The sequence below is a fragment of the Borostomias antarcticus genome, assembly GCF_949987555.1.
Source record: "Borostomias antarcticus genome assembly, chromosome: 16".
In the NCBI taxonomy this organism is placed as follows: Eukaryota; Metazoa; Chordata; class Actinopteri; order Stomiiformes; family Stomiidae; genus Borostomias; species Borostomias antarcticus.
In genome coordinates this window covers 8,173,244-8,245,332 of record NC_140249.1, presented here as the reverse complement: position 1 = coordinate 8,245,332, position 72,089 = coordinate 8,173,244, and the positions used below count along the sequence as shown (strand labels likewise).

At 44.6% G+C, this 72,089-nt stretch overlaps 3 protein-coding genes across 3 annotated transcripts; all 3 read left to right on the top strand.

Annotated features, from left to right (window-relative positions):
- The first annotated feature begins 15,183 nt into the window (after positions 1-15,183).
- On the top strand, positions 15,184-21,900 carry odc1 (ornithine decarboxylase 1). The gene is made up of 11 exons (XM_084450798.1): positions 15,184-15,284; positions 17,036-17,182; positions 17,407-17,542; positions 18,397-18,570; positions 19,082-19,254; positions 19,350-19,566; positions 19,786-19,869; positions 20,074-20,236; positions 20,409-20,518; positions 20,704-20,918; positions 21,034-21,900. The coding sequence occupies exons 3-11, from the start codon at positions 17,441-17,443 to the stop codon at positions 21,170-21,172; spliced, it is 1,377 nt and encodes a 458-aa protein (XP_084306924.1). The 5' UTR covers positions 15,184-15,284; positions 17,036-17,182; positions 17,407-17,440; the 3' UTR covers positions 21,173-21,900.
- Positions 21,901-24,979: 3,079 nt separating this feature from the next.
- On the top strand, positions 24,980-37,585 carry matn3b (matrilin 3b; the record flags this gene model as incomplete). The annotated part of the gene is made up of 4 exons (XM_084451084.1): positions 24,980-24,983; positions 25,396-25,971; positions 33,580-33,702; positions 37,434-37,585. 4 exons carry the CDS (start codon positions 24,980-24,982, stop codon positions 37,583-37,585), a joined length of 855 nt encoding a protein of 284 aa, XP_084307210.1.
- Positions 37,586-41,814: 4,229 nt separating this feature from the next.
- Positions 41,815-68,921, top strand: wdr35 (WD repeat domain 35). The gene is made up of 28 exons (XM_084451452.1): positions 41,815-41,913; positions 42,315-42,432; positions 43,561-43,632; positions 45,911-46,003; positions 46,172-46,300; positions 46,502-46,635; positions 47,840-48,005; positions 48,351-48,496; positions 48,742-48,867; positions 52,866-53,051; positions 53,270-53,302; positions 53,405-53,465; positions 54,507-54,651; positions 55,171-55,240; positions 56,446-56,499; positions 56,751-56,860; positions 57,100-57,319; positions 58,539-58,619; positions 59,751-59,887; positions 62,568-62,771; positions 62,953-63,099; positions 64,398-64,530; positions 64,640-64,750; positions 64,994-65,158; positions 65,694-65,834; positions 66,284-66,440; positions 67,199-67,439; positions 68,121-68,921. The coding sequence occupies exons 1-28, from the start codon at positions 41,890-41,892 to the stop codon at positions 68,269-68,271; spliced, it is 3,555 nt and encodes a 1,184-aa protein (XP_084307578.1). The 5' UTR covers positions 41,815-41,889; the 3' UTR covers positions 68,272-68,921.
- Positions 68,922-72,089: the final 3,168 nt, after the last annotated feature.

Sequence of the window (72,089 nt, the reverse complement as noted above, 5' to 3'; positions counted from 1 at the left end):
ACTGTACAAGTTATAAAGCTTTATTAAGATATTGATATTTAATCAATATAATTTACTACTAAAACTATGTCTAAAGAGAAATATTAAGTGTAACCGCCACCACACACACACCTCATGAGCAAAGTCTTTGGAAGTGTACACATTTGTAAGAAAAACAGATGAACTGATAATGTACTAACCCACAGAGTATCAGGACTGTTTATTTGACATTTGCACAAAACCGGTTCCACTTTGTTGTGAATAAACTGGTCCGACTTCTTAACAAGGACCCACTACCTTTGTTTAGATTTAGTTTTTTAAATCAGTAGTATTTGGTGACTTATCTTCGGCCGGCTGTAGCTCAGGAGGTAGAGCGGGTCGTCCAATGATCATAGGGGCGGCGGTTCGAACCCCAAATCGCTCCCAATGAGCAGGCAGCTGGCGCCATTAGTGTGTGAATGTGTGTGAATGAGAGGCCTTCATTGTAAAGCAGTTTGGATAAAGTGCTATATAAGTCCAGTCCATTTACCATTTCCCATCTCGTAATGGGCCAATCAACAGACATGGCTGGGAATGGTTCACCAAGAGCAGGCGAACAGTGAATGTTCCTCAACTGTACAAATGCACAGACTTTACAGGACAGGAGGACCAAACTGTGCTGTGACTTTGCCAAGTCCGTCCTCACCTCCCAGTTCTGGTCCTGGCTTCCTCCCACTAGGGCAGAGGTGAGAGGAAGACACTCTCGGAATGGGGACAAACTGGTCGTCCCACGGGCTCTGACCGGTATAAGAGACCTCCCATCCCCTTCCTCACGACCCTCATCAACCAAGGACTGTAATTGACTGCACATAGTTGACTCTGTTTCAAAGTTGTGACTGTCTCTCCCAACTGCCTGTTGCACTTGCTATTCTCAATGTGTTGATTTTATTATGTGATATTTATGTAATTTTAGTGCCTTGAATTGTGATGCCCATGTATTTCAGCATCATACTGCCATGTGGGAAAATAAACTAAGACTTCAAAAGCTTTAAAAGTGGCCCTTGCGTTCTTGATGACATGACAACATGTCCTGCGTATCAAGTTGCCCTCATTCTCTTCCAGACAGAAAGAGAAGAGAGAAGAAAAGCACTGAGGGGGAGAATCTGGTTCCTGGAACTTGAAGAGGCTAGGGTTCTTGGAAGTCCCTCTGTGTGTGCTTCCCCTCCCCCGCTTCACACATGGCTGAGCCCCTTATCCACCAGGACATCCCCAGCCCCCTGATTCAACACTGCTTTGCCTGTGGCCTCATGAGTCTAGCTATTGCGGCCTTTGCCTCCCCCCCAGCCCTGTCTGATGGGTGGGCATCCTGTCACTCTTGTCCTGGGTTGGATTTGGGGAATAGCTAGCTATAGTGGCGGCGGTATAGCTCAGTTGGTAGAGCGGGTCGTTCAGTGATCGTAGGGTCGGTGGTTCGAATCCCGGCTCCTCCTGACTATCTGTCCAAGTGTCCTTGGGCAAGACACTGAACCCCAAATTGCTCCCAATGAGCAGGCAAGCGCCTTGCATGGCAGCTGCCGCCATTGGTGTGTGAATGGCGCTCCGGGCCAGTGTAACAACTGGATGGGGAGCGTGTTACAAATGCAGTACCTATACCTAGTACCTATAGTAGCAATCCCAGTTGCTCTGTTTTTACTATGACCTAAAATTCTCTCCAATCAGCTTGTCTTTTTTCCTAAGGATTCTTCTAACTAAAGTGAATGATCCGCGTGAGGCTGGATTGTCTTAATGATGAACAATGGAGTTTTTGTCTGTGTTTTGTGTGAAAGGAGGAAGTAGCTAGCTACCGGAGCTGCTAGGCCACTGAGTCAGTAGCCCCAAGCCTATTTGTTCTTTGTGCTTTCGTAAACAAAGTTCAAACTACCATCATTATGTAAGAGAGTCTCCATTGCGGGATTTCTTTCCATTTCCAGTCTGGCTCAGGGTTTGGGATCATCTTGCAGTCTGACAGCAAACTAGCAGCTGAGACCCATAGTTTCTTTGTCACTTGCCTTGTTGATCAAGGGTCGTTGTTTTTGGCAGTGTCCCCATTCATATAACATCATCACCATGGAGACACCAGATCTGGGCCACAGGAAGTGGGTCATCTAGAGTTGGCCCTTCCTGCCGCATAATATTTCAAAGTATCCAAAGCAAACCACTGAATTGTTGATAGAAGTAGGTCTACAAGAGTCCAGTTAGCATCCTGGAAATGAGACTAAACCCAAACAGCTCCAGCCAAATAATCTGTAACTAACCGGAGTGTGATCAAGACCACATAGCTTCTCATCTCATATTTCAGCATTTCAATGTATGATAACTCGGGATATAAAATACATATTTTAAACACCATGGAAGTTGCCCCATAGCTAAACCCTCATAAGAAAAGACAATCTGTGCGCGTTTGTGTGTGTGTGTGCGTGTGTGTGTGTATTTAATAATAAACTGCCTGGCAGCCTGTGACAAACCATCCCATCCAGACTTCCCCTGTCTTGAAGCGAGTCCCAGGTCAGGAAGACTAGCAGTAACCCAGACAGACGGGTCATTTTTGGGGGAAGACTAGCAGTAACCCAGACAGACGGGTCATTTTGGGGGGAAGACTAGCAGTAACCCAGACAGACGGGTCATTTTGGGGGGAAGACTAGCAGTAACCCAGACAGACGGGTCATTTTGGGGGGAAGACTAGCAGTAACCCAGACAGACGGGTCATTTTGGGGGGAAGACTAGCAGTAACCCAGACAGACGGGTCATTTTGGGGGGAAGAGCGGGGCTCTGCTGCTTCAGGATCCACAGCCATAATCCACCTGCAATGGATCACAGAGCGGGCCAGACAAAAGCTGCTGCGGTTGCTTTCACAGGGGTAATCCCCGCTGGTGCGCACTGAATGGGCGGCCCTGAGAAAGGGCCACGCTCGCGTCAGCGCCCGCTCTCTGACGTGGGTCTGGGCTGGACGTTGCCCTGGGATGAGGGAAGGAGGATGTTTAATGGGGATTTTTCCTTAGAAGCAGATAACTTATCCACTCTAGATGATACACTGTTGCGCAAGGCAGGATTTTTCAGCACCAGCATTTAAGTCAAACCAATGGTTCTCAGTCAAACAGATATACTCTTAAGTATTAAGAACATTTAAGTGTTGGAATTATAAGTATATTATATATTTGTTGGTGAAGACAAGAGGATCAATAGTAGCCTATTAGCTTATCACTTACAATAAATAAAACACTGCAATGTGATATGGATTCAAATGTTCTTAAGAGAAACTGTTTCACGGATGCATAATCAAATTGTATTTTCATGTAATGATGTCAAGGAATTCTATACTATATTCTATAGTAGGTAGGTGACCCATCCTAGTTAACTAGTTAACTCTGTAGTAGGTGACCCATCCTAGTTAACTGTGTAGTAGGTGACCCATCCTAGTTAACTAGTTAACTCTGTAGTAGGTGACCCATCCTAGTTAACTCTGTAGTAGGTGACCCATCCTAGTTAACTAGTTAACTCTGTAGTAGGTGACCCATCCTAGTTAACTCTGTAGTAGGTGACCCAGCCCAGACCCAGAAGGAACTCTTCTCCACTCATGTGAATCTGTCCTCCTCCCTGCGGTCTCTGCTGCTGCTCCTCTAGATGGAGAGCAGTAATGTGCTGAGGTGGGTGCATTTTCCCCCAGCCTTCCCACGTGGCGTGCGGATGGAGAGAGCGACCTCATTGGCCGCCTTGGTGTCTCCCCGTCTCCAGCGCTGTCTGGGTGCTCAGTCCACTCTGAGTCAACCCTACGCACTGTTAACAAGTCATAAAATATAGCCCGTCCAATCAGATTTAAAAACCACTTTTTTAGCATGGCTTTCCTCTCTACCCAGTGTAGTCAGGGGTCAGGCAGGGCAGCGCTGGAAGTCCAGAAGCCCCCAGGCAAGACAGACCAGACGCCAGAGGAGAAATGATGTGTCAGCATAGAAGCTTAGACAAGCCTTCCTTATGCAATCCCTAACCAGGCAGGGTTTCCACTAGGAAATGAAGGTGAACAGCTGCATAGAGGAGCGAATGCTGTCCGGCCGTGTTTTGCTCTATCGAGTGTCTCAGAAGACAGATCCACTTGTCATGGACTGTTGAACGCAGGAATGGAAGGCAAGGGGTACAGTATGCTCATCGAGGTACACTACGAGTGTGTGTATTCTGCTGTATTCTGAGTCGTAGTAGTGCAAATTGCAACACACAAGGGATTACTAACGTGTGTGTGTGTGTGTGTGTGTGTGTGTGTGTACTGTTATAGCTGCCTAAGCAATCACAATCAGGAGCGGTGGAAAGTTCCCTCTTTCAAAGCGTCTTCAGGCTTTTTGTGGGAAACGTGGTTGAGTGACATCAGCGGAATCCAACCCTCAACCCACCCTCCATCATCACACACCACACCACTGGAAATGACCTACATCCACCCATCCAAAGTGTGCAGGCTGTGTGTGTGTGTGTTAAAGTCACAGAGAGATAAAGTGAAAGAGGGAAAGCTCTCACTATCTAGATATAAAACTTACACTGGCATCTAAAACGGAGTGAGAGAACAGCTGAGTTTGCTGGGGAGTAACATGGCGGCTCATTGAACAACGCAATACCCATGAGTCATTACAACTAAATGTATAGCCCTCTTTCCATAGTAATTGCCCCACTTCAGGGCTTGAATGTGGGTAGCGTAGCTTACCTCATACTTCAGGCCAGCTATTGTATTCAACTGCGGGGGCAGGGAAGCATCTAGTTCATTCTACAATAGCTGGACTAAGAGATTCAAGTTTTCAAGTAGGGGGATTGTGGTATTTAAGCTCCACATGTTGTACTGTGCAGTACTGTGTACAAGTGGACAACTCACAATGCCACACAACTGAACAACTCACAAGCCCACACGACTGGATAGCTGGCAAGTATGACATGTTTACAGTAGCTAGGCACTCATGGACAAATGAATTCAAACATACTGTAGATATCTCACGCTGTCACTTAAGCCTGTATGCAAATGCTATTATTGTTGTGACAAATAATGGGTTTGACTTGCATAGAGAGAGAGAGAGAAGGGGGGGGGGGGGGATAGAGCAAGAGAGGGGGGGGGGGGGGGGAGAGAGAGAGCTTGCCCCAGCCCAGCTGCCTGGGCGGAGTCTGTGACGTCAACACAGTGAGGATCAGAGCTCTAATGTCATTAAGTTATCACAGTGTAAACAAGGGATTGGCCAGTGTGAGCTTAGTTGTGCCAAGGTGATGACAAAGGCCTTAGTCAGGCAGGTATGTCAGAAGATGCCATTCACATGAATGCCATAAGGTTCAAGGGATCTTTGCTCTTATTAAGAACACTAATGACGCTTGAGACCCTTGGTCGAATCCTCATATCATGTTTAGGTCTCTGGCTCAGAGGAAGTGCGGTGACATATTTAAACAGATACAACTTTAACCTTCCAAACAGCTGCTTCACAAATACATTCATTTGACCTTTATCTTTAACAGCCTGGCAGTGTTCGGTCAATGAATGCACTGCGTTAACAATGTTACAGTTTTACTGACTGGCTTTCATAGAAACATTACTGACTGGCTTGGCTTTAATGGTATAACTGTGTGTATAGTACAGCAGTTGGCAAGTTCATAGCCAAGCACTCACAAGTAGTTACACACACACACACACATAAAACGCACACTCATTAAACACTCACACAGCTGTGTATTTTGTTGGCAGCTTGTAACGGGCATCACCTTTGTGCAAGGCTTTACAATATGGGGGTCAGTCCAGTCCCACAGAAGAGATACAAGACTCCATACACACTGGAGGGGGAGTAATAGATGAGAGAGAGAGGGGGAGAGAGAGAGAGACGGAGAGGGAGAGAGAGGGGGAGAGAGAGAAATGGGTGAGGAGGAAGAGGGAGGCATTCCTTCACCCATACCCAGGGTTACTATGGCTACAGAGTGAATATCCCGTGACCCATGACCTTGCCATTTTCAACAAGCAGATAAACGTCTGTGTTGAATGAATCAGCCCCCCCAGCACAGATCTGCTTCCTGCCACAGAAGCACGAGTGCTGAAGTGGTGGGCGCCTGCAGGAACCAGATGAACTCCAAGGGGAGGGGCGGGGCTGGGAGGGGCGGGGCTGGGGCTTCCCGCCAGGGAGCAGGGGAAACAGAGCAGCAGACTGTGTCATCTGGTCAGCCCTCCAGCCAGGCCTGTCTCCCCATCCCTCTCTTCACGCTGCGCTGCCCTGCGCACAAAACAACTGCTTCTTGTTGGAGGCTTAGTGGGAGAAATTACTTCATCAATTCCCCTTACCATAAATGTCTATGGAAACTGGGACGTGCGAGGAAGAGAAGCCAATTTGATTGTGGCTGCTACATAGATCTGGGGAACACATTAACTAAGGCTGCAGATAATGTTGTTTTCATGAAGCTTGACATTTGTTGAGAAGGGATTTGAAAGCCATATGCTCAGCATGTCAATGTTTCCATATGTGCCTCTAATGCTAATGACCAAATTCTTCATTTTCTCCAGGCTGGTAATGTCCAGTCTAAAACCCAGTCTAAAAAAAGCTCCCATTAGAGCAGTTGTAGCATGGGAGTACATTTCCTCAAGCAACATCTGACTAGTGATCACAGATCTACAAGTGTGGGCTTATTTGACAAGGAGTTGCCAAGATGGCTTCTTTCTTTAGAAGGCAGTTTTTCTTCATTTTGAAATGTTTCACTTAACAGCATGTAGAGAGGTTGACATCAGAGGTAGAAAATCACAGACATCGATGGCAGATGAAGGATTCATTGACTGGGGTGATGAGTAGTCTAACAGACTAATCTAATCAGCTCTAGATTAATTTGTTGATGATGTGTCATCTTAAAGTTATGTGCTTTACTTTTTTGAGTAAAAACACTGATATGGAAAGAATCTGATCTTTATTAATGAATGATATAACTCAAGTTTTAGTCACACAGACTGTTACATAGTTCTGACTCAACAGCAGTGCAACATTGGGTCAATGCTTGAGCTTCATGTGACGGCACTGAAAGCAACTTCCGTCTGTTAGGGCCAAAAGGGAGATTTGAGTAATGATAAACTAATCTTCTGCATTTCATTAGACTGGGTTCATTACACAATCATAGCGAAACTTTGATTTGGGCAACAAAACTAGACTACACTTTATGCTACACAATCTAAACAAATTAGAATGCAATTTCAGAAAAAATTCTACCACCAGTCAATAGATTCATTTATTTCATTTTTTTATTTGTTTATTTCGTCGGGACAATGCATTAATGGACAGGTTAACATACACAGAGAGCACTATATATGAACAAACATGTAAATATGCCGGATTTAGCTATTAGCTAATTTGCATCTGCAGTCCCCAAACATAGGCTACAGTAAAATAAAATACAATACATACAATAAAAGACATTTAGTACAAATAAAAAAACAAACAGTTGTAAATACAAGCATTTATAAATATTATACGTGTCGGACATTTAGTGAGGGCATTAGGAAAAGTCTAATTTGCCTGAAATTTTGAAGGTTAAGTCTATTGTGTTGATCACCTCTTTTATGTGTTTTTTGAATGTGAGGTTGGTGTCTAGTATGACACCCAGGTAGCACTCTAAACTAGCCTACCTATAAGAATTACCGCTAGCTACCTAAACTGCCCGGACTAACCTACCTGCTACAATAACGAATCGACCAGCGCTCACTCTTCCTAGTGTGTTTAGACAGATGGTTACCTACGTGATGCAGTGTAGACCCCAGGGTCTCTTCCCCTAGCCCTTCTCCCGAGGGAAGGAATAACAATGGGACCACAACACGATACAGAACTTAACTAGGACGAACCAAAAGTAGCACGACAGAACATAACAGAAGCAAACATAATCACCCCCTTTACCCGCCCCCTACACATGCAACAAGCCACAATAAATAGGAGACAGGAAGACAGGTGATTGGACGAGACAGCTGGAACACAGGTGGACTTGATGGAGACTTAATGGACAACAATTAGCAGAGGGATCATCAGGCTGGATGAGGGACACACGAACACCTGGGGAGAGGGGAACACAACACAAGACCACACAGACACAGACGTAACACTTCTGTCTGAGTTACCATTTCAAGCTCAAGGATTGGTTGTTTAGTATTAATAGGGCCTGGCTCTATTCACTTCATTATCAATAAGGGGATCCCCGAAGCAGCCCTCTCTGGTCAGTGGTCAGGCATCCTGCTCTAAAGCAGCCCTCTCCTGGTCAGTGGTCAGGCATCCTGCTCTAAGCTCTGGCCTGGACAGGAAGAGGGGCTGAGGCTGGCGGGGTTTACCTGCTTTGAGCTGCTTAACTCCGGCCTTTTTTAGTAGGGACCTGCTGTCACCAGACGGTCACAAATCTCAGATGAGGCCATACAGCTCCAGATCTGGGGCTGTCTGCAGCTGTGAGGGCTGGAGTAGACTCCAGTCAGTCTCTACCAGTCAGTCTACACGCAGCACTCAACTGCAGGCAGAGATCTCTACAGTCTGGCATGGCGAGACTGGGGTTAGGGGGGCAGTTCAGAATGGGGGGGCAGTTCAGAATGTTGTAATCAGATCTAATTAGGTGGGCTAGCTTGCAAAAGCTAGCCCAACTTGTGATATTCCCACTATTTCTTTCTTTCTTTCTTTCTTATTATTATGATTCTCCCCGTTTTCTGTCTCCTTTATAACTTCTTCATACTTTGTGCTAGAAACGTCATTCAAACTCTTTAACGGATGTAGTCAGATTTTTGATATTTTTTATAGTTTTTTAGTAATTTAACTTTTGATAGTAATTGTTGTGCCATTGAAACTGCTGGTGGAATGTTCAGTATCATTATGTTTTTAGAGTGGTGGCAGCTGTTGCTTTGAAAATATTTACACATTTTGTAAACTGCTGGCACTCTACAGTTTTGAAAGCTCACACACTTATTATACATCAAAACTTTCACACAACTGCTGATTCGTACAATGTAAGTATCTAAGCTGTGTGACATACTTTTCGCTGTATGATGATTTGTTCGGCAACTGCGCTCCCCATTGAAACGTATGGCGCTGCACTCTAGCTTTTGAGCTGCTAATTTTGCATTTTTACTCTTTTTCTAACTTGTTTCTATGCCTACAGTTTTAACAGCTCATACACATGTTATATATCGAAACGTTCCCATAACTGTGCTGATTCGTACAATGTAAGTATCTAAGCCGTGTGACTTATAGTTTTCGCTGTATGACGATTTGTTCGGCAACTGTGCTCTCCATTGAAACGTATGGGCCCACACTACCTTTTGAGCTGCTAATTTTGCATTTTTACCCTTTTTCTAACTCGTCGCCATGTCTACAGTTTTTAAGCTACACGGACATATCATAGCCTAATGTTCAGCATTTTCTCAGGATTCCTACGGTGTCAATATCTAGGCTGTGACCTTTATACTTTTTGAAAGAGAGCTGTCTGAAGCCAACATGCCTTTCCATTGAAGTGAATGAGAGGATGCTCACAGTGTCAGTTGGGATTTGAATTTGGGGACACGTGCAGGCTCTCTGTACAGGCACCCTTTTATGACTACTGTGGTAGCATTCATATTCATTCCTTCCTTCTCTCCTTCTTTCCATCCTTCCTTCCTTCCTTCCATCCATCGATCCATCGATCCATCCTTCTTTCTTTCTTTCTTTCTTTCTTTCTTTCTTTCTTTCTTTCTTTCTTTCTTTCTTTCTTTCTTTCTTTCCTTATATTCAAAGAAATATTCAGAATGACACTTTTTCAGGCTGCAAACTCATATTAATATATTTTCTCCTCGTTCAGCTATTGAACTCAATAAAACTATGAGTTATGATGAGTGGTCTAATCTATTTTTGAGTGTAGTACTAGCAGTACTTATAACAAACACCTACTGCTTTTCACTGCTACTGCTTCTAACCTCAACTTCCATACAACACCTCTACAGCTACTGCTCCGCCCGGGGTGGGCTATAGACACATGGTCTCCAATGAGGGGTGCATGGGGATGGCCTGGCAATCACTGACCTGCCCCCCACAACCTCTGACCTGAGGGGGCGGAGTCTCGCCACCACGCCACTATCCACGCCACCGTCCCCACATCTCAGACCCTGAGTTGGCTAAAGACGCAGTTTTCACAGTTGGGTGCATGTGGGTGGTCCGGGGAGCAGTACACTGTCCTAGACCGGCTCTGACCCAAGGGGGCGGAGTCTCGTCACTGTGCCCACATCTCAGCCCCTGAGTGAGATACAGACACACGGTCTTCACTGTTGGGTGCATGGAGATTGCCCAGATGTCAGTGCACTGCCCCCGACCTGCTCTGACTGGAGGGGGCGGAGTCTCGCCATCACTCCACTATCCACGCCACGGACCTCACAACACAGCCTCTGAGGTGGCTAGAGACACACAGTTGTCACTGGTGAAGGCAGGTGGGTAGCCCGGCATGGCCTACACTGTCCACGACCGGCTCTGACCCAAGGGGGCGGAGTCTCGCCACCACGCCACTGAACATGCTACGGACACCACAACTCAGCCCTTGAGTGGGCTGGAGACACACGGTCTTCACTGGTGAAGGCAGGTGGATAGCCCGGTGCGGCCTACACTGTTCACGCCTGGCTCTGAACCAAGCACGCGGAGTCTCGCCACCACGCCACAGACCCCACAACTCAGCCCCTGATTGAGCTAGAGACACACAGTCTTCACCAGTGGGTGCAAGGAGACTGCCCGGAGGTCTTTATGGTGGAGTCAGGTAGGTGGCCCGGAGAGGGGTACACTGTCCCCGACTGGCTCTGACCTGAGGGGGTGGAGTCTCACCACCATGCCACTATCCACGCCACGGGCCCCACAACTCAACCCCTGAGTGGGCTAGAGACATAGTCTTCATTGGTGGATGCATGGAAATTGCCCAGAGGTCACTGTACTGTCCCCGACTAGCTGTGACCCAAGGGGGCGGGGCCTAACCAGCACGCCACTATCCACGCCACGGGCCCCACAACTCAGCCCCTGAGTGGGCTAGAGACACACGGTCTTCACCGGTTGAGTCAGGTAGGTGGCCCGGAGAGGGGTACACTGTCCCTGACTGGCTCTGACCTGAGGGGGCGGAGTCTCACCCCCACGCCACTATCCACGCCACGGCCCCACAACTCAGCCCCTGAGTGGGCTAGAGACACATGGTCTTCACCGTTGCGGGCGGGTAGATGGCCCGGAGAGGGGTACACTGTCCTCGACCAGCTCTGACCTGAGGGGGCGGAGTCTCACCACCACACCACTATCTACGCCACGGGCCCCACAACTCAGCCCCTGATTGGGCTAGAGACACATGGTCTTCACCGGTGCGGGCGGGTAGGTGGCCCGGAGAGGGGTACACTGTCCTCGACCAGCTCTGACCTGAGGGGGTGGAGTCTCACCACCATGCCACTGTCCACGCCACAGACCCCACAACTCAGCCCCTGAGTGGGCTAGAGACGCACGGTCTTCGCCGGTGGGTGCATGGAGATTGCCTGGTCCATAGTAGATCTAGCAGTAGCTGTTACATACAGCTGCAGCAGCTAGCCCACCTCACATTTTCTCCAGGAATTGTACTTTCTAGTTCAGTTAGTGGTATTGAACACCTCTGTGATGCAGAATTAGGCTAATTTGTTCAAACTTTCCAGTTTAAAAGAAAAAAGAAAGAGAAAGAAACTGGCATGTGCACCTCACAGATAGGTTAACCATACTGTATGGATTCTCTATATCTAAATTAAAATAATTATCTATATTTAAATTAATAACACAACACAGCCTCTGAGGTGGCTAGAGACACATGGTCTTTACTGGTGAAGGCAGGTGAGTAGCCCGGCACGGCCTACACTGTCCACAACCGGCTCTGACCCAAGGGGGCGGAGTCTCGCCACCATGCCACTGAACATGCCACGGACACCACAACTCAGCCCTTGAGTGGGCTAGAGATTCATGATCCCACCCACATGGGTGGGTGCATGGAGATTGCCAAGAGGTCACTGATGGGTTGTGACCCAAGGAGGCGGAGTCTAACCATCACGCCACTATCCACGCCATGGACCCCACAACTCAGCCCCTGAGCGGGCTAGAGACACGGCGTCTTCACCGGTGGGTGCAAGTCGGTGACCAGGAGAGGTCTCATTGCTTAAAGGATCATTCCTTTGACATTCTATTTCATATACTCTCTTAGGGTCAATAAGCAGCATTTAACCAACTTGCTCATCTTTCAAGCTACAGGCTCAGTTGAAAGCTTTAACTATTTGGGCTGAAAAGTTTAAAATTATTCAAGTTCTTGGATTCTTTAGGTAATGCAGTTCAGCTTCCTATTCTGCCAGTTTCACATTTCAGCTAAGTATCCAGCTTTTTCAGCTTTAAGTTTTTAGCTATACATTCCATCATTTATTCCATATTTCAGCTTTGACAATATTATAGTTTATCTTCTAGCGTTTGTAGTACTGTATTTAAGATATTTGCTTCTTTTGGTAATACACTTAAGCTTCCAATTCTGCCAGTTTCACATTTCATAGTCCGGGAGCCATAGGCTTGAACCTTGTTTTGTAGGGTGGAATTTTTTTCTTTGCTGTTTCTTGTAGCTTGGGGGTACCTCTTCAAAATACAAGAGGGTGCTCGGTGATATCCCTTGAGCATTTTCAGATATGAACCCCTTCATGCCCGAAAATGCCAAAATCACACAAAAATAGAGACTTATGATATTCCATGCTGAATATATAAATTAAATGCATCCAATTTACATTATCTAATGTTTTTCATACAAGGGGTGATGGGAAATGTATTGCATTCCAAATGATTAGTATTAACCCTTTCAAGCCAGGCCTGTAAAACAACTTTTGTAGCACGAGTTATTAGCTGCGACACACAACTCAAGTTTGCATTGTGTTGGTCCATTTATTGATATGGGCAACAAAACATGAGCAACAGGAAAAGGGGTGCAGCTCTTCCCCCCACAAAATGTATCTAACTAGATCAAACAAGTGCATCCCCACCCAGTGAGTATGCACCCACACTTATGTACATGTGCATTACAAAAACAGTATGGAAAAAAAACATAACTAATGTGTGGTGTAATTATAACAGATCATTCTCTACATACTACACATGTTCCCCCAGAATTCACCTCAGTAGAAAGATATTGGGGGTACCTCTTCAAAATACAGGAGGGTGCTCGGTGATATCCCTTGAGCATTTTCAGATATTAACCTCTTCATGCCCGAAAATGCCAAAATCACACAAAAATAGATGATGATATTGCATGATGCATTATAGGATTAAATGGATCATCTACAATGACTATTAATAAAGGAGATCATGTATTCTAAATGAATACTGCAGAGGCATAGCCAGAAATCACCTGGTGGGTGGGTGGAGGCAAAAAAAATGGGTGGGCAACGAAGCACAATTTATGCGTCAAGTTATGGTAATAATATTACGTATTAGGGTCTTGAGCATCCTACCCTGAAACATGTACAGAACATTGTGCATGGCAAACCATGCACTTTACAGCTGCATTTCTTGGAGCTACAAGGAGTTTCACTCTTGCAGCCACACCGGATCATCTTCAGGATGTAGTCTAGAACAAGTTTGACATCTTCTGGTAGGTGGATTGGGATCAGTGCCCTGTTACTGGTGTCCTTTTTCCATCCAAATTCCTCTGGGTTCATTGCAGGTGGCAGATTGTTAGTGGGCCCTCTTTACGTTTTCAGTGAACGCTTCCTTTGTTGGAGGTATAGCAGCTAGATTTGGTGAAGACGTGTCCTTATGTAATTATGTAAATACTATATATACCATGTAAATACTATAGTGTAACTACTGTACACTAAGTCAGCAAGTAAGACTTGTAGTGTAATTACACTATAGTATTTACATGGTATACAAGTATTTACATAGTAATACTAGTAACTACTATGTAATAAATGCATTTACTACTATGTAGTTACATAGTAGTTAGCCTACATAGTAGTTAATGCACACTTAATGTAAAGTGTTACCCAAATTCTTTTTGACACATTTTACAGTGTAGCCAGTGTAGGAATTAGTTTATTGTGGTCCTTGGTATTTATATGAAGGTATTACGTGTGTTGTTACAATTGCCCCCATATGCTGTTACAATCGCCCCTGGACGTGGGGGCAAATGTAACATTTGACTTCTAGTGTTTCAATCAATATTGTGACTCTAGCATTGCTTTTAAAAACATTTGTTGACTGTTAACAGGTAGAACACAGATACAACTTACCTACATACAAATTGTATCCAAATAGTTCAAGAGGTTTTTGAGTAATGAAATCAAAACCAAAAATTGTTACAATTGCCCCCGGTCTCCCCTACATTACATCATGTATTCCATATTTTAGCTTTGACAGTATTAGTTTATCTTCTAGCATTTGTTGTAATGTATTTAAGTTATTTGCTTCTTTTGGTAATGCACTTCAGCTTCCTATTGTAGTCTACCAGTTTCACATTTCAGCTAAGCTTCAAGGTTTTTTCAGCTTCCAAGCTTTTTAACTATAGGCCTACATTCCATGAGTTATTCCATATTTCAGCTTTGACAGTATTACAATTTATCTTCCAGCTTTTGTAGAAATGTATTTAAGTTTTTAGCTTCTTTAGGTAATGCAGATAAGCTTCCAATTCTGCCAGTTTCACATTTCAGCTTCCAGGCTTTTCAGCTTCCAGGATTTTCAGCTGTGATGCATTTGACATTTCACATTCATGCATTTTCAGCAATGCTTTTGCTATTCCGTTCAGCTGCTCAGCATTCATATGCATTTTCTGCAGGAAATGCAATTTTCTAGTATGGAATTGGGATTTTATCATGTGTTTTTTTAAGTAAAGCAAAATGTAGAAGAATCCTTCAGGGAAGACAGCAGTAGCCTAGCTGATGCATGCCTCGTGATTGAGGGCATTCTCGGGTCTCTGCCAACTCACTATAGTCTCATAGCAACACCAGAAATGCTCTTTGTTTAATGAAATAAAGCAAGAGGTCAAAATGCGAATTCCAGTTTATGTCTCTCTGATCTTTAGATCTGTGCTGTCCTTCCCCGCCAGCACATGCCATGTGCCAGAGACGAGACTAAACCGGTTTCTACGTAGACTGGAGGCCGGTTTCAGCTGGTGCGTTGCCCTGGAAACGTCATCGCTATAAATACAGCCGCATTCGATGCCGGCTCCCATTTCTACTTCAGCGAGAGATCAGTGAATAAACCTCTACACAGACTGTTGGAGAATCAAAATCTTTTAATCCAAGGATCCTGATCTAATGGACAAACTCTTTGTAAATGCTTTTTAAGGTAAGTCTTACAATTGTCTACTCTATTATTTATACTTGCTTTGTAACTTGGCTATTGAACTTTGAGCTACGTCTGTACTAGTCTCTGAGGACTGACGTCCACGTTGTCACTACAGTAACTGTTATACTATCTAGCTAGACTAGGGTGAATAAAAGGCTCGCTAGCTAACGTTATTCATGGAGTTTTTTCTTTGTTTTTACAATGTGACATAACTAAATAGAGACGAGCCCTTTTGTTTAACAATTGATAGCCAACCTTCTTTGTCGATTCTTCGTAAACCTAGCCGGCTAGCTAGCTAACCTTACTTGCTTCCACGTGTAGTAGTAACTTAGTAGTAGTAAAGTAGCTTACGTTGTAACTCAAAATATCCTCTAAACATTTCCGGTTTTCAAATCTAACGGCGTTATGTCGGTTTTAAAATGGGTTGCTAATTTTGACGATAGCGCTGCCGTTTATGGTATGTATTAACGCCCAGGAATGTACAGTAACGGGTACAGTCATAGACATGTATGGAATGCTCACACTGACGCAGCATCGCCAAGCAACATGTTCAGGGCGAGACTTGGCTAGCAGTGACACGTTTTAGCCAGTAATGGCTGACTGTAAAACTGAATACATCTAAATGAGCTTCGCCAAGGTAGTATTTCAGCCAGTCAACGCGGAAAGTGCAAGTTAGCTGACGTTATATAATGATTGTGGAGAGCATTGTCTGTTCTCCATTTGTAACAGTAAGTTTTACAGGCGTCACCGGCGAAATAATGTCTCGCTAACTTCGTTCACTATTCGTTGATTGGCTCTTTCTCGTGACACATGTTCTTATCTCGCCTCTGTCCTTTCCTCCCATTGGACACTTGAAATTGCGCACTCGGGGGCGGGTGCTCGTTTACCGGTATACAGTAGTGTAGTGATGTTCTGAGAAATCACTCAGAACAAGCAGTTTGATATTGATTTTAATAGATGATGCCAGTTACTGCGCAATGTTTGACTGTAAGTTACACACAATGACACTCACGATGACAACATTTTTGAAATGTTACAACATTGATCATCGTCACATTCGGCAGAGTGTATTATGACTTGCCAATACGTGTTGGCATTACGTACTGTGTTAGTAGGGGACTAGGCTAGTAGGGGACACATTGACATCAAATTGCTAAACATTGGATCATTCTCTAAAAAGGGAAATCTTAGTTACTCGAAACATATGCTATTAGGCATTTATTATTATTATTCTATTATCAAGCTGGCCCATTTTCTGTCCCAATTCTCTGAGTCATTATAAACCTCACAACGAACCACTTTCTCTGCAAAATGCATGGTGTTCTAAAGCTGACCCTTAAATAAAAAGACCCTTAATAAAAAGAAAAGCCTTTTGTGTTGATGACTTAGAGTAGATGCCTTGGGAAAGGTTGAACTACATGGGGCAGGTAAGGAGGTAAGGACTAAATTGCTGCATTCAGCCTTGTCTAACTGAACAGACTAACTGTATTGTGTCATCATACAGAGTGCCCTGGTTGGGCGGGGTGGAGAACCATGCCTGTGATGAGTTACCCAACTTAATCGAAGGCCTGAAATACAAACTCCAGTGGTCACATTGCACAAAACAGGGTTCAGAACTGGTGGGCCACACATGTCCATTACTTAGGACAGGACAAATAATATTATGTGGGATGTCTTGGGTCTCTAACCTTGAGTTGCTGTGTGTTCCCTGACTGTGTTTTTAACCCAGATGTCATCTCTGTGCTTCCCAGACATATTGCTTTAGGAAAGCACAGACTGGCAGCTCAGCAGGCCCTGGCCTCGAGTGTTATCTGAAAGACTTCAACTTCACTGGTGAACCGCCTTGGCTGCTCTGCACCTGATTAAGCATTCGTCACATCCCATCTCTTTGTGTCAAAGTAAGTCTTTTGGGTTTAAGACAGACTGCCATAAACAAAGCTGTAGCTACTACCTATCATCCCTGTCATTCACACATGTCAGTCACTAGTACCTCTGTCAGTCACGGTGTCATATCAGGGAATTGCCCTCATTAAATGGAAGTTGTTAGCGCCAACATTGATAAACCAGGAAGCCTGTGAAGATAACAGATATCATCTCACCGTATCGTCTCCTCTCTCCACAGTATCTTTTTGTGACCAAAAAGTTCCTCTGCAACGATGAACACTTTCACTCCTGCTGATTTTGACTTCACGTTCCTGGAGGAGGGCTTCTGCGCCCGGGACATTGTTGAGCAGAAGCTCAACGAATCCTCCACTACGGTGAGCCGGAACTCACGCAGTCTTCATGCCCTTTTCAGCTGTTTATTTAGCTGTACTGTACTTTGGCCAAGAGAGGAATTATATGTTGACCTCAAGGTATTCCCTGAACAATTACTTCCTGTATCACCTATGAGCTACACAGCATGGCAGCATAAATAGTTGATTTGCCAATTAGTTTATTCAAATGTAGTACCACCATTTTTAGGGCTGGGTGCAGAGGCCACGCCCCCTGATAGTCTTTGTTATTTTCTGTGTGGTAAGCAGTCTCCGACTTGCTCAGAAAATTGCAGAATGGATTTGGCATTGGCTTTAGAAGTGAGATAATCTGACGGTACGTGTGTTAGTGTAACAGTGTTTTAGAAGTGAGATAATCTGACAGTACGTGTGTTAGTGTAACAGTGTTTTAGAAGTGAGATAATCCGACAGTACGTGTGTTAGTGTTACTGAGTGTTTTAGAAGTGAGATAATCTGACAGTACGTGTGTTAGTGTAACTGAGTGTTTTAGAAGTGAGATAATCTGACAGTACGTGTGTTAGTGTAACTGAGTGTTTTAGAAGTGAGATAATCTGACAGTACGTGTGTTAGTGTAACAGTGTTTTAGAAGTGAGATAATCCGACAGTACGTGTGTTAGTGTAACAGTGTTTTAGAAGTGAGATAATCTGACAGTACGTGTGTTAGTGTAACTGAGTGTTTTAGAAGTGAGATAATCTGACAGTAAGTGTGTTAGTGTAACTGAGTGTTTTAGAAGTGAGATAATCTGACAGTACGTGTGTTAGTGTAACTGAGTGTTTTAGAAGTGAGATAATCTGACAGTACGTGTGTTAGTGGCTGACCCGTGTCTCTTCCGCCGCAGGACGACAAGGATGCGTTCTACGTGTGTGACCTGGGCGACGTGGTGAAGAAGCACCTGCGCTGGGCGCGCGCCTTGCCCCGCGTCACGCCCTTCTACGCCGTCAAATGCAACGACAGCCGGGCAGTTGTCATGACGCTGGCGTGTCTGGGCGCCGGCTTCGACTGCGCGAGCAAGGTTCGCCCAGCTCTCTGAACAGAGGGCTTCAGTGTTGCCCATTGCTTTTGGGAGCAGCATTTTTTTCATCCATTAAATGGAATGAGAGACAGAACAGAGAATAGCAGCAGTCTCAAGCCATGTTTCCATCCACACGTTTTATGCAAATGAAGTTATATCGAATTAAAAATGCCTTATGGAAACAGTAAAATTCGATTAAAAATCATGAAAATCGACAAAAAGTTTGTACTGTCGATCTCATCGGATTTTCTCTTGTTCGATAAAAGTCTTTTGTGATAAATGCTTTATCCGATTTAAAGCTCTAGATGGAAACGCACGTTCACCGGCTTTATTCGCATTCATATTTTTAGCGATCCTCACACAATTCGATGGAAACATGGCTTCAGAAACAGATGAAACTCATCAAACACCTGGCCTGGGGAGCTTTAACTGCTGCTTTAATTCAGCCTACTCAAACGTTTGCACCCGTTTGCTGTTCATTCATATATTCTCTCTGTATTTTTCTCCCCAGATGGAGATCCAGCAGGTCCAGTCTCTAGGCGTGGAGCCCAGCAGGATCATCTACGCCAACCCCTGCAAGCAGTTGTCCCAGATCAAGTACGCCTCCGCCCACGGGGTGCAGATGATGACCTTCGACAGCGAGGTGGAGCTGATGAAGGTGGCGCGGTGCCATGAACATGCCAAGTAAGGGACCCCCCCTGCACTCCCTCTGTCCCACAAACACGTCCCCCCTGTGGGCTCATAACACGCCCTCTGACCCCCGCCTGTGCTGTTCCCAGACTGGTGTTGCGCATCGCCACGGACGACTCCAAGGCCGTGTGCCGGCTGAGCGTGAAGTTCGGCGCCACCCTCAAGGCCTCCCGGGGCCTGCTGGAGCGTGCGCGCCAGCTGGGCCTGGACGTGATCGGGGTCAGCTTCCATGTAGGCAGTGGCTGCACCGACCCTGAGACCTACACCCAGGCCATCTCCGACGCCCGCTGTGTCTTCGACATGGGGGTGAGTTGTCTCTGCTCACCGTAGTCTTCCAGTGGGAGAGGAGGGGCTAATAGAATATGTTAGTAATGGTATGGAATGAGTTGCCCATGACCAGGACAGAGTATACAGATCGTTCTCATGATTAAGATGATGATACTGGGCCTGACTGATGTCCAATTAAGTTCATTAGAAATGAAAAGTGAACTATTTTTCCGTGTGTCCCTTGTTTTGGTCGTGCAGAATGAGGTGGGCTACAACATGCACCTCCTGGACATTGGCGGTGGATTCCCTGGGTCTGAGGATACCAAGCTCAAGTTTGAGGAGGTAGGATTTCTGACACCTTCACATTCATCAATTGTTTTGTAAACATCTGGTGCCATTTTTAAGACTGAATAGCAGCTGTAGTGCTAAGTAATTATGTGCACACATTTGAAGCTATAATGTCCATAGATATTCTCTCAGTTTGAAGCTGTAATGTCCATAGATATTCTCTCAGTTTTGACCCCTATTGTTCGTCCTCTTTCACAGATAACCACGGTCATCAATCTGGCTCTGGACAAGTATTTCCCTGTTGACTCTGGGGTCAGGGTTATTGCTGAGCCAGGCCGGTACTATGTGGCTTCTGCCTACACACTGGCTGTCAACATCATTGCCAAGAAGGTCATCATGAATGAGCAGTCAGCCTCCGACGGTATGCAAAGTTTTATTTTTTTTAAACAAATAAAGTGCTTTTACATATAGTTTTCTCAGCAAATAAAATGCATGGCTATATATCCAAATGTATATTAACAAAACAAAATGGACTATTAGTGGCAACTATTTTCTTGATCATTAACTTTGATGTCACGTCTTTGTCACTTTAGAGGAAGGGACCAATGACCGCACCCTGATGTACTACGTGAACGATGGGGTGTACGGATCGTTCAACTGCCTTCTGTACGACCACGCCCACTGCCTGCCAACGCTTCGCAGGGTAAGAGAAACAAGTTCACAATCACGGCCTGTCAATACTAAGTTAAATGTGAAGGAACGCGGGACTACAGTCTTCTCACAAGTCATCCTGAGAAAGAGGTCAAACTCTCAGCTGTGGGTTTCCAGCCACGTTGTGCTGAAGCGCCAGGTCCTGATGTGCCCCTGTCCTCTGCATCCCCTCCACAGAAGCCCAAGCCAGACGAGCACATGTATCCCTGCAGCATCTGGGGGCCTACCTGCGACGGGCTGGACCGCATCATGGAGCAGTGCTACCTGCCCGACATGCAGCTGGGCGACTGGATGCTGTTTGAGAACATGGGGGCCTACACCGTCGCCGCCTCCTCCACCTTCAACGGCTTCCAGAAGCCCGACATCCACAACATCATGTCCAGGACGGCCTGGTACGCTCAACAGGGCCCTTCACTAACTCACATACTGACATGGCAGTATAGTATATGGACAGAAGATGACATTCCTCCTGGATGTAAACCCTCCCTTTTCTCTGGTCCTGTGTAGGAGTTGCGTGCAGCAGATCCGTGCCCAGGGAATGCCGTGTCCTGCGGAGGAGGTGTCCAGCGGGGGTGTGCCATCGTGCTGTGGGCACGAGAGCGGCCTGGAGCTGCCCGCCAAGCCCTGTCAAACCCGGGTCCTCTGAACGCCACCAGACTGCCACTCTATGGGCCCAGTGTCCTGGGTCACTCAATGCATACCTAATGTTCCTTTTGATTTGATTTTTTAACTCCCCATTGAAAGGCCAGTTACTTGACAGGAGAATGAGAGGGGCATGTTGGTGCACTATTGCTTTTTCTGTGTGAAAGATCCAGATCTACTCCTGAAGCGAGGCTGAATCTCCCTCTGAAAGTCACTATGGGTGCGACTCCTAGGGTTGTAGTCCCATTTTCTCTGATTTCTCTGATTTAATTGAAGCAGTGCCTACTACACCAAGGGTGTACAGTAGCTATTTTTACATCACATTTACAATTGCATCCTTACAAACGGCAAGACCCAGAATGCCACCCTCACAGTTGAATTCCCTACCCATGACTCTTAGAGGCTGTTAGAGGGGTGATGTTCTTCCTCTGGGAATGGCTGCTAAACTATAACATTGAATTTCCCCCAGGATCTGCGCTTTCTTACAGAAGCCTGTTTATTAAACACAGGGACTCAACAAGCAGACTGGCCCTCTCCTCTTCTCCTTTTGATGTATTATTATTTAAACTTGTTTTAGTTTATTAGTAAGTAAGTTAAAGATATTGATAATGATAGTGATGACTAAACCATACATTTGGAAACATGAAAGAAATGGGATTGCACATTTGTATCGCTTTCCTACTTTTTTTAAATTTTGTATTTTTTTTACTAAATTAAAGGTCTAGGTGCAGAGCTGACTGTGTGGTGTCTTTTCTGAAGAGATGTGTTACAAGGTAGAGATGAGTGGGCGATACAAACCTCATTGGACTCCCCAGGAAATAATGATTAAGAAAAGCTATTGTTTTTGTTTTTTTAAATCAGTGGACCTACACTGCAGCTCCGGTCAGATGTTTTTCATGTCCAGTTCACAGTATATTGGAGCAGAGCAGAGAGAAATCAATCAAAGCTTTATTTGTATAGTGCATTTCATACCCAGAGGCAACACTGCGCTTTACAGAGAACAAGGGAGGTGGGCATACGACCCACCCCTACATATTCCAGAGGGAAGCAAGAAAACAGTAATCACCTGGGGGAGAAAAACAGAATTACACATGTTCCTTTGACAAGTGAGGTATCTTTTAATTGGCCGATTATATGTACAGTACAGAGAGAAAGTAAATTATCAAAGGATTTTTGCTCATTTAATAAACTGGCAATCTTTGTATATTATAGGTAGTGGAGATTAATTGGTGATAATATACACTTGTGTAATGCTATTCATATTTCATGTTGATTGTTTTATGACTTAAAATGTTAGTTCGGTTTTATTGAAAGAAAACATCTAATCTCAAATTATATATACAGTTATTATTATATATACATTGAATCTCAAAACTTTGAGAAAAATAATTTCTCATTGTTTCATGAAACTTTGCATAAGACCTTGTATGTGATCACACTAGAAATACAGGCTATATGCTTACCAAAATAGGCATCCAGGGCTATGGACAATTCAATTTTGATCACTTAGCTCCATCTAGCGTTTGAATTTAAAATAGAAATTTGGATGAACATAATCTGTATAATCACCCGAAAACACTCCATAATGTCAATGTGGAAAAGTAATGTGTAATGGTGAGGCTAACAGGGCTACAAAAGTGAATAGACTATCATTCAAAATTCTTTGAACGCTATTTGTTTATACTGATAAATTGTGTGAATTGTTGAAAACACTGGTCCAGAACCACTTTAACTTGACAATTACATAACAATTACCTTGTCATAACAATTTACTTTCCCCACATTGTTATTTGTGTAATTTATACAAAAAAGTGAAGGTTGATTCTAGTTTGTATCACAATAAATTGTGTTCACACCCAAAGGTTGAATACTTTCAAGTGCCACTGGCATTGGACTGTTTTATTAAACTGAATCTGAATGTCAGCGCCAAACTAGTTTGTTTCCAGGTAACATTTCACACTATAGTCTGGTCCTCTATTTAATATATAGAAGATAGGGTGCAAGCAAAAGGAGTATAGCTTGATATCAGACCGAATTGTCAACTCGTTACACTCCGTTGAGAACTTAATCGGCAATTTTAGTGGACGGACTCGAACGTCTGGACAGGCTAGACTCACCAAATATTTTATGTAATTACCACTATGTGCTAGTAGGGGTCACCCTAATAATACTGTATAAAAAGTATGGCTTTTAATCATGCTTGAAAAACTCCCTTGAGTTGGGTGTTTTTGGGCCCACGTGTGCTTGGTTTTGTAGCCTATTTTAGGTTCACTGTATCCAGGCTGCACCAGTACTTTCCCTTCAGAGTTGATTGGTTGATTGGTTAGTTTGTTGATTGCTATTACAGGCCTACAATAAAAAATGAAGTGCTGTTTTAATGTCATTGAATGCATAACACTTTCATAATGATTGAAGCTGATTTCCTTGGTTTTTAGAGGAGTCGAATTTACTGGTGCACGCAGGCGGGCCATATGAAGTCCAAAACAGGTTAGCCTACTACTGTAGAATAATTCATATGATTACACAAATACACTTATAACTTCAAGCCACAATAATGTCGTTGGGATTTTGTTAATTGTAGGCTAAATCAAATAGGTCTAATAAGCTAATTAACATTTAGAAGAACTGTATTTGCCTTTGATTAAAATGAATGTCATTGACTGACATTTGTCAGATGATTGTAGCATTTTGAAAAATAACGCTTTCGGTGTCGCCTATTAGTGCAGAATCACTTTTGGTCAGATAATTCACTACTATGTTACACTTGACCCCGTGTTACACTTGACCCCACTCTCCCCCTAAACCTAATAAGAAAACGTGGGTCGTAATTTCACCATCCTCATTAGCGGTAAACTTTTGTCGACTTTCCAAAAAATGCAAGGCGCTATAGTTTGAGCTTTTGATCCGTACATTGTAACGTCAACATCATGAACCTCCTCGTATGGCAACTCTCACTCTCGCTTTAGTTATTCCGCACCTCTACGCTGGGATTGGCCGACCTTCTCCCACGTACCAGTCGGGGATGGTTAAATGTGCCCCCGGAGCCTGAGGTTTTAGGAACCCAGTTCTTACTGAGACGGACCAAAATCAACGATGGGCTATAGTACAGCATCGTTAATCGGATGGCTTGTCTGTTGCGTGTCCATTCTTGCCCTAGAAGTGCAAGAAACACACCGGCGTTATGGATATCAACCTCAATACTTCGCAGACAGTCCTGGCCCGACAAAACCGATTCACCGGGAGGTCCGTCAACTACGAGATCAGCTATCACGGAATACATTGGATATCAGAGGTTGGTTCACTTTCCTTATGCTGCGCAGCCAGCGTGCTGCGTTACGCACGACTTTTACGCACGACGATGCTTTATATCTCTCATTTCTGATAGGTAGCCCAATATCAAAGTTGTATTAATTAATAAATATTTGATCTTCTACTTATCGATACGATCATATGTTATAGTCTAATTATTAGACTAATGTCTATGACCTACCATAACATTTGATTTGTCATCTAATCGTAAAGGGCTACAGATTGTGCAGACGTATAAGCTAACCTAAAAACATGTCTTCAGTTTATTTACATATTAGGCTACTTTAAACACATATAAGTGCTCTGCGGTCCCACCCCTTCTCTTCACATCCTGAAAAGTAAATGAAATATCAGCCTAATTAATGGCTTTAGGAACTATGATTACCATCAGCCACCACGGAAATGGAAGTTAAACTCTAGCTTACTACAATCCCTCTAACAGAACAGCTGGTCAGATAGGCTACCACACCCGAAGTGTTGGTACAGGACAGGTTGTGTAGCAATGGGTGAGCGAATGCTGTAATAATAGCGTTGGGGATAGAATAAATGTTAGTTCTCCTTCTCTCTGCTCCTTATTGAAGCACATAGCTCCAGTATCTGGGATATGTGGGGCCTGTTGGGCTGTTTAAATCAGCTGTGTGCTCACTCATTATGAACTTGTAGATGAACTAGATTAACTAGAATCTGATTAACAGTGATGTAGAACTTGTTTTCTTAGTTTACTATGACAGAACAGTTTGATAACTCATGCAAGCATTACTTTTGATGTATAGATTTTTGTATTGATACCTTTGAATTAATTCCAGATATCTCAGAAATGTGACCTGTTCACAGTTGTATTTCCTCTCACCGTATTTGATTGACTTAACTTGCTACTGTTTAAGTAAATAATACTATGCCATATATTTTTACCTCTAGGACCAGGAACGAATTGCAGAAGTCGACCCCTGGACCTGGTGTTCATCATAGACAGCTCCCGTAGCGTGCGTCCTGCTGAGTTTGAGAAGGTCAGGATCTTTCTGGCCGACATGGTGAACACACTGGACATTGGTTCAGACGTCACCAGAGTGTCTGTGGTGAACTACGCCAGCACGGTGAAGATCGAGTTCCTGCTCCGAACGTTCTTTGACAAGTCCAGCCTGAGGGAGGCCATGAGTCGCATCGACCCCCTGGCCACCGGCACCATGACCGGCCTGGCCATCAAGACGGCCATGGAGCAGGCCTTCACAGAGGAGGCGGGGGCCCGGCCACGCTCACTCAACATTGCCAAGGTGGCCATCATTGTGACGGACGGACGGCCCCAGGACCAGGTGGAGGAGGTGGCAGCGAAGGCCCGAGCCTCAGGGATTGAGATCTACGCCGTGGGCGTGGGCCGGGCAGACATGGCGTCCCTGCGCCTCATGGCCAGCCTCCCGCTGGACGAACATGCCTTCTATGTGGAGACCTACGGGGTCATTGAGAAACTCACGTCTAAATTCAAGGAGACTCTGTGTGGTAATGATGGAGACAACGGTGAGTGTTCCTCCCCGCTCACAGCTCAGGTCCTCCAGGGCAGCGCCTCCTGGTGGCCTGTTATATGCTGGCTTTAGTTTTGCCCTCACATTTATTTTATTATCCAATAGAACCGATTACCAGTGGTGTCTTAACACACATCATATGTCTTGAAGCCTCATTCACAGATTCAGAAACGGGGAACAGCAATCTATACAGCCCTAATGGAGCACTACTCTGAGACAACTCTATATGTGTAATATTAGCAGATATTGTATCATTGTTGGCATTTAAAGGAGTAGTAAAGGGAAAAATCATGTTTAGCCCTGTTTTAAGGTTACATATGATCATATACAATGGTTCAGATCAAAAAGTTGACAAAACTAGCACCTTTGAGAAAGTTGATAAGTGCTCTACCACCGTTTAGGTCATACAATGGATGTGGGTGGGCACCTTGAAAAATCTTTCAAAAACATGTTAAACTCTCGATTTCAAAGACAAGAAGCTCACCGAGGGGGTAATTGGTGTCCGTTGGTGTTCTGACATCAAATTCGTCGCAAAGTATGAATCCTGTAGGGTTTTATTGATCATTTTATGAAATCCATTGACTTGCATTGACGCGACCGTTGTAGATGTGTAGATCAATCTGCAGAGGGGATTGAGGAAGCGGAACTACTTACGGTAGCTATTGTTAATGTTTATGTTGCTAGGCTACCAGGTTTGCGGACGTTTACACACGTTTGTGCTGCGACTAAATATTCTATCCTAAATATTTAGAAAAGCCTTTCCAGATGAACTAGAATCTTACTTTATGGCGAATTATATGTCAGAACGCCAACTAACACCTCGGTGAGTTTCCATTTTTTGAAATTGAGAGTTGAAAATGTTTTTTGAATGATTTTTCATATTTTTCAGACTTTCTCAAAAGTGCTAGTTTTGTCAACCTTTTGATCTGAACCATTGTATATGATCATAAGTAACCTTAAAACAGGGCTAAACATGATTTTCCCCTTTACTACTCCTTTAATGAAGTAGTTTTACTTATACTCACTATATTTTAATACTCAGCTAATCAGAGTTAATCAAATCATGTTTATTCAAACGTCAGTGTAAAGTGACTGATCATGTGACATGACCAGGCTAAGCCAGTAACGTGTGACTGTTTGCAGGTGTTGGTGGAGACTGTTCCCGGGGACATGACTGCCAGCACATGTGTGTTGATGGTTACCCCTCATACTACTGCAAGTGTAGACAGGGATATGTGTTGAACACGGACATGAAAACATGCTCACGTAAGAAACATGAAGCCTTTTATATGTCTTAAAGATGTGTTGTTTGGAGGAAGTGAATGTTTGCTGTACTCATGGGCCCTGTGACTGGACGACAGAGAGGAGTTCTGATTGGACAGGATTTAGAGGCTTAGAACACAGCCCAGGGGAAAGGTTTCTCTTGGCCAGCTAGTTTGCAGAAAGTAAGACCAGTGTGGAATGATTGGTGTTGTTTTAGTTTACAATTTAATGACAATCCCCTTCTTTCTGTCACCCCATGGCTAATGCATGGCAAGCTTGGATACAAAGGTCTGGACATAGCTCTCACATCTATTGGAGTTGAAGAGAGTCCCCTACTAGACATGGACATAGACAGAGGACACGTCATCGGTGGCTCCAAAGTGTTCCCCAGGATGTCTTTGAGCTGGGTTAAAGGACATGGCCAAGATTTTGGGAAATACGCTTGTTTTCTTCCCTGGGGTTAGACAAGCAGTATAAAGCATTTTCAACTGATTAGCCTAGCTTAGCGGCATTCACTGGTACCAGGTTAGGCCGATTAGCCTACTTTCCAAATGTCACGAAAAAAACAACAATTCAACTCCAAAACTATTCTGTTTAGAGCTTTTAATGTGTGTATTTACAATGCTAAGTGATCACAATCCACTTAACTCGTTGGAACGAAGAGATAAGGAGCAGTGAGGGAGGAGGAGGAGGAAGAGATAAGGAGCAGTGAGGGAGGAGGAGGAGGAAGAGATAAGGAGCAGTGAGGGAGGAGGAAGAGGAAGAGATAAGGAGCAGTGAGGGAGGAGGAGGAGAAGGAAGAGATAAGGAGCAGTGAGGGAGGAGGAAGAGGAAGAGATAAGGAGCAGTGAGGGAGGAGGAAGAGATAAGGAGCAGTGAGGGAGGAGGAGGAGATAAGGAGCAGTGAGGGAGGAGGAAGAGGAAGAGATAAGGAGCAGTGAGGGAGGAGGAGGAGGAAGAGGAAGAGATAAGGAGCAGTGAGGGAGGAGGAAGAGGAAGAGATAAAGAGCAGTGAGGGAGGAGGTAGAGGAAGAGATGAGGAGCAGTGAGGGAGGAGGAGGAGATAAGGAGCATGAGGAGCTGGATAGAATGAGCAGTGGAGGAAAGAGTTGGACCCAAAAGAGTATCACTGAGAAACTGCCAGTTGTCTTCCTTGTGTATGACGCCTCAGGAGTCACAAACAGCATGGTGTCTGTCACCTTTAAAACAACAAAAACAACAAAAAAAACAATGTTAACAGCAGTTTGATCTTATCTTTGGGGGACTTCTCATTAGATTAGCCTACTTTCCAAATGTCACGAAAAAAACACAATACAACTCCAAAACTATTCTCTTTAGAGCTTTTAATGTGTGTATTTACCATGCTAAGTGATCACAATCCACTTAACTCGTTGGAACGAAGAGATAAGGAGCAGTGAGGGAGGAGGAGGAGGAAGAGATAAGGAGCAGTGAGGGAGGAGGAAGAGGAAGAGATAAGGAGCAGTGAGGGAGGAGGAGGAGTGGGGGAGCAGTGAGGGAGGAGGAAGAGGAAGAGATAAGGAGCAGTGAGGGAGGAGGAGGAGATAAGGAGCAGTGAGGGAGGAGGAAGAGGAAGAGATAAGGAGCAGTGAGTTTCTCAATGACCCCGTTGGACGAACATGCCTTCTATGTGGAGACCTACGGGGTCATTGAGAAACTCACGTCTAAATTCAGGGAGACTCTGTGTGGTAATGATGGAGACAACGGTGAGTGTTCCTCCCCGCTCACAGCTCAGGTCCTCCAGGGCAGCGCCTCCTGGTGGCCTGTTATATGCTGGCTTTAGTTTTGCCCTCACATTTATTTTATTATCCAATAGAACCGATTACCAGTGGTGTCTTAACACACATCATATGTCTTGAAGCCTCATTCACAGATTCAGACACGGGGAACAGCAATCTATACAGCCCTAAAGGAGCACTACTCTGAGACAACTCTATATGTGTAATATTAGCAGATATTGTATCATTGTTGGCATTTAAAGGAGTAGTAAAGGGAAAAATCATGTTTAGCCCTGTTTTAAGGTTACATATGATCATATACAATGGTTCAGATCAAAAAGTTGACAAAACTAGCACCTTTGAGAAAGTTGATAAGTGCTCTACCACCGTTTAGGTCATACAATGGATGTGGGTGGGCACCTTGAAAAATCTTTCAAAAACATGTTAAACTCTCGATTTCAAAGACAAGAAGCTCACCGAGGGGGTAATTGGTGTCCGTTGGTGTTCTGACATCAAATTCGTCGCAAAGTATGAATCCTGTAGGGTTTTATTGATCATTTTATGAAATCCATTGACTTGCATTGACGCGACCGTTGTAGATGTGTAGATCAATCTGCAGAGGGGATTGAGGAAGCGGAACTACTTACGGTAGCTATTGTTAATGTTTATGTTGCTAGGCTACCAGGTTTGCGGAAGTTTACACACGTTTGTGCTGCGACTAAATAGTTCTATCCTAAATATTTAGAAAAGCCTTTCCAGATGAACTAGAATCTTACTTTATGGCGAATTATATGTCAGAACGCCAACTAACACCTCGGTGAGTTTCCTGTTTTTGAAATTGAGAGTTGAACATGTTTTTTTAATGATTTTTCATATTTTTAAGACTTTCTCAAAAGTGCTAGTTTTGTCAACCTTTTGATCTGAACCATTGTATATGATCATAAGTAACCTTAAAACAGGGCTAAACATGATTTTCCCCTTTACTACTCCTTTAATGAAGTAGTTTTACTTATACTCACTATATTTTAATACTCAGCTAATCAGAGTTAATCAAATCATGTTTATTCAAACGTCAGTGTAAAGTGACTGATCATGTGACATGACCAGGCTAAGCCAGTAACGTGTGACTGTTTGCAGGTGTTGGTGGAGACTGTTCCCAGGGACATGACTGCCAGCACATGTGTGTTGATGGTTACCCCTCATACTACTGCAAGTGTAGACAGGGATATGTGTTGAACACGGACATGAAAACATGCTCAGGTAAGAAATACCAATGATTAAAGGAATAGTTTGGAATCTTGGCCTCATATGGCCTCATTTACGACCTTGTTTACTTGTTGATTGATTGAGATAATTTTCAGCTGCTTCCATGCTGCCCCTCATTTGAGCGTTCACGTCTTGCTAATGCTAGTGCAAAGCATTGGTATAAGCTAGCATCCACGACCAAAATCACTTAAACATTCCACAGTGCACCCAAAGCAAATCAAATATGAGGACTGTGTCTGCATTGCGCTAGCATTAATCTACAGGATATGACTTCCTGTTCCTGAGGGTTTCAGAGGAGTTATTAAAGTTCTGGGCCCTTATCACAGGGATTCGAATGAACAGGAAGAGCACAGTCTATACCTGCATTGTGATGCTAGCCTTGTTCAGCTGTAGGAGCTGAGCCTGATGTGAGGCCTCATGTCCCCTGTATCCCCCCAGTGGTCCGTAGCGGTCCGAGGAACCTGCGCGTGTCCGACGCCACGCCCACCACCCTGAGGGTGGGCTGGGACCACGCCGGGGGGCCAGTGAAACAGTACAGCGTCAGCTACTCTCTCACCACCGGTGGCACCGCAAGGGGCGAGGCAAGCACCCACCACAACACCGCTCAACACACCACCACTCAACACACCACCACAACACCACTCAACACACCACCACTCAACACACCACCACAACACCGCTCAACACACCACCACTCAACACACCACCACAACACCACTCAACACACCACCACCCACTCAACACACCACCACAACACCACTCAACACACCACCACTCAACACACCACCACAACACCGCTCAACACACCACCACTCAACACACCACCACAATACCGCTCAACACACCACCACTCAACACACCACCACAACACCGCTCAACACACCACCACTCAACACACCACCACAACACCGCTCAACACACCACCACTCAACACACCACCACAACACCACTCAACACACCACCACTCAACACACCACCACAACACCACTCAACACACCACCACTCAACACACCACCACAACACCGCTCAACACACCACCACAACACTGAACACACCGCTCAACACACCACCACAACACTGAACACACCACCACAACACCGCTCAACACACCACCACAACACTGCTCATGCTGTAGTTAATATATGAATTTGACTGCATTCTTGATGCTTGTTTTGTTGGGTCACATGATGTTATTATTTTGATTGGTGGGATCCTCATTAAGATACATCTTCTTTTGCTGTTTCAATCAATCCAATAAGCTATTTCCAGTAAGCTATTTCCACATACTTATTAAATGGTAAATGGACTGCACTTATATAGCGCTTTTCCACCTTAGTGGCACTCAAAGCGCTTCACAATGACCTCTCATTCACCCATTCATACACCAATGACGGTAGCTGCCATGCAAGGTGCTAACATGCTCATTGGGAGCAATTTGGGGTTAGGTGTCTTGCTCAAGGACACTTCAACATGTGGACGGTCGGAGCTGGGATTCGAACCGCTGACCCTTCGATCATTGAACGACCCGCTCTACCAACTGAGCTACAGCCGCCCCGTAGTATAATAATAATACTTATTATTATGGTGTGTGTGCGTGTGTGTGCGTGTGTGTGCGTGTGTGCATGTGTGTGTGTGTGCGTGTGTGTACTGCAGGTGAGCGTCCCTGGCAGCAGGAACAGTGTGGTGCTGCTGAGCCTGATTCCAGACACCCTGTACAGGGTCAGAGTCACGGCTCTCTACCCTGACGGACCTGGGGGAGACCTGACCGGACACGGACGCACCGGACCACCAGCACCCTTACCTACACACACAGGTACACACACACCTACACACACCTATACACACAGGTACACACACCTATACACACAGGTACACACACACCTACACACACCTATACACACAGGTACACACACCTATACACACAGGTACACACACACCTACACACACCTATACACACAGGTACACACACCTATACACACAGGTACACACACCTATACACACAGGTACACACACACCTACACACACCTATACACACAGGTACACACACCTATACACACAGGTACACACACCTACACACACAGGTACACACACGTACACACAGGTACACACAGGTACACACACCTACACACAGGTACACACCTACACACACAGGTACACACACCTACACACAGGTACACACACCTATACACACAGGTACACACTCACCTATACACACAGGTACACACACCTACACACAGGTACACACACACACACCTATACACACAGGTACACACACCTACACACAGGTACACACACCTACACACACAGGTACACACACCTACACACACCTACACACACAGGTACACACACCTACACACAGGTACACACACACCTACACACACAGGTACACAACACACCTATACACACAGGTGCACACACACACACACACACACACACACACACACACACACACATACCTATACACTCATACGCACAAGTAGACACACACACATACCTATACACTCATACACACAGGTACACACACACCTATACACACAGGTACACATACATACATACACACACACACATCTATACACACAGGTAGACACACACACACACATACCATACACTCATACACACAGGTACACACACACACACACACACACGCAAGCATGCAGGTACACACACACACACATTCCCACATGTATGAACTCAGATTATGATCCTGGATCCTAACAAAAGGAACGTCATACCTGAGCCTCAAATGATCAGACCAGACGGCCTACTGTCTCTACATTACTACTGTCTTTACATTACTACTGTCTCTACATTACTACTGTCTCTACATTACTACTGTATCTACATTACTACTGTCTCTACATGACTACTGTATCTACATTACTACTGTCTTTACATTACTACTGTCTCTACATTACTACTGTCTTTACATTACTACTGTATCTACATTACTACATTATCTACATTACTACTGTCTTTACATTACTGTCTCTACATTACTACTGTCTCTACATTACTACTGTATCTACATTACTACTGTCTTTACATTACTACTGTCTCTACATTACTACTGTCTTTACATTACTACTGTATCTACATTACTACATTATCTACATTACTACTGTCTTTACATTACTGTCTCTACATTACTACTGTCTCTACATTACTACTGTCTTTACATTACTGTCTCTACATTACTACTGTCTTTACATTACTACTGTATCTACATTACTACATTATCTACATTACTACTGTCTTTACATTACTGTCTCTACATTACTACTGTCTCTACATTACTACTGTCTTTACATTACTGTCTCTAGGTGTTGGTGGAGACTGTTCCCGGGGACATGACTGCCAGCACATGTGTGTTGATGGTAACCCCTCATACTACTGCAAGTGTAGACAGGGATATGTGTTGAACACGGACATGAAAACATGCTCACGTAAGAAACATGAAGCCTTTTATATGTCTTAAAGATGTGTTGTTTGGAGGAAGTGAATGTTTGCTGTACTCATGGGCCCTGTGACTGGACGACAGAGAGGAGTTCTGATTGGACAGGATTTAGAGGCTTAGAACACAGGTACACAACACACCTATACACACAGGTGCACACACACACACACACATACCTATACACTCATACGCACAAGTAGACACACACACATACCTATACACTCATACACACAGGTACACACACACCTATACACACAGGTACACATACATACATACACACACACACATCTATACACACAGGTAGACACACACACACACATACCATACACTCATACACACAGGTACACACACACACACACACACGCAAGCATGCAGGTACACACACACACACATTCCCACATGTATGAACTCAGATTATGATCCTGGATCCTAACAAAAGGAACGTCATACCTGAGCCTCAAATGATCAGACCAGACGGCCTACTGTCTCTACATTACTACTGTCTTTACATTACTACTGTCTCTACATTACTACTGTCTCTACATTACTACTGTATCTACATTACTACTGTCTCTACATGACTACTGTATCTACATTACTACTGTCTTTACATTACTACTGTCTCTACATTACTACTGTCTTTACATTACTACTGTATCTACATTACTACATTATCTACATTACTACTGTCTTTACATTACTGTCTCTACATTACTACTGTCTCTACATTACTACTGTCTCTACATGACTACTGTATCTACATTACTACTGTCTTTACATTACTACTGTCTCTACATTACTACTGTCTTTACATTACTACTGTATCTACATTACTACATTATCTACATTACTACTGTCTTTACATTACTGTCTCTACATTACTACTGTCTTTACATTACTACTGTATCTACATTACTACATTATCTACATTACTACTGTCTTTACATTACTGTCTCTACATTACTACTGTCTCTACATTACTACTGTCTTTACATTACTGTCTCTAGGTGTTGGTGGAGACTGTTCCCGGGGACATGACTGCCAGCACATGTGTGTTGATGGTTACCCCTCATACTACTGCAAGTGTAGACAGGGATATGTGTTGAACACGGACATGAAAACATGCTCACGTAAGAAACATGAAGCCTTTTATATGTCTTAAAGATGTGTTGTTTGGAGGAAGTGAATGTTTGCTGTACTCATGGGCCCTGTGACTGGACGACAGAGAGGAGTTCTGATTGGACAGGATTTAGAGGCTTAGAACACAGCCCAGGGGAAAGGTTTCTCTTGGCCAGCTAGTTTGCAGAAAGTAAGACCAGTGTGGAATGATTGGTGTTGTTTTAGTTTACAATTTAATGACAATCCCCTTCTTTCTGTCACCCCATGGCTAATGCATGGCAAGCTTGGATACAAAGGTCTGGACATAGCTCTCACATCTATTGGAGTTGAAGAGAGTCCCCTACTAGACATGGACATAGACAGAGGACACGTCATCGGTGGCTCCAAAGTGTTCCCCAGGATGTCTTTGAGCTGGGTTAAAGGACATGGCCAAGATTTTGGGAAATACGCTTGTTTTCTTCCCTGGGGTTAGACAAGCAGTATAAAGCATTTTCAACTGATTAGCCTAGCTTAGCGGCATTCACTGGTACCAGGTTAGGCCGATTAGCCTACTTTCCAAATGTCACGAAAAAAAAAACAATTCAACTCCAAAACTATTCTGTTTAGAGCTTTTAATGTGTGTATTTACCATGCTAAGTGATCACAATCCACTTAACTCGTTGGAACAAAGAGATAAGGAGCAGTGAGGGAGGAGGAGGAGGAAGAGATAAGGAGCAGTGAGGGAGGAGGAGGAGGAAGAGATAAGGAGCAGTGAGGGAGGAGGAAGAGGAAGAGATAAGGAGCAGTGAGGGAGGAGGAGGAGAAGGAAGAGATAAGGAGCAGTGAGGGAGGAGGAAGAGGAAGAGATAAGGAGCAGTGAGGGAGGAGGAAGAGATAAGGAGCAGTGAGGGAGGAGGAGGAGATAAGGAGCAGTGAGGGAGGAGGAAGAGGAAGAGATAAGGAGCAGTGAGGGAGGAGGAAAAGGAAGAGATAAGGAGCAGTGAGGGAGGAGGAAGAGATAAGGAGCAGTGAGGGAGGAGGAAGAGGAAGAGATAAAGAGCAGTGAGGGAGGAGGTAGAGGAAGAGATGAGGAGCAGTGAGGGAGGAGGAGGAGATAAGGAGCATGAGGAGCTGGATAGAATGAGCAGTGGAGGAAAGAGTTGGACCCAAAAGAGTATCACTGAGAAACTGCCAGTTGTCTTCCTTGTGTATGACGCCTCAGGAGTCACAAACAGCATGGTGTCTGTCACCTTTAAAACAACAAAAACAACAAAAACAACAATGTTAACAGCAGTTTGATCTTATCTTTGGGGGACTTCTCATTAGATTAGCCTACTTTCCAAATGTCACGAAAAAAACACAATTCAACTCCAAAACTATTCTGTTTAGAGCTTTTAATGTGTGTATTTACCATGCTAAGTGATCACAATCCACTTAACTCGTTGGAACGAAGAGATAAGGAGCAGTGAGGGAGGAGGAGGAGGAAGAGATAAGGAGCAGTGAGGGAGGAGGAGGAGGAGGAAGAGATAAGGAGCAGTGAGGGAGGAGGAAGAGGAAGAGATAAGGAGCAGTGAGGGAGGAGGAGGAGTGGGGGAGCAGTGAGGGAGGAGGAAGAGGAAGAGATAAGGAGCAGTGAGGGAGGAGGAGGAGATAAGGAGCAGTGAGGGAGGAGGAAGAGGAAGAGATAAGGAGCAGTGAGGGAGGAGGAAGAGGAAGAGATAAGGAGCAGTGAGGGAGGAGGAGGAGGAGGAAGAGATAAGGAGCAGTGAGGGAGGAGGAAGAGATAAGGAGCAGTGAGGGAGGAGGAAGAGGAAGAGATAAGGAGCAGTGAGGGAGGAGGAAGAGGAAGGGAAGGAGCAGTGAGGGAGGAGGAGGAGATAAGGAGCAGTGAGGGAGGAGGAAGAGATAAGGAGCAGTGAGGGAGGAGGAGGAGGAAGAGGAAGAGATAAGGAGCAGTGAGGGAGGAGGAAGAGGAAGAGACAAAGAGCAGTGAGGGAGGAGGTAAAGGAAGAGATGAGGAGCAGTGAGGGAGGAGGAGGAGGAGGAGATAAGGAGCATGAGGAGCTGGATAGAATGAGCAGTGGAGGAAAGAGTTGGACCCAAAAGAGTATCACTGAGAAACTGCCAGTTGTCTTCCTTGTGTATGACGCCTCAGGAGTCACAAACAGCATGGTGTCTGTCACCTTTAAAACAAACAAAAAAAAAAAAAAACAATGTTAACAGCAGTTTGATCTTATCTTTGGGGGACTTCTCATTAGTTCATAATTATAATTCCCAGTGGTGCTTTGACATTATCAAGATTTTGTACAACCCTTTTAATTTATCAATGATTTCCCTTAATTATTGAAAGAGCTTCACTTAGAATCAATAAATAATCACATTGATTTTCTGGAAAAAATACATTGCATTTGCATTGAATAGTTCAGAATCGCATACCACTTTCTGTCACATTTGACATTAACTTAATTGAATAGTCTTCTTATGACATTACATTACATTTTATTTATTTACTGACTATTGTATATATTTAAATATTCAGTACAATGTGTACACTATACTCAGAGGTGTGAGGAGCTGGGAGGGGGGAGGTGTCTGATGTTGATGTTCCCATCTCTGTTTCAGAGGAGCTGCGCGGGGGGGAGGTGTCAGAAGACGCGTGCATGTGCGAGGCTCAGGTCGCCTTCCAGAAAAAGGTCCAGTCGCTCATACAGGAGCTCACCAGCAGACATATCCTTTCACCCGCTCACCCCCCCGCACGCGCACGCTCTGTCTGAGGGACAGAGACATGTAGCTCTCTGAGGGACAGAGACATGTAGTTGTCTGAGGGACAGAGACATGTAGTTGTCTGAGGGACAGAGACATGTAGTTGTCTGAGGGACAGAGACATGTAGTTCTCTGAGGGACAGAGACATGTAGTTGTCTGAGGGACAGAGACATGTAGTTCTCTGAGGGACAGAGACATGTAGTTGTCTGAGGGACAGAGACATGTAGTTGTCTGAGGGACAGAGACATGTAGTTCTCTGAGGGACAGAGACATGTAGTTGTCTGAGGGACAGAGACATGTAGTTGTCTGAGGGACAGAGACATGTAGCTCTCTGAGGGAGAGACATGTAGTTCTCTGAGGGACAAAGACATGTAGTTGTCTGAGGGACAGAGACATGTAGCTCTCTGAGGGACAAAGACATGTTGTTGTCTGAGGGACAGAGACATGTAGTTGTCTGAGGGACAGAGACATGTAGTTGTCTGAGGGACAGAGACATGTAGTTGTCTGAGGGACAGAGACATGTAGCTCTCTGAGGGACAGAGACATGCAGTTGTCTGAGGGACAGAGACATGTAGTTGTCTGAGGGACAGAGACATGTAGTTCTCTGAGGGACAGAGACATGTAGTTGTCTGAGGGACAAAGACATGTAGTTGTCTGAGGGACAGAGACATGTAGCTCTCTGAGGGACAAAGACATGTTGTTGTCTGAGGGACAGAGACATGTAGTTGTCTGAGGGACAGAGACATGTAGTTGTCTGAGGGACAGAGACATGTAGTTGTCTGAGGGACAGAGACATGTAGCTCTCTGAGGGACAGAGACATGCAGTTGTCTGAGGGACAGAGACATGTAGTTGTCTGAGGGACAGAGACATGTAGTTCTCTGAGGGACAAAGACATGTAGTTGTCTGAGGGACAGAGACATGTAGCTCTCTGAGGGACAGAGACATGCAGTTGTCTGAGGGACAGAGACATGTAGTTGTCTGAGGGACAGAGACATGCAGTTGTCTGAGGGACAGAGACATGCAGTTGTTTGAGGGACAGAGACATGCAGTTGTCTGAGGGACAGAGACATGTAGTTTAACAGTAAGACAACATGGCTTACAAAGGCTTGCATTTAAAATGTATTTGCAGAACAAATGTGCATTCCTTGACTATATGGGTCCACTTAATGTCATTTCAAGGAAAGTTGAAAAGTTTGAAGATGGAGGTCCATTCTGAAGTGGGAAGCACCAAGGTGACCAATCAGAGCCTGTCCACTTTCTCTCCATCAGTTTTTTCAGGATCATACTCATGTAATTAATGTATGTTTTCATGTATATGAACATTAATGAAGTGACTTTGCCAGTATTGTTGCATTTATTCACAACAATCCCATGCAATGGAATGAATAGCTAAATCAATTGCTCCTTAGATGGCATCATTATGGTCTGGGACAGTAGTCCATTTATACAAGGCGGTGCCGATGCAGACTAGAATAGTCTAGAATGTGTTTGGACATTATGTTTACTGTACTTTCCTCATGTGTATAATATGAACTTATAGTAATGTCTTTAAATGGTTGTGTTTATGGGGTGGGATGAGTTATGTATTTTATGTATTAGATTATTTACTGACGTATTTTGTATTGGATTTGTACAACATGCATAAACAAATATTGTTTTTAGTATTAAATATTAAGAATAAGATCTCTGATCTATTTTGATCTATTTTTTGAGTCAGTTGTATTTTTACTTAGGCCTGTTATTCATGTATTTGCAGCTCATCTTTTCATCCTTATTTGACATGGTTTCAGGTTTTCATTGCAGCTGCAGGTGAAACTAACAGGTTTGAGCAGGTTGATGTATTTTTGTACAGATAATGCACATTACAGCAACTTTACCCCCTCATTTTTGCTTCCCTCTGGAATATGTAGGGGTGGGTCGTATGCCCACCTCCCTTGTTCTCTGTAAAGCGCATTGTGTTGCCTCTGGGTATGAAATGCGCTATACAAATAAAGCTTTGATTGATTGATTGAATGATTCAGCACCTGTGAAAGTCCTGTCTGAGACAGATAGATGAGATACTGAAGGTGAGGAAGCTCACTCTGGCCATCACACCAAAGCAACTGGAATAGCATAAGCACACACAGCCTTACACACGCTACACAGGCCTGTAAAAAATGTCAACATAGGCTTACATGGGAAAGCAATTTACAGTGGTTACTGGTAATGGGTCCTGAACTAATTTATTACATTACACATTAACATTAGTCATTTAGTTGACACCTTCATCCAGCGACTTACAATAATTGTATTTAACGTAGGTAGTTAGTACACTACTACTCACCAGAACTCACTAATGCATCTCCTGCCTAAACAAGTGAATAGGAGCATAATCTAGTGCTAAAGCCAAAGTGCAACCGTAGAAAAATATAAGAGGGAGGAACTTCTTGAAGAGGTGAGTTTTGAGCCTGCAGCGAAAGATGGGCAGCAACTCTGCCATCCTGACATCAGTTCGTTCCACCACAGCAGGGCCAGGACAGAGAAGACCGTAACCGCGTCGATCGACCGCAGGGGCCTCGGAGTAACAGCACAGCCAATCGCCCTGAGGTTGCAGAGCGTAGCTGTCAGGAGGGGGTGTAGGGCTTGACCATGGCCTGGAGGTAGGAGGGAGCCTGTCCTTTCATTGCCCTGTAGGCTAGCGCCAGAGTTTTAAACTGGATGTGAGCCGCTACAGGGAGCCAGTGTAGGGAACGCAGAAGGGAAGTTGTGTGGGAGAACTTGGGGTGGTTGAACACCAGGCGAGCAGCAGCTCTCTGGATCAGCTCCAGAGGTTTAATGGCTGACACCGGGGCCCCAGCGAGGATGGAGTTGCAGTAGTCCAGGCGGGAGATGACCAGGGCCTGGATGAGTACCTGCGCTGTTTCATCAGTGAGGAAACGGCGAATCCTCCTGATGTTGAAGAGCATGAATCTGCAGGAGCGTGTGACGGATGTGATATGTGCGGAGAACGACAGTTGGTCGTCCAGGGTCACACCCAGATTCCTCGCAGTCAGAGTCGGCGTCACCACTGTGTCTTCAATGGTGATGTCCAGGTCCCGGTGCGAGCAGTCCTTCCCCGGGATGAACAGCAGCTCAGTCTTGTCCAGATTGAGCTTGTTGTCATCCACTCCGAGATGTCAGCCAAGCACACAGCTACAGTATGCGTGTCTCCACTTGTGTATCAGAAGGGGGAAATGACAAGACCAGTTGGGTGTCATCGGCATAGCAGTGATAGGAGAAGCCATGCGAGCGAATGACAGAGCCCAGAGATGTAGTATAGAGGGAAAAGAGAAGACAGGAGAACAGGAGTGAGTTCAGTCCCAACAAAACATTGCAAACCATTTATTATTGAAACAGAAACGGTGGTGCATTGAACACCACGTGTGTTACGCAATTGTTGCACCTATGGTAGCTGAGAAGATTGGGTAGGGTTCTGCTGATTGGATAGCACCTCTGACACACCCACCAAACCAGCAAAGCCTGGCAGCGAGAAGCTGTTGAAGTTAGCGTGTGATAGACAGCCATAAACAGATGGTGCAACAATCAGTATTTTTAAAAGTGCCTGCCCTTTTCCAAACACCTTCCAACAGAGAATTCCCAGATGGTTATGCGAAGCAAACCACCTGGTGCATCAGGTTAGCTGCACATTGTTGTATTTTGTATTTGAACTGTTTTTGTACTGTTTTGCACTGTTATGTCTTTGCACTGTCCTGTCCTGCACCCTGTCTGATGTCATCTGCAACAGTGTGCCTTAACCCTAGTCAAAATTCCTAATATGTGTGAACCATAGCCTGTACATGGCTAATAAATAGCTAGCGTTAACGTTTTGAGGAAACATGTTGTTCAACCCGGTAACAATGTTTAGCAAAACGGTGCACAACGTTTTCAGATTGAACTCACCCCATGCCCCAGGGAGAGAGGGTGGGGAGGGCGGTGGCAAGCTTTATGTTCGCTACTGGCCTACATCTTAGTGTGGTCTGGGAGGGGTGTAGTACCTTGTCTGGCCAGGGAAAGGCAGCAGTACGCCACGTCGGCGTCTAGCCTTCCGGAAACCAAAAGAAGAAGATAATTCACTTTCCGGTTTGCCGTTGCCTGGGATACCGAGGAAAGCTAAGCTCGCATATTTAGCTTAATCTAACAAGTTCGCTTTTGGAAATCAATTTAAAGAACTAACAGTTAACTAGATTGTGTTTTCTTGCGATGGGTTCTCGCACTAGTACATACTTCCAAACGGGTAACCGTCGCTTGCACTGATCTTATAAGTTAACTAGCTAACGTTAGCAAACAACAAAACAATGTTTATTTATCTCAGCAAAAAGGTAAGACTTCATGTTCACCTTACTCATTATGTAACTAAGTTAGCTAGCTAACATTTGTTCGTTACGAAATTGCATTGACAGAATCAATAGTATGTTATCTAGTGCTAGTTGTTGGCATCAGCCAGCACGATAAAGTTGTTTCGTAAACGTAATCATCACGCCATGTCCAGTCTTGCTGGAGTACCGTTAACGCTAGCTAGCTAACGTTGCGAGGAGAAACAGCAACGATAGCTAATTGGCTAACGGGAAGTAATGCACTGCATCGTATCTGTCTAGCTGACGTTATCTAACATAGCCAGCTATCTGTCTCTGTCACTAGCCAACGCTGAGCGGTGTGTTGACCAGCACAGTGACGTTCGCTAGCAAAGTCTTTACGTGCTAAACCCGCCTCTGTCTCGCAGATTGCCATCCCCAACAACATACATCTGAAGTGTGTATCTTGGAACAAAGACCAGGGTTTCATTGCCTGTGGAGGGAACGATGGTCTTCTGAAAGTGCTCAAGCTTGACACCCAGACAGGTAATTTTAAGCCACTTCACTCTGTTCGTGTTCCAGGTCAAGGCTGGAGATTAGACTGACCTCCCATTTATCAATCCGTGCTAAACATGTCACGACGCTACTGCCCACAGTACTTCCACAACTTTAGGGTCGTTTCACTTCTAATCTGGATCCAGTGCCTCTAACAGGTGAGCACAGGTGCATCTCATCAAAAAATGAAATACCCTTTCAAGACTCCTCAAAAGATCAAGTTAAAATTGTTGCCTGTTTTCGCATTCTCCTGACACAACACATTTAATGAAGCTGGATCTACATAGCTGGGGCTAACAATCTGCCTTTTATTAAGGCTAAGATTAAACCATTTATTAAAAAGAAAGCATCAGAAAAAGTTAGATTTTAAATGCAATGTCCCTAGAAAGTAAACCAGATAGAGGTAGATAGGCTTAACTTTAGAAAACATGCTAAATCAATTACTGAGGTGTTAGAGTAGCCTACTCAAGTCTGGCAGCATTGTAGTCTGTGCTTTGCCAAAATAAGGATTTCCGTATCCAAGCGTTTTTATCTATGCGAAAAATGCATGGGGATTCTATTCTACATGGCCCCCAATCACGGACTGTGGTTAACACAGGATTTGTACATTTGAATGTTTTGGTCAAAGTAAACAGAGGACTTTGAATTACAAAGCCATATTTTTTGTTCGCGTCAAACCAACAATGAATAAATCAAAGCATAAATCTAAATAAAAAATATGTCAAAAACTATTTTGTCATACACAGACAAACGTATAGTCACGTAACCCATACTGTAGTTGGAGATTTAGAAAACCTCTATTAATTTGATCATCTCTATATTTGGAGCCACTTAAGTTGCAGATGCTGGTATTGGCCTGCAAAATAACGGCATCACTTGAGGGAAAAGGCTTACCAAGAACAAAATGGAGGGGAAAAGTCTTAAAACACAGTTTATTTACCCTAGTGCCTTAATCCATATTATCTTGCATTGATTTTGTCTGTACAAGCCATCTCTTTGCAGGCCTATATTTCTGCAATGCTGAATTGTAAATGAAAAAGCACCCTGAGTGGCTGGACTGTGTTGTGGTCATTGGTGTCAGAGTGTGACCTTTGTTTCCTGGTGCTTTGAAATCAACAGATGATGCAAAACTCAAAGGGCTTGCGGCACCCAGCAACCTCTCAATGAACCAGACCCTGGAAGGACACAGTGGTGAGTCACGCTGGTCTGATGGGCAAGAAAGCTCTGGGCCTCCATTTTTTTCTGTTTTTTAATTTTACTTGTATGTACATTTATTTTCCGATTTCCCCCCCCCCCCCCCATTTTGGTAGCCAATTCACCTGTCCAATAACCCCAGCCTAGCTAATGAGAACCCGTCCAATAACCCCAGCCTAGCTAATGAGAACCCGTCCAATAACCCCAGCCTAGCTAATGAGAACCCGTCCAATAACTCCAGCCTAGCTAATGAGAACCCGTCCAATAACCCCAGCCTAGCTAATGAGAACCTGTTGCACAACCTCACCAGTCGGTGACCTGAAAGAGACGGAGAGGAAGAGACTCCAGTTGCAGACTAAACCAGCTGTTTCACATGGCAACACCAGACCAAGAACCAGCAGCCCTTTAGTGGCTGATGTGAACATCTGGACCCAGGCTGAGATAAACGTGGAGGTGATGAAGGAATACCGTGTGGAGCCATTAGTGCTGCTCAGTAACAGGCAAGCTCATGGAAAAGCTTATTTCTTGGGATCAGGTACTTTCCCTCAGATCGCTTAAGGAGCAACAGAGAGGAATATGTAGAGTATGTAGGGAGAGAGAGAGAGAGGTTTCTGGCTTAGCACAGGAATGAGAATGCACTGGAGAACATAGGCCTACATTTCTGGACTTAGGCAAGGAATGGGAGTCCACTCTTTAAGGAGCCTTTTGGTTCTAGGCTGCCATCCTTGGCTGTGTTGAAAATCATCTGTTCAGTTTCCTTATACTAAATTCACATGAACCACTTTCCTTGAACACGGATCATAATCGACGTTGAACACGGATCATCAATGTCTGGAAACTAGCTCATTACCTCATTCATTTTTCAAGAGGTCATAAACATCCTGCATTTTAAATGCAATTTGCTGGTACAGTAAATATAAACAGAGAGAACTGGGTTAGCCTGCTTCGAGCGGCACGGTGGCGCAGTGCTTCTTCAGTACTCAACTGTCGCCTCACAGCAAGGTCAGCACTGTCGCCTCACAGCAAGAAGGTCAGCACTGTCGCCTCACAGCAAGAAGGTCAGCACTGTCGCCTCACAGCAAGGTCAGCACTGTCGCCTCACAGCAAGAAGGTCAGCACTGTCGCCTCACAGCAAGGTCAGCACTGTCGCCTCACAGCAAGAAGGTCAGCACTGTCGCCTCACAGCAAGGACAGCACTGTCGCCTCGCAACAAGAAGGTCAGCACTGTCGCCTCACAGCAAGGACAGCACTGTCGCCTCACAGCAAGAGGATCAGCACTGTCGCCTCACAGCAAGAACGTCCGGGGATAGATTCCCGCTTGGGACGATGTCGGCACTGGGGATGCTCTCTCCAGGGTGGTCAGGTTCTCAGGTGGGGTATCTCCCAGGGTGGTCAGGTACTCAGGTGGGGTATCTCCCAGGGTGGTCAGGTACTCAGGTGGGGTATCTCCCAGGGTGGTCAGGTACTCAGGTGGGGTATCTCCCAGGGTGGTCAGGTACTCAGGTGGGGTATCTCCCATAGTGGTCAGGTACTCAGGTGGGGTATCTCCCCTGGGTGGTCAGGTACCCAGGTGGGGTATCTCCCAGGGTGGTCAGGTACTCAGGTGGGGTATCTCCCAGGGTGGTCAGGTACTCAGGTGGGGTATCTCCTGGGCCTTTCTGTGTGGAGTTTGAATGTTCTCCCCGTGTTCACAAGGGTTTCCTCCCAACAACCCCAATATGCAGAAGAACAGATGCTCTTCAGTCCGGTCCCTGACCAGGACCTGGACTGAGCACTTGGACTTGGTCCCCGGGCGCCATGAACGATGTCTGCCCACTGCTCCTGGCTGCCCCTGGAGAAGGATGGCCCACTGCTCCTGGCTGCCCCTGGAGGAGGATGGCCCACTGCTCCTGGCTGCCCCTGGAGGAGGATGGCCCACTGCTCCGGGCTGCCCCTGGAGGAGGATGGCCCACTGCTCCTGGCTGCCCCTGGAGGAGGATGGCCCACTGCTCCTGGCTGCCCCTGGAGGAGGATGGCCCACTGCTCCGGGCTGCCCCTGGAGGAGGATGGCCCACTGCTCCGGGCTGCCCCTGGAGGAGGATGGCCCACTGCTCCTGGCTGCCCCTGGAGGGAAATGCAGGGAGCAATGTTCACCAGCGACCCCTGATAGCCTGTGTGTGTTGTGTGATGATGTCGCTGCTCACATGTGTAATTGTGTCACATGCCGGGTAGTGAATTAAAGACCCCTCAAGGTCCTGTAATGAATCCGTTTTTGTTGTTGCATGCTTTTACACAGGTGCAGTGCAAGTTGTTACTTGGAATGAACAGTACCAGAAACTCACCACTAGTGACCAGAATGGACTTATTATTGTATGGATGCTCTACAAAGGTATGTCAAAATTGTAATGGCTTGTAGAGAGAAATGTAGTTTAGGTCCTATCCAGCAGTCAGAGAAGAAGAACATTTCAGAGAACAGAAGAACGGTATTAGAGAGGAAGATGGTTCCCTTGTCTGATTGGACATATTTGTGTTATCTAATTCTTTGAATGACATCAAGGCTCGTGGTATGAGGAGATGATTAACAACAGGAACAAGTCTGTTGTGAGAAGTATGAGCTGGAACGCAGATGGACAGAAGATCTGCATCGTATATGAAGACGGGGCTGTCATTGTTGGATCTGTGGATGGTACAGTAATTGTGCCTATTATTATTTCTGCCAACTAGACATTTCTGTTATTGTTTTTACATTAAATGTTGGTTCATTAAAACATTAGAATTGTGTATCATTGATGAAACGACTGTTAAATGTCCAAGGGAGTTGAAGCCATTGTCCATAAATGCAGTGGGATGTAGGAGTGAAGGGGGATGTATTGTTGTGTTTGTGCAGGTAACCGGATCTGGGGGAAGGAGCTCAAGGGTGTTCAGCTGGCCCATGTGGCCTGGTCACCAGACAGCAAGATCCTCCTCTTTGGAATGGCCAATGGAGAGATCCACATCTATGACAATCAAGGAAACTTCATTGTATGTGAAATCCAGCAAAATTAACTTTGATAACTTTGATTGAAATTGACAGATTATTCACCTTTAGGTGCATGGCAATGATCGTTTTGTGTTTTCACACAGAACAATATATATCATTTTTATTCCCCAGTTCCTCATTGATCTCAATGATAAAAAGTAGTTTTACCTCTGGGGTACTGAGGCAGCTTTTACCTGAACCCTCCACCTGTGATGGATACAAGTGGAATTCCAGAACATTCCAACCTTATTCCATTGTAATGCTGCTAAATCTACCCAGACCCAGGCTCAGCTACAGTGGCACTACGGCAGGTTTCCTGGGAGTAATTGTATGCTACATCTCATGTCTTGAAAATGAACATTACTGAGCATATCTACTGGACTAAAGGGTGTTGTATTTCATACAGCTTCACTAGAATATAGGTGCCTTAAACCAAAGGCGAGCCAAAGACGTCAGTGTCGCAACATTGTCGGGAGACAAGTTACAATTTGCTCACATTATTTAAAGGGGTAGTGTGGTATTTTGAACATTTAGTCCTATTTGTGGTCTGTCTACCATGAACCTGAAACATAGAGACCATGATTTCACTGATCATTCCAGTATTGAGCTAGCTGCAGTTTTTATGCAGGCTCTCGCTGGGCTACAAAAGAAGTCAATGGGGCACACGGGTAAATGCGATGGAAAAACTGTGATAGTGGTTTTCCAAGACGGGAAGCACAGGGTGTAATCTTACCAGTCTCAGTATGCTCTCCTGTGAAATGTATCACAATCCGAATATTTTTACATGTTTGGCATGGCTTGAACATACGCATTCCCCTGATTTACGTGTGCCCCATTGTACTTCCATTGTAGCCCAGCGAGAGCCTGCAGAATAACTGCAGCTAGCTCAATACTGAAATGATCAGTGAAATTATGGTCTCTATGTTTCAGGTTCATGGTAGACAGACTACAAATAGGGATACATGTCCAAAACAGCACACTACTACTTTAATATAGAATCCCAGCAAACTGTGGGCCACTGCCACTATAGGTGACCTATGTATATCTTAAATCATATTGTGTTATGACCTAGCCTTAATTGATGTTCAGGGTAATTTGCTTAGAGTTCGAGGCACAAGAAGAAACTTGTACAGTTGAAGTCAGGACCTTGTTTACATGGGAGTGAGTACAGTATAACAGAAGTCCTTTTTTCCTGCCGTGTTCCAGATGAAGATCACCCTGAGCTGTCTTCACAATGTGACGGGAGCCATCAGCATAGCAGGGATCCACTGGTACGCAGGCACAGAGGGCTACGTGGAGCCCGACTGTCCTTGTCTCGCCATCTGCTTTGATAATGGAAGATGTCAGATCATGCGTTACGAGAATGATGACAGTAAGTTTATGAGTGGGGAGGAAGAGAGGGGTGCTTAATATAACCAGGAGATCGCACAATCCCATGCCCAGATACTGTATGTCAACTTCAGCCACAACACAGATGTTAACACTCATTGCGAATCACAATTCAACATCAATGCTGTTTGTGTGATTGCTATTCATTTGAATTGCTGAAACGTGTTGTCTAGTCAGAATGAATACTGGATTAGGTTTTGATTGCAGAGCATATTCAATTAAATTCAAGTGTCAATGGAAGCGAAGATTAGGTTGAAGACAACTTTCTGAAAGCAAATAGTGTATGAAAGCCCCACCCGGCTAACCCTCCTTCCTGTGCTGGTGTCAGACCCGGTGCTCATTGACTCACTCATGAGCGTGGTCAGTGTCCAGTGGAACCAGTGTGGCAGTGTGCTGGCGGTGGCCGGCGCCCTCAGAACTTCCACCATGGACAAGGAGGTCAATGTGGTGCAGTTCTACACTCCATTCGGAGAGGTGAGGGACCTGCTTTTTAAGTGCTTATTAGCAAGTTTCACCTTTCTCTGCTGTTACTGTACCTAGTATTTACTACTGCTGTATATCAATGAAACTGCTTCAAGAACACTATTTATGAAACGTATGCACACTGGGCCTACGTGATTTATGGTAATAATAAATAATTCAACACTGCTCTTAGTGAACTGTGACAAAACACAAACCCGTTGTATTTGAATAGTTGAGTTGTTCTTCTTTTTGGACAGCACCTGCGTACTCTGAAGGTTCCTGGCAAACGGATGACCGCCATAGCCTGGGAAGGAGGAGGGCTTCGCATCGGACTGGCCGTGGATTCCTACATTTACTTTGCCAACATTAGGCCAGATTACAAGGTAATATTTGGCTTGAGGTAAAAGGGTAACACCTATATTAATTAATTCTGTTCTTCAGTTACTTTAGAACTGTCAGAGTTAAAGGTATAATTAGTAGCATTTGTCAGTTGTGTTTTGTAAACAAACTTGGCCCCTCCTCCCTGCTCCTCCCCCTGACCGTGGTTGCCAGGTCAGACAGATTTTCACATCTGCAGCGTAACATCTGCAAGTCAGCGAGAAATGAACCACATCCCACACACCAATAACACCAAAGAGCTCAACTGATCCACAAATACAGATAGGGTTTTCTCCCGTAGCACAAAGCTAGCGCATCCACTTTAGTTAGAATGATCTTCTCCAGGAAAAGCAATTCAAAGTCATTCAAAGTAGACTACAATAAAGTTCACTCCATACTGTCAGCATTTGGACTTTTGACTTGACAAACACTATGGAGGGTGCCTGGCAAGCTGACTGAGCTTACAGTATTAGTGGTGAACTAAAGGTATTAGTGGTGAGCTAACAGTATTAGTGGTGAGCTAACAGTATTAGTGGTGAGCTAACAGTATTAGTGGTGAACTAAAAGTATTAGTGATGAGCTAACAGTATTAGTAGTGAACTAACAGTATTAGTGGTGAACTAACAGTATTAGTGGTGAACTAACAGTATTAGTGGTGAGCTAACAGTATTAGTGGTGAGTTAATAGTATTAGTAGTGAACTAACAGTATTAGTGGTGAGCTAACAGTATTAGTGGTGAGCTAATAGTATTAGTAGTGAACTAACAGTATTAGTGGTGAGCTAACAGTATTAGTAGTGAACTAACAGTATTAGTGGTGAACTAACAGTATTAGTGGTGAGCTAACAGTATTAGTGGTGAACTAACAGTATTAGTGGTGAGCTAACAGTATTAGTGGTGAACTAAGAGTATTAGTGGTGAAGAGTATTAGTGGTGAACTAACATTATTAGTGGTGAACTAACAGTATTACTGTTGAGCTAACAGTGTTAGTGGTGAACTAACATTATTAATGGTGAACTAACAGTATTAGTGGTGAACTAACAGTATTAATGGTGAGCTAACAGTATTAGTGGTGAACTAACAGTATTACTGTTGAGCTAACAGTATTACTGGCGAGCTAACATTATTAATGGTGAACTCAATCAATCAATCAATCAATCAAAGCTTTATTTATATAGCGCATTTCATACCCAGAGGCAACACAATGCGCTTTACAGAGAACAAGGGAGGTGGGCAGACATCCCACCCCTACATATTCCAGAGGGAAGCAAAAAACAGTAATCACCCGGGGGCCAGATAAGTGAGCTGTAAAAATTCTTCCCTGACCCCTCTCAACGAGGCGATCGAGCAAGCTCCTGGAGTATGTTTGTCTACCGGCTAAGAACATTTATAGAGCAATAAATAACATTAAATTACATTTTCAGAGTAAGAGAGGCTAATAACATCATAGGAGAGACATGGCAAACATTGGTGTATGTCTGTGTGTGCATAAATGTGCCTGGGCCCAGATAGAGGCAGGGGTTTGGGTAGGGTGGGGGGTAGGAAAAGGATACGGACCCGGGTTAGGGTGAGGGGAAGGGGATCTGAGCCCAGGACTGGTGTATGTCAGTGTGTGTGTGAGTGTGCCTGGGTCCAGGTAGAGGCAGGGGTCAGGGGTAGGGTGGGGGTAGGAAGAGGATACGGACCCGGGGTAGGGTGAGGGGAAGGGGGTACTGGACCCAGGCCTAAGGCCGGAAGTGGACTGTTGTATGTCTGTGTGTGCGTGTGTGTGTGTTAACTAATTTGCTACGACATCTGCAGCAGACACAGGGGTATCTATCGGACTCAGGGTGGTCTGCTGGTGACAGTGGGGCATCCACTGGACCTGGTTAGAAGATAGGAGGGAGAGAGAGACGCACTAGGGAGAGGGGAGGCAGAACAGGGTTAGTAGCACACGGAGCCATATATAGAGCAATACATTACGTCAAACTACATTTTCAGAGCAAGAAAGGCTAAGAGCATCATGGGAGAGGTGTGGCAAGCACTAATGTGTGTGTGTGTGTGCGTGCCTGGGCCCCGATAGAGGCAGGGGTTGGGGTAGGGTGGGGGGTAGGAAAAGGATACGGACCCGGGTTAGGGTGAGGGGAAGGGGATCTGAGCCCAGGACTGGTGTATGTCAGTGTGTGTGTGAGTGTGCCTGGGTCCAGGTAGAGGCAGGGGTCTGGGGTAGGGTTGGGGTAGGAAGAGGATACGGACCCGGGTTAGGGTGAGGGGAAGGGGGTACTGGGCCCAGGCCTAAAGCCGGAAGTGGACTGTTGTATGTCTGTGTGTACGTGTGTGTGTGTTAACTAATTTGTTACGATATCTGCAGCAGACACAGGGGTATCTATCGGTCTCAGGGTGGTCTTCTGGTGACAGTGGGGCATCCACTGGACCTGGTTAGAAGATAGGAGAACTAACAGTATTGGTGGTGAGCTAACAGTATTAGCGGTTAACTAAGTATTAGTGGTGAACTAACAGTATTAGTGGTGAGCTAACAGTATTAGTGGTGAACTAATAGTATTAGTGGTGAACAGGGCTGAAAATGAACACCTGCCACCGGCCAAATGCAGGTAAAATTTCCAATTGGCGACTAGATTTCGGAAGGCTATCTGAAAAATATATATACTTGGCCGGTAGATTTATATCATCTACAGTCCCCTTGGCAGGTGACTCACCGTGAGCCAAAAAGTTAATTTTCCCCCCCTGGTGGTGAACTAACAGTATTAGTGGTGAACTAACAGTATTAGTGGTGAACTAGCAGTATTAGTGGTGAACTAACATTAGTGGTGAACTAACAGTATTGGTGGTGAGCTAACAGTATTAGTGGTGAGCTAATAGTATTAGTGAGGAACTAACAGTATTAGTGGTGAACTAACAGTATTAGTGGTGAGCTAACTATGTTAGTGGTGAGCTAACAGTATTCGTGGTGAACTAACAGTATTAGTGGTGAACTAACAAACTAACAGTATTAGTGGCGAACTAACAGTATTAGTGATGAACTAACATTATTAGTGGTGAACTAACAGTATTACTGTTGAGCTAACAGTATTAGTGGTGAACTAACATTATTATTGGTGAACTAACAGTATTAGTGGTGAACTAACATTATTATTGGTGAACTAACAGTATTAGTGGTGAACTAACATTATTATTGGTGAACTAACGGTATTAGTGGTGAACTAACAGTATTAGTGGTGAACTAACATTTATTGGTGAACTAACAGTATTAGTTGTGAACAGCGGCGAATAGAGCTCTTCCTCCCATCCTCAGCAGGTCTATCTGGGAAACCTCTTTCTATCGGGAGAACACACATTCTATCATCCGATAGCTTGAGGGAAATACACTGGAGGACAGACACTTTCTAGCGTTATCTTTTCAGGAGTACACATTGGCACGACACCAGCTAGCCTAACTAGCTATTTTAGCTCGCTGGCTAGCTATCAGTGTTAGCCAGCTAGCTAACGATATAATCCCCTGCATTTAGCTAGTAAGAGCGGTTTACCTGTCTAACATAAAACAAGCCAACTCTGGGTCACTCTTCATCCCCATCCTCTGCTTGTGTTCGCCAGCGGGTGAACGCCAACCCCAGATTCACTCTAGTTTTTGAACAAGCTTTGCTGAAGAATGAACAACAACAAAATACAGCCAGGTGGAGGGGCCTCTGCAGATAAACACACCATCACACATTCTAGTGAGGCCTAAGAGATCATTGAGAGGGATTTTTTTGGTATTACTGTACACCTTATTTTTTAGGAAAATCCTAATCCTATAAAGTATACCTTTAATACATGAAATATTGTCTTTAGACACCAAAGAACCCATGTCAACTATGTTTTGAAATTCTAAACAAAGTCACTACCCTATTCAAGTTTCCTTTTCAGTGATGATCTATTCACATGTTTGAGGTGCCCCAATAGGCCTGAATTCTTCAGAAAGACGGTATTCTTTGTAGATAAGTGCTCATGCTTCCTCTGTCTCTCAGTGGGGCTACTGCTCCAACACGGTGGTGTATGCTTACACTAAACCCGACCGGCAGGAGTACTGTGTGGTGTTCTGGGACACCAAGAATAATGAGAAGTTTGTCAAATACGTCAAGAACCTGATGTCCATCACCACCTCTGGAGACTTCTGCATCCTGGCCACCAAGGCGGACGACACACATCCTCAGGTAAACACACCAAGGCAGGAGACACACATCCTCAGGTAAGCACACCAAGGACACAGAAGCATCATGCTGGCGCCAAGTCACTGAGTCTCTCCATCACACTGCTGTCCTCAACTCAAGATTGCCTTTATATTTGGTCTTAATCAATCCCCTCATGACTAATATATATGAGAACTGATCATTGGTTCATGTCATGCTTCTTTTTGTTCATTGCCACTTAGGAGGATACTGAGGTGGAGTCTGGGACTGCAATGGTAAAGTACACTTCTGAAAACTCACAATGGGATTAAGGTGATTTGATTTGTTAAAATGTAAGAATGGAATGATGATTAATGTGGAAAATATTTGTTCTGCAGTATGTGTTGGTTCTCTGTAACTCCATTGGGACGCCACTGGATTCCAAGTACATAGACATCGGTGAGTCAACAACTACCTGGCAAGTTGTATTGTTGTGTTATAGTTATATTTCATAATGTCTGCGATTGTAGCTACTTCGATGTTGCAAGTAACAAAAAGCTTTAGTGTAAAAAGTAGGAGGCATTTTTCTCAGAATGTACTGGAGTAAAGTTAAAATTGTTGAAAATATGAATACTTGGGAGAACAAATCACCCAAAAAAGGACTTCAGATAAGATGCACAAAGTGCCTCTGTTGCTCTTCATATTCCACTAGTGTACATTTAACAGCAGGCAGGCCATTACGTCTGTGTGGTGCATCTGACTGTTTGCACAAAGGGCTTCCAAAAGCCCCTTCAATAACCCCTTTCATGGGCCTCATCAAATAGCCAGTGAGAAGTGGAAATCTTGATGGCTCACAGACATTCTGTATTCCCTGTCTGGTAAGCCAACTGGTGCAACATTTACCCAAGACCACAGGAGAATGAGGTTCAAAGTGAGTGTATCTGTAAGTCCTGAAGGAGTCTGAATGAGATCCAGATATCAGGGCATGCTAAATCCACAGAGTCCAGGAGGACGTATATTTGTCTCTGACTACCTCTGTGGTCTCAACAGATCTTTTTGGCCATGATTGTTTGATCTCTCCGAGCCCCACAGCAGCAGACCTGTCCTTATGTGTCCTGATTAGAAAACAGTCAGGGCGTTGGTAAGGAGCGATGCATGGTTCAAAAGCCTTACGTGCCGTGTTGTTGGGAAACCGGGCCTGACTCAGGAAGCCTTGTTTGAAATGTGAGCGCTGTTAGTGGAACCCGTCAGCCACCACCCTTTAAAGCACACATCCCTCCACACCTGTCCAAAAACACATTTACAGCTACATCCTGTATTAATTATTTTGATTCACTCACTGGGAATGTGAAATTAACATAAGAGTACAACAACTTATATCCCAGTGAAAGTGTATTTCAGTGCTTAGGCACATTCCTGAAATGGCGTTACATGTTGTGAACATGACCAGGAGCACTGATATAATGCAAATTAAAATTGATTGAGATATGCACCTCTTAGATCCACTGTTTGTGACCGTGACAAAGACGCATGTCATGGCTGCATCCAAGGAGGCCTTCTATACCTGGCAGTATCGCGTTGCCAAGAAACTGACGGCTATGGAGATCAACCAGGTGGCCAAGACCAGGAAAGAAGGCAGAGAGAGGTGAGTGCTGGTACTGGTATTGAGAGAAGGCAGAAAGGTGGTACTGGTATTGAGGGAAAGCAGAGAGGTGGTTCTGGTACTGGTATTGAAAGGCAGAGAGGTGGTACTGGTATTGAAAGGCAGAGAGGTGGTACTGGTATTGAAAGGCAGAGAGGTGGTACTTGTATTGAAAGGCAGAGAGGTGGTACTGGTATTAAAAGGCAGAGAGGTGAGTCTCTAGACCAAACTGGATAGCTTTCTTGGAGGACCATGGTCCTTTCACTGACATCTTGTCTACATGGTTGCTGTTAAATTTGTTCACTTTTCTCACCGGCAATTCAGTGCAGTTAGTGTCTAAGCATAGGTGTTTATATTTAATTTATTTTGATGATTCAATTTTATTTTTCTCTTAATCATATGTTCAGTAGCGTATTGACCTGCCATCTCTGTGTGAGACTGCATGTTCTGCCAGGCATGTCTGCATGCCCAATGGAAGCTCAAATAGTCTGTCTCTCTCCCTCACACACACACTTTTTCCAGGGTGTACCACATCGATGATACTCCTTCAGGGAACACTGATGGGGCTCTGGACTTTGCCAAAGCTTTTGCGGTGAGTAGCGTAGTCTGAGTGGCACCACGCCTCCATTCTGGACACAAACAGAAGATTTCCCATGGTCCCAGAAGGGCGCTGAAACAAGCACACCAGTCACACACTGAGAACATTTCACCCGCTGGTAGAGTCCCTGTTCAAATAGGAAAGCAAAAACAATTAAAGCTGCTACGCAGCGATTAGCCGGGGCCAGGCAATTTCAGGCAAGTTTAGGAGCAATAAGCGAGAGAATAGGAAGACAACAAGAAAGTTGACATCCCAATGTTAATTTTGCATTAGTTGAGGATGGAACTTGTAACCTCTGACACCAAGCAACATCCTCTATCTCACTGAGCTAATTAGCAACAACTCACATTTGGCTTCACAAATTGACTAAGCCAGTCACCAGGGTGCAGGATAAGAGGTTATGATCTGTTTCATCATAAAACACTGAACGTGTGGTATATGTAAAAGCCCACAAAAAGATGTTTGTTGATTAAAGTATACTGTACACACTGAAACAAAGGATATAACAATAGAAGTTGCATCATATAATGATGGTATGCCCTGCAAATTGTGGATGAGTGGCTGAAGTGATCAGAGTCTCATAATATACAACAAAGGAAAGAGAAAGCTGTTGACAGTACTGTGTATTGTAAAACATTTTGATGCATTGTGAGCTCAATTTTGATGACAATCTGGTCAATGAGTTTGTGAATGACAGTCTGAAGATCCAGTGTAGCAAGTTTGGTGTTAATTGATTGAAAAATGTGAGATGAGATTTGTTTATTAATTTTTACAGGTTTTGTTTGCTTTTCTTCATAACTGAACATTAACTTTAGCTGTGTGCTCAGTCAGTGGCCAATAAATGAATAAATGTTAAGGAAATTAATCAAAAAACCCACAAAGTATGGTGTCCATTGTAGGACATTGTAGATGCGTGAGTGTTGAGTGAAACATAAATAAGAGGTGTTAAGTAACTTTAGAGATAGCTACTAGAGTTAAGCCCCTGAAATGTGTGGAAGTCTGTTGATCCTCTGTCCATCCAGCACCTGTCCTTGCTGCACTCAACATTCATGCTTTTAGGAGGATGTCCTAAAATTGACACAGCGTAAAATAGTTGTGAAAGAACCTTAATAAATGCCCCCTTTTACTCACACAGTAACAGTGATTGTAATGTGCCATTCCTCTGTTTGGTTGGGTTTTTGGACGCTGTAATATGTTAGGCAACACGAGACCCCATCTGCTGCATCACGGCAACAGACAAGACTCTGATAGTGGTCAGTATTTCTCTCTTTATCTTTCCTATAGAGACCTGGGCTGAGTTTCCCAGAGGCATCGTAGCGCTACGTTCATCGTAGCGCTATGATGAACGCCATAGCTTACGATGAACGTAGCGCTACGATGCCTCTGGGAAACTCAGCCCCTGGTCTATCTGTCTCTCCATGGTGTAATACAGGTTTTTAGTTTAATACAATTTTGGTGGATTGTGTGTGTGGGCGCTTATGTGCCTGTTAACGTGTGCACACAGGGACGAGAGTCTGGTTCCATCCACAGATACAGCCTTCCCAACGTTGCTCTGGTCCAGAAACACTCTCTGAACTGCAGGGCCTACCATCTGTCATTGAACTGCAACTCCAGGTGAGCCTGCATTGAGTTTGAACGCTACGCAGGATGAATGGTGTAGTAAGGGATAGCATGTGGAAACATGCTATGAAATACTAGATAATCGTTTGCTTTTCTGTGTAGGATTGCTCACCTGGAACAATGGAATTTCAATTCAAAAAGTATTTTGATCCAGGTCAGGACATGGACCTGGTTTCCAAACCAACTTCAGTTCCCTTCATGATAGAACCTTCTGCGCCCCTCTCTTCCTCCAGCCGCCTGGCGATCATAGACATCTCAGGAGTGCTGACCTTCCTGGACCTGGAGGCGCGCACATCCTCGGCGGACAGCACAGGAAGCCAGCTGACCACCGGGGACCCGTCCAAGTTTGAGCGTAAAGACGTGTGGGACATGCAGTGGGCGAACGACAACCCTGATTTATTTGCCATGATGGAAAAGACCAGGATGTATGTATTCAGGAACCTGGACCCAGAGGTGAGTACTTACTGACTTCTGTTTACAACCCATAAGGCTGGTATTTGTCTATTACACTTGTTTGAACTCTTGTAGACGACACATTATTGTGAGGTCCTGTTCTCTTTTTCTGTCTGTAAGACGTGCTTGAGTGTGTTAAAGGAGTAGTAAAGGGAAAAATCATGTTTAGCCCTGTTTTAAAGTGACTTATGATCATATACAATGGTTCAGATCAAAAAGTTGACAAAACTAGCACTTTTGAGAAAGTTGATAATTGCTCTACCACCGTTTAGGTCATACAATGGATGTGGGTGGGCACCTTGAAAAATCATTCAAAAACATGTTAAACTCTCGATTTCAAAGACAAGCAGCTCACCGAGGGGGTAATTGGTGTCCGTTGGTGTTCTGACATCAAATTCGCTGCAAAGTATGAATCCTGTAGGGTTTTATTGATCATTTTATGAAATCCATTGACTTGTATTGACGCGACCGTTGTAGATGTGTAGATCAATCTGCAGAGGGGATTCAGGAAGCGGAACTACTTACGGTAGCTATTGTTATTGTTTATGTTGCTAGGCTACCTAGTTTGTGGACGTTTACACATGTATGTGCTGCGACTAAATAGTTCTATGCTAAATATTTAAAAAAGCCTTTCCAGATGAACTAGAATCTTACTTCATGGCGAATTATATGTCAGAACGCCAACTAACATCTCGGTGAGTTTCTTGTCTTTGAAATTGAGAGTTTAACATGTTTTGTGAATGATTTTTCACGGTACCCACCCACATCCATTGTATGACCAAAACGGTGGTAGAGCAATTAACAGACTTCTCAAAAGTGCTAGTTTTGTCAATGTTTTGATCTGAACCATTGTATATGATAATAAGTAATCTTAAAACAGGGCTAAACCTGATTTTTCCCTTTACTACTCCTTTAAGACACATTATTCAAAGATACAATATGCCAGCCAGGCAAACCCAGTGATTTTGCATAAGCATATTTTGTATGAGCGTTGGGCTCGTTATTTCACTCTGGGGGGTAACAATTGAGATTGAGACTAGTGTGAGTGGCAGTCTCAGCTCTCTTCCTTCAGAGGTCTCAGCCAAAGTCAGTCCTCTTCTGACATTTCCCCCATCCTACACTCAGTCCTGTGACAGATGTTATGCTTCAGGAAAACTATCCAAACCACTGCACACCGCTATCTGTGTTCTTCTGAAAATCACGCTTCTGTCTCCATCAGGAACCCATCCAAACATCAGGTTATATCTGCAACTTTGAGGACCTGGAAATCAAATCTGTCCTTCTGGATGAAATCATGAAGGTAGCATTTCTTCATATGACTGTAGATCTAAACATGGATGGGAGGAGGTGAGGGCATATGGGTGGATGGAAGGAGAGGAGGGCATATGGGTGGATGGAAGGAGGTGAGGGCATATGGATGGGAGGAGGTGAGGGCATATGGGTGTATGGAGGTGAGGGCATATGGGTGGGAGGAGATGAGGGCATATGGGTGGATGGAAGGAGAGGAGGGCATATGGGTGGAAGGAAGGAGGTGAGGGCATATGGGTGGATGGAAGGAGGTGATGGCATATGGATGGAAGGAAGGAGGTGAGGGCATATGGGTGTATGGAGGTGAGGGCATATGGGTGGGAGGAGATGAGGGCATATGGGTGGAAGGAAGGAGGTGAGGGCATATGGGTGTATGGAGGTGAGGGCATATGGGTGGGAGGAGATGAGGGCATATGGGTGGATGGAAGGAGGTGAGGGCATATGGGTGGAAGGAAGGAGGTGAGGGCATATGGATGAAAGGAGGTGAGGGCATATGGGTGGATGGAAGGAGGTGAGGGCATATGGGTGGAAGGAAGGAGGTGAGGGCATATGGGTGGATGGAAGGAGATGAGGGCATATGGGTGGATGGAAGGAGGTGAGGGCATATGGGTGGAAGGAAGGAGGTGAGGGCATATGGGTGGATGGAAGGAGGTGAGGGCTTATGGGTGGATGGAAGGAGGTGAGGGCATATGGGTGGAAGGATGGAGGAGGGCATATGGGTGGCAGGGCTGGGACTTGGCCTGCATAGTGCAGGAATGGAGATCAGATTGGCTGATTGTAGAATGGGATCTGTGAAAATGTTTCTCAATATTGGATCTGAATATGTTTGGGTCCCAGCTGGCTATGACATTGCAAAAGATTCAATCAACTCTCTTTCTTCTGAAGTCTCATCTCCAATGTTCTTTTTTTATTTTTTTTATTTTAACCATTTTATTTACCTTGTTTAATGACCATCACAATATAGAAGTTTCAATCAGAAATGGCTTTTACTGTAGAGTTGCCAGTTGCAGATTATCCAATTTAATACAGCATGCAAGTAGAATGTTGATCAAATGTATGAGTGGCAGATTGAAACAGCTCCATGAAGCTCCACCTTTCTCAAGAATGATGGCTCTCTTCTTAGGATCCTGAGAGGCCAAACAAGGATTACCTCATCAACTTCGAGATCCGGTCCCTCAGAGACAGCCGTGCACTGATTGAGAAAGTTGGGATTGAGGATGCCTCCCAGTTCATCGAAGACAATCCTCACCCGAGACTCTGGTAAATATGTGCCCAGTCACCTCATGCACTCATGCAGTCAAAGGAGATATTGTGTTGTGAATGAGAACCAACCCTAGTCACATACCGATAATGACCAGAGCAGCGGTTATCTAGCTGGTTTTGTGAAATGTATGTTATGCTTGTCTTTCATGAAGAACAATAAGATTCTTGTAAGACACATAGACCCTGTTTAGATTTGGTTTTAAAATGCGTTTTGGGCGATCAGATCACAAGTGGACAGCGCTAAATAAGAGCGTAAACAACCACCAAGACGCCTTGTGAAACATTTACTCAAACCATTTGCCCAGGTGGTCTGGGATGCATTTGACCTCATATCTAATAGTCTAAAAGCTAATGCGTCCTGATGTGTCCCTGACGAAGACGTAACAGGAAAACACATCATCAATGCAGGAGAATATTTCTTCTTTTTCATCTTATCCTGCGCTCTTTTGCAAGTCGCATATGACTTTGTCCTATCAATCGAAACAGTTGGAATAGTCCTATTATGTTCATTAGTTCTTCAGCTGCTTTCATGTGCACTTAAAAAAAATCTGATCAAAGTCAAACCGACTGACTATTGATTTGAACAGCTGTGCAACACGCAGGCAGGAATGAGTGGGTTACTATGGCTACTATATGAACACAAGTGGTCAGCTGGACACATTTGGAGACGCATGATGGACACCGGTGTAAACGGCGCCGTGTCTCCCTGTGTAACTGTGGTCTGATCACCCAAAAAAGTCTAAACATAGTTGCAATGTTATCGGGAAGTTGCCAGACACCCTGAACCATTTATCAACCTGAAAAAAGTAGTTATATTTTGACAATTGAAGCAGACAAATGGAGTTGACTCAGTCTGTCTAGTGTGCTAACAGTGTGGTATTAACATGGTAGCTCTTACTCCATTAGTCGACGTGGATTAGGACCGTGAGTAGGCTATGAGGTGGACTGTCCTTGCAAGGATATGCTACAAATTTTCTGAAGATGATCCTTGTTTGCATAGGAAGTAGAGTACAAGTGACAGACACACTGTAAATACAAACAGGTTGGTGTATTCAGATTTGCTTTCTTCATCCAAACATGCAGGGAATGAAGCCAGATGGGACTCTGGTCCATTCACCCAGAATAACCTCCGCTCAGGTTCAGCCTCAGTCCATGACCGCTTCCACCGCTTCCTCTGTTTTTACTTAACTTCAATGAGGCTGTTGGCAACTGAAGTAACTCTTACCGGCGACAAATATCACACGACCAAGACGCTGTGCCTCTTAACAGAGCCAGAGGAATGGTGTCACTGTGACGAGAGCAGGTCCAATTCTGTTGCATTGAAATGGTTCATTTATAACCAAACAAATCACTCAGGCCCCAGTGTGACAGGTGTCATACAGTCCCCTCTAAATGCATGCATGCACCTGCAAGGACATGTAGCAGAAGCAGCTCAGATGGCACTAATCTGACTCTCCGGTGACCATATTCAATAATGTCATCATGTGAGGTGATCTTTCTGTCCACTGCTCAGCCTGACTGAAAGGAGGGGTCCTGTGGGAGAATCCCCCACGCTGCTGTGACCGGAGGGTTGGAAACCTCTCGCACTGTTTTGGTAGCAGCAGTGTGGTTGATGCTGGCTCAAAGAGGACTTTGGGATCCTGTGTTAATTCTCACAGCATCACTAGGAATTTGGGAAGGTCTAAAATGTCCCCCTCTGCCCTCAGTTCAGAAGCCAATCTGTAGGAGGACAGAAGAAATAGAAAGCCTCAATTGAGTAAGGTGTGGTGGAGACCTGACGTCTCACAGATATTTGAATGTGTCAATATTTCCTGCAAATGCTTCATACCTTGGCAGTGGATATATATTGTCTGCCCATTGGTTTAAATCTTAAATCAAAAATATTTTTTATTATAATTTCTTGTCTGCATGGTTACACTTGATCTCAGTCTTGTAAGTTTGAACCTTTATTCATACAGTACAGGCTAGTCTCACAGAGATGAAACACACTGTATGTCTTTTGCAAGAGAGACCGGGAGAGACTTGACATGAATTGAAGAAGCTGTTGCTATTTGCTATTGCTTGAATGCTGGTTTTGGCCGTGTCATCCTGGGCCTTTAGATCCAGGCCAACCCAGGGAGGGAGCAGAGCTGCTACAGTAGGTCAGATGTGATCCGGCATCCCCACACAGCTGGGCAGGGGAGGTGGAAGGGCCAACATGGGTCCATGTGAACTGTGAACTGAGAGAAACACGTAGATAATGCAGATAATACTTCCTGCATTCTCATGCTCAGCTTTGTCTGTTTTCTCTGCTTGGTTGAGAACACTGTTGAGCTTGCCCTGTGACACCTGGTTTTCTGAGCCTGGCCTGTGACACCTGGTTTTCTGAGCCTGGCCTGTGACACCTGGTTTTCTGAGCCTGCCCTGTGACACCTGGTTTTCTGAGCCTGCCCTGTGACACCTGGTTTTCTGAGCCTGGCCTGTGACACCTGGTTTTCTGAGCCTGCCCTGTGACATCTGGTTTTCTGAGCCTGCCCTGTGACATCTGGTTTTCTGAGCCTGCCCTGTGACACCTGGTTTTCTGAGCCTGCCCTGTGACATCTGGTTTTCTGAGCCTGCCCTGTGACACCTGGTTTTCTGAGCCTGCCCTTGTGACACCTGGTTTTGTGCTGGTCATCCTCCTCTCTGCTGGTCGCAGGCGTCTGTTGGCTGAGGCTGCCCTCCAGAAGCTGGACCTGGACACGGCCGAGCAGGCGTTTGTCCGCTGCCAGGACTACCAGGGCATCCGGCTGGTCAAGAGCCTGGCCAACCTGCAGAGTGAGGCCATGAAACAGGCCGAGGTGGCCGCTTACTTTGGCAGGTTTGAAGAGGCGGAGAGAATGTACCTGGACATGGATCGCAGGTGAACCTTACACCAACACGTTGATTGAAATCTTATTTGTGTGTGTGTGTAAAACAATATATTTGCATCACGCCCCTTGAAATGCTTACCTTAGATGTTTGCCCTGCTTGATGTCAAAGCGTAATGTGGTGGTTTGAACTTCTAACTAATGATAGATAACAGACTTCTCTTTGAACCTCAGAGACCTCGCCATAAGCCTGAGGATGAAGCTGGGCGACTGGTTCCGCGTTCTCCAGTTACTGAAGAGTGGCTCAGGGGACTCGGACGACGCGCTGCTGGAGCAGGCTTACAACGCCATCGGAGACTACTTCGCAGACAGACAGAAGTGGTTTGTTCCTCTAGATCTTTTCATAATGATTCTACGCATGCTAGAATCGTGTTTGCACTAGACACGCCGTTTGTTTGAGAAGGGACCTCTTGACTCCAGATTTTCTTTTTCACATGTCAGGAATCTCTGGTAAATGGTAGGGACTGTGTCTACGTGTCCACAATGAACGGGTTTTACGGAGTCCTCTCACAGGACAGAAACACCAGTGTTACTATAGTGTTGGTTATGCAGCCTACTGTACATTCATTAGAAGAAACAAAACAAGTGATTTGGGGGTCAATATCTCTAGCTGTGTAAAGCAACTAGCTTTATGTAGCGCCACTCATAATGAACTGAAAATGTCTGCTAGCCATGATGCTAATTCTATTCCGTTCACTTAATGCTCTGTTCACTTAATGCTAACAACGTTAGCGAACAGAGCAGTAGTAGCTGAATGAAATTGGTCGTCTTTTGATCGATCTAGCGGTCAGTAAAATCAACTATAATGTCAAGAGGTGGACATCATTGGATTCCCCTCAGCATACAGAATTGGAGTCGATTAGTGACGTTATAAGCCCAGAGAATACCCGCCCGTTGACCGCTGTTCAGTTGAGGTCAGGAGAGAAATGCCTTTCCCCATTCATTCCTTCTCTGATGGACGGCTCCATCCATACCCATATCTGGGTTCAGGGGGGCAGCTATTGAGCGTTTTGAACATGCGTAAATCTTAAAGCTAAATCGGATCTACAGTCACATCAATAGTTGGTTTTTCAACACTGGTGAAATGGGAGTTTATTCAGTTATGGGTGCGTTTGTTTTGGTTTGTGGCATGAAAGAAAAATCGTTCCTTTCTGTTAGTGGTGTAGGCCGGAGGTGATGGTTTGAGTGGCTATCTGCCCCTGGCGTTGGGAGTGATGCCCTCCATACATTTGCAGCCCCACAGAGTTTGCTGTAGGCCTACAGTATGTGTCACGGATTAAATCACTGATATTTAATCGATAGATTGAGAGATAGAGAGATGGATGGATGGATGGAACACACAGGACAACCACGGGCACTTTGCACTAGTATGTTGTAATTCAGTGTATAATCATTCCTTTGATTTGGGCCAGCTACTGCCCCTCCCCCCATCTTATTTAAGTAAAATCAATTCAAAAAAAGGAAGGATGAATTGCCCATTTCTGCTGTAAATAAAAGAATACATGTTGAGTTCATCTTGGGGAGCTCCTAGACTCTAGCACCCCTAGAGGTGAAATGTTATAGCGATATTGAGCATGTCTCCAAGTTTAATTCTGTTCACTAAATCCTCTTTTCTCCAGGGCAAACGCAGTCCAATACTACCTCCAGGGACGCAACCAGGAGCGTCTAGCAGAGTGCTACTACATGCTGGAGGACTACGCTGGTCTGGAGAGGCTGGCTCATTCCCTACCAGAGAATCACAGACTGCTACCGGTGGGCAACTCCAACAAGGCACTTCAATATCTCTGGCTCTGATTCTAACTCTTTCATTCTGTTAAAGACAAGAAAACATTTCCCATCTCTTTTCATGTGTGTGTGTTAGGACATTGGGCAGATGTTTGCGACTGTAGGCATGTGTGAGCAGACTGTGAGCGCCTATCTGAAATGCAACCAGCCCAAGGCTGCCGTCGACGCCTGCGTTCACCTCAACCAGGTCAGAGGCAGAAGAATGACACTTTCCTCTGATTTTCAAAACAAACTTTAAAACATTGACATCCTAAGTGTAATGCATATGTTTGCTTTATATTAAACACTTCATTGTCCTATTATTGATTGTATATTGGTGACAAATGTGTCTAATTTGTTAAATCTTATTTCCTTCATCACCAATTTCTTAATCAGAGAATTTGTTTAATTATTGATTACTGTAAACTTATCATTTATTTTGATTTCACAGTGGAACAAAGCTGTTGAGTTGGCCAAAAACCACAATATGAAAGAGATCAAATCTCTCCTTGCCAAGTATGCCTCCCACCTGCTGGAGAAGAACAAGACTTTGGAGGCTGTGGAGTTGTACCGCAAAGCCCACCACTTCCTAGATGCAGCCAAACTCATGTTTAAGGTATTTGGATGTTTTAATCACCACCCTAAAAGTAATAATGTGCAGAACAAAGCTCTATAAAAGTTCTCTAGAAGCTGTGTATTTGTAAACACTGGAACGGTCATTAAAGACCTTCTCATGGCAAAATCCAGATCACAGGGTTATTAGAATATTGCAGATCACAGGGTTATTAGAATATTGCAGATCACAAGGTTATTAGAATATTGCAGATCACAGGGTTATTAGAACATTGCAGATCACAGGGTAATTAGAATATTGCAGATCACAGGGTTATTAGAATATTGCAGATCACAGGGTTATTAGAATATTGCAGATCAAAGGGTTATTAGAATATTGCAGATCACAGGGTTATTAGAATATTGCAGATCACAGGGTTATTAGAATATCGCAGATCACAGGGTTATTAGAATATCGCAGATCACAGGGTTATTAGAATATCGCAGATCACAGGGTTATTAGAATATTGCATATCACAGGGTTATTAGAATATTGCATATCACAGGGTTATTAGAATATTGTCTTTGTTCCGTTTCAGATGGCTGATGAGGAGGCAGAGAAGAGAAGCAGGCCACTGAGGGTGAAGAAGCTGTATGTGCTGGCGGCGCTGCTGGTGGAGAACTACCATGGACAAGTGAAAACATCACAGCAAAGCAAGGCCAAAGGAAAGAAGTCTGAGGTCGTACCCCTGCGTTGAAGGCATAGTTCAACATGTTCACGTCATTATCAGGGGGTCCTGCAGCGTAACACCATGTCCTAACTACACGCGACGTGAGCAATAGAACGCGACATGGCATGCTTGCTGTCCTAACTGAAACCGTTAAATTTCCTGTTCTGTTACGTCATTTGTCTATATTCCCAACTGAAGACAGTTAAAGAACGAACACCTGTCAACGCGAGCGACAGGAGGAAAATAGGAACAGGGCGAGCGTCAAAAGGGCAGTCAAAACGTCGCGCCGCTTCGCGCTGCGTCGCTCGCGTCCAGTTAGGACATAACAATAGAAAACGAAGCAATGGAACACATTTTGTCGCTGACGCTCGCTCGCGTCGCGTCGCGTGTAGTTAGGACACGGTGTAAGCGTTGGAGCCCTGTTGTAATTCTTGGTATTCGATGCTCTTTCCATTTAGGCCACATCTGCACTTGCTGGGCTTCTTGAGGAGGATGCTTCCTCTTTGGACAATCGCATCGTGGACAGCGCCTGGCGTGGAGCAGAGGCCTATCACTTCTTCCTGCTCTCCCAAAGGCAGCTGTACGAAGGCTACATGGAGAGCGCCATGATGACAGGTACCCGTTGACAGGGCTTCTTAAAGTTACGTTCACAGAGAAAGTCCTCGTACTGGTCAGACAGGTGTCACCAAAGCCTCACAAACAGGAATAGAATGGGTATCTGCCGAAGGGTGACAGTGGCCTTTTAACCACACATCCATAGTGTAAACACGACACAAGGGTCTTCCCTGCATCTCCCCTTCTCTGTAGTCTTCTCATCCCAGCGGTCCAAAGGCAGTAGATGCTTCCCTGTAGTCTTCTCATCCCAGCAGTCCAAAGGCAGTAGATGCTTCCCTGTAGTCTTCTCATCCCAGCGGTCCAAAGGCAGTAGATGCTTCACTGTAGTCTTCTCATCCCAGCGGTCCAAAGGCAGTAGATGCTTCCCTGTAGTCTTCTCATCCCAGCGGTCCAAAGGCAGTAGATGCTTCCCTGTAGTCTTCTCATCCCAGCGGTCCAAAGGCAGTAGATGCTTCACTGTAGTCTTCTCATCCCAGCGGTCCAAAGGCAGTAGATGCTTCCCTGTAGTCTTGTCATCCCAGCGGTCCAAAGGCAGTAGATGCTTCCCTGTAGTCTTCTCATCCCAGCGGTCCAAAGGCAGTAGATGCTTCCCTGTAGTCTTGTCATCCCAGCGGTCCAAAGGCAGTAGATGCTTCCCTGTAGTCTTGTCATCCCAGCGGTCCAAAGGCAGTAGATGCTCATTCTCCTTTAAGAAGAAAAAACTCCTTTAACTCCTGACACACTGAACATAAACCACTGTGTCTGGCCCTTCCTTCTAGCTCTCCACCTCCGTGATTATGAAGACATCATTCCTGCAGTGGAGATCTATTCTCTGTTGGCCATCTGCTCGTCTGCCAACCGGGCCTTCAGCACCTGCTCAAGGGCGTTCATCAAGCTGGAGTCCTTGGAGAGCCTGAGTGTGGAGCAGAGGCAGTCTTATGAGGACCTGGCCCTGGAGATCTTCACCAAGCACAGCCCCAAGGACAGCCGCAAGACTGAAGTGGACAGCACACCTGAGGGGTAAAGGCATGACTGAAGACAAGACCAATTCCATATGCTCTGTTGTCTGAAACAGGCCTTGGTCAAATAGTTTTTGAAATCATGTGAAATATTTTGATTGCTTGTCTGCCTGCTATCAGGCATCCTTGAGACTAGCTAATTGGCTCCATTGTGCCAGGCCAGATTGATCAAGCACAGAGAAGTATTTGAATGGATTACAATTCGTTCATGGCTAGCTAGGCTGGTCAGGAGCATTAGTTTGGTTGCTAGGGCTCATGGTTCGTAATTTTTGAAACTCCATAGCAACATGATAGTTATAGGAACTATCTTTCTTGGCGGAGTTCACAAAAATCGATATTAAGGCACTGCATTGGTATTTATCCCATAAATGTTCCTGATGATGCAACCGTTGTATAAAAGTAATAACTCACTCGAGGGTTGTGCGATATGGCCAATATACCACGGGTTGTGCTGCGGTCAACGCCACAAGGCGCAGCCGAGTCCCGTCGACCAGCACAACCCATGGTATATTGGCCATATACCACAACCCTCGAGTAAGTTATTGCTTCTGTATACAATAGGTGCCTGTTGTTAGATGCACAATGTATACAATGTACTGTGTTTATATTGCTTAATATAATCATTTTCCTCTTTGAGAATATGAAGGTTTTCTAATCTCCTTCCTGTCCATTGGGTTGTCAGGACGGAGGGGAAGCTGCCTACATGCATTGTGACGGGCCGGATCATCTCAGAGTACCAGTTCTGGATGTGCAGTGTGTGTAAGCATTGTGCCTTGGAGCAAGATATTGGCAACTATAATTTCTGCCCACTTTGCCATAGTTCATTGGCATAAAGATATAAGGACTCTACTCAGTATGAACTGAAAACTAAATATTTCCAGGGTGGCATAGCATTGTTTCCTAGTTGGTTATACTGTGGTTCCTTGCAACAGACCCCTGGAACATTTGCTAGAAATATTCAAAAGGCATTCAATTTTTTATGATTTGATAACTTTTTTATATGGTTCACAAGATGTATTCTACATTGTATTGACGTTCTAACTGTTCTAATTGGTAAAGTAATTCCATGTAAGTAGTGCACTGCAGACATGAATTTCTTCGTTGATTCGATGAATACAAACAGCTACTTGATCTTGTCCGACCATAGAAACAGCTACTGAATAGTTTTTATTGAACTGGAGATATGTAACTCTTCATTGTGTGTGGCCCCTTATAGATTCACCTTCTGGCCCAAACCTCAACAGAGTTGTGGTTGAAAGTTGTTTGTCTGTAGAACCTCTATTGGACCACTCAAAATAGTGACACCTGAAAACATATGCGTCTCCATTATTGTTTCTATTTTTCATGTAATTATCATTTGCATGTAGTGTTTTTGCACTTGCCACAATGTTGTATTAATGTTGGCTAAATCACCAGTTCGGTTGTGATTTCATATCTTTTGCATTTGTAACCGTTTCCATACAGTATACTGTAACTAATAACACATTACTACACAATTGTCAACTTTAAAATAGAAGAAAATATTTTCAATTATATCAAACATTAAATGAAATGAAGTGTTGCAATTGTTTAATGTGTATCATGTTGATACACAATCTGGCATATTTACATGTTTTTTACACGTTCATCAATATGCACTGTTGATTCGCTGTATTTCATTAGATATTTGCATCTTACAAGCCAGAACCCATATCTACTAAATGGGTAGAACTTGTTTGATCCTCACTCCATAGACAGCCTATGTCTGCCACCTGCTGTTAATAATAGGTATTACTCAAATGATTACACAGTCTGGCTATTTCTTATTTTATTTGTACCAGGGGATGGATGGATGGATAAGAATAGAAGTGCAATGCCTACAGCGTCAGTCAAATCAAATGAGTATGTTGATAAATAATAAGTGAACTTTAAACTGTCCTGTCCAAGAAAAGTCTGCAGTGTAGATTGTGAGTCTGATGTGTAGATTCTGAGTCTGATGTGTAGATTGAGTCTGATGTGTAGATTGTGAGTCAGATGTGTAAATTGTGTCTGATGTGTAGATTGTGAGTCAGATGTGTAAATTGTGTCTGCTGTGTAGATTGCGTCTGATGTGTAGATTGCGTCTGATGTGTAGATTGAGTCTGATGTGTAGATTGTGAGTCAGATGTGTAGATTGAGTCAGATGTGTAGATTGAGTCAGATGTGTAGATTGCGTCTGATGTGTAGATTGTGAGTCAGATGTGTAGATTGCGTCAGATGTGTAGATTGAGTCAGATGTGTAGATTGTGAGTCAGATGTGTAGATTGAGTCTGATGTGTAGATTGAGTCTGATGTGTAGATTGTGAGTCTGATGTGTAGATTGTGAGTCTGATGTGTAGAGTGCGAGTCTGATGTGTAGATTTTGAGTCTGATGTGTAGATTGAGTCAGATGTGTAGATTGTGCGTCTGATGATTTAACATGTTTTTTGAATGATTTTTCAAGGTGCCCACCCACATCCATTGTATGACCAAAACGGTGGTAGAGCAATTATCAGACTTTCTCAAAAGTGCTAGTTTTGTCAACGTTTTGATCTGAACCATTGTATATGATCATAAGTAACCTTAAAACAGGGCTAAACCACTACCACTGATCACTCATAACACAGAGAGAGAGATGGACAGAATAGTGACCACTACCACTGACCACTCATAACAGAGAGAGAGAGAGAGAGATGGACAGAATAGTGACCACTACCACTGACCACTCATAACACAGAGAGAGAGATGGACAGCATAGTGACCACTACCACTGACCACTCATAACACAGAGAGAGAGATGGACAGCATAGTGACCACTACCACTGACCACTCATAACAGAGAGAGAGAGAGAGTACGTACACGTCTAACTGCATGACATTTTTCTATGTTTTATATATTGTACTGTGTGTGTTTTATATATGTACCTCTTGTAACTTGTTTTGTAACATCAACCTGCCTAATGGACTCCAGATGGAAACTAGCCTCCGGGCTACAATCTGGCATATTTACATGTTTTTTACACGTTCATCAATATGCACTGTTCTGATCTAAATAAACTAAACTAAACAAAAAAAAAAAAGAGAGAGAGAGAGAGAGAGAGATGGACAGCATAGTTCACTGATCACTCTACAGAGAAAAATACAAAAATAGATAGAGAGAGAGATGGACAGCATAGTTCACTGATTACAGAGAAAAATACAAAAATAGATAGAGAGAGAGATGGACAGCATAGTTCACTGATTACAGAGAAAAATACAAAAATAGATAGAGAGAGAGAGAGAGATGGACAGCATAGTGCACAGGCCACTCAGGCGCCACAGGAAGAGAGATAACACACTGGAGCATGCAGTCATCATGCAGAGTGACCTAGAAAATAGAAAAGAACAGCATAGAATAGAAGAGCATAGAACATGTCCGCTGAATCTTGATGTTGGCTTTTGGCTTCACATATTGACCTGTTAGACGCCAGGAGCAGCTGCTCACCAGGAGCAGAAGGGTCACTATGCTGTCCATCTCTCTGATTCGCGCTCGGCCGCAGACTGAGAAACTAATGGATACCCCTCCCATTTCTATGACAACAGGAATGCGATGCTTTGATGAGTCCTGTAGATGGGATGAGCCCTGGATGGAGGGGATGAGTTATGCAGATGGGATGAGTCCTGGATGGAAGGATGAGTCCTGGATGGAGGGATGAGTCCTGCAGATGGGATGAGCCCTGGATGGAGGGATGAGTCCTGCAGATGGGATGAGCCCTGGATGGAGGGATGAGCCCTGGATGGAGGGATGAGTCCTGCAGATGGGATGAGCCCTGGATGGAGGGATGAGTCCTGCAGATGGGATGAGCCCTGGGTGGAGGGCTGGAGCCAGAAATAGGGCCGAGCTAAACAAGCAGGATGTGAAGAGAGGTTGAGAAGGGGAGAATGGATTGAAGAACCACCTTTTGAATCTGAATGAATGATGAAATACAGCATTATCAGAATCAGAATGTGTTTATTAACATGCAGTTTTTAAACGTAGGCTTCTTGGAATTTGCTTTCGGTCGTGGTACAGCTATTATAATGTGTAACAAATTCAAAGTTGCTTTGGCTTGTAGGTTTTGAAAAGACGTGAAAGGTGATAGATAATCTGAGCACCTGTCAATCCCGGGGTCACAGGGTCAATCCCGGGGTCACAGGCCATCATTATGTCATCATCTCCTCAAATTCACCCGTTCATTTGAAGGTCTTGATTTAGAGTAAAACTGCATCTGAAATGTGTAGAGAATGAATACACAGATCCCCTGAGAGTGAAAACCTGTGTCTGAAAATAGATGGAGAAAAAAGAGCTTTTGGAACAGAAATACAAGGGTAAAGGATAAGTGTCATCGCTGGCATGTCTGTCCCTTTGGCATGTCTGTCCCTTTGGCATGTCTGTCCCTGTGCCATGTGTGTCCCTGTGCCATGTGTGTCCCCAGGGAATTCTGTCCATGTGCCCATGTTCTTGACAGGGAACAGCAGGGAGAGCCGCTGTGCTGTGGTATCCATGGTGACATGATGAGGACAGGAAGAGCAGATTGAATGTAACAGAGCAGGGTGCTCTACTACGGACACACAGAGGAGGCAGGGTGCTCTACTCAGGGCTCTATAGACACACAGAGGAGGCAGGGTGCTCTAC

Excerpts from the sequence above, each read along its gene's own strand:
- odc1 (XM_084450798.1), top strand. The coding sequence starts at position 17,441 with ATGAACACTTTCACTCCTGCTGATTTTGACTTCACGTTCCTGGAGGAG. Across the intron at positions 20,519-20,703 it reads GCCTGCCAACGCTTCGCAGG|AAGCCCAAGCCAGACGAGCA; the intron begins GTAAGAGAAACA and ends TCCCCTCCACAG. Across the intron at positions 20,919-21,033 it reads ATCATGTCCAGGACGGCCTG|GAGTTGCGTGCAGCAGATCC; the intron begins GTACGCTCAACA and ends GGTCCTGTGTAG.
- wdr35 (XM_084451452.1), top strand. The coding sequence starts at position 41,890 with ATGTTTATTTATCTCAGCAAAAAG. Across the intron at positions 41,914-42,314 it reads TTATTTATCTCAGCAAAAAG|ATTGCCATCCCCAACAACAT; the intron begins GTAAGACTTCAT and ends TCTGTCTCGCAG. Across the intron at positions 43,633-45,910 it reads GACCCTGGAAGGACACAGTG|GTGCAGTGCAAGTTGTTACT; the intron begins GTGAGTCACGCT and ends GCTTTTACACAG.